This window comes from Aotus nancymaae, unplaced genomic scaffold (genome assembly GCF_030222135.1).
Source record: "Aotus nancymaae isolate 86718 unplaced genomic scaffold, 86718_ANA_hifiasm-v0.15.2.pri h1tg000174l, whole genome shotgun sequence".
NCBI classification, from domain to species: domain Eukaryota; kingdom Metazoa; phylum Chordata; class Mammalia; order Primates; family Aotidae; genus Aotus; species Aotus nancymaae.
Genome location: NW_026988589.1, coordinates 137,543 through 209,631, shown reverse-complemented (window position 1 = coordinate 209,631; position 72,089 = coordinate 137,543). Strand labels below are relative to the sequence as shown.

Below are 72,089 nucleotides of genomic sequence, written 5' to 3'. Positions count from 1 at the left end.
TAGGACTCTGGTTTCAGTGGCTTGCCCCTGCAGAGTAGATTCCTAGTTCTGTAGTGGCAATAAGGGAGTTGGGTCTGAATACATTTTAGAAGTGGGAGTTCTTGTTCTCTTCCAGACAGACGTTCAGGAAAGGAAGATTTTTGTGACTGTCCTGTTTCTTGAGAAAAGGGATTCAAGAGGATAGGAAAGCTTTTCAGTATATGGTTCCTCAAAATTTCACACTACAATACATTTACCATACTCGATTTCAAGCAATCCAAAATATATTTCTATTTTTTCTTAGAATAGCCCATGTTTCATATTCCAGACCTGCCTTACGTAGTTTCAAACTCTGGCTTTCCTCCGCTCTACAAGCACTTGCTTCTCCCTAAAAGTCAGATTTCTTGTTTGTTTTCAAACTTTAATTATTGGAAATATTAAGAAAATTTGCAAAATTCCATATTCTATGTTTATCTGCTGTTGTTGATGCAGTTGTAAAAAATAAGAAAAATATTCCTTTCCTATGTACGTTTCCTAGTTTAATAGCAGATTTTTAGTAAGACCCAAAATAATTTTTAAAAAGTCAAATTTTTAAGGTGCTTACTAGAAAAACAATTTATGGTAAATTTTTGCTACAATACTACCCAACATTTATAATAAATAAATGTCCGATATACCCAACTACAAGGTAAAATATCTAATTATTTATGTTAAGTAAAATAAGCCAGACAATTAAGAATGTATACTATGTTATTTGATTTTTATAAATTCTGATAAATTAAAATGACTGTGCAGCAAGGTAAAAATCAGTAGTCACCAGGGGAATGGTAGAAGAAACGAGGAAAAAGGAGAAAGAACACAGAAGAACAAAAGGAAATGCTGAGAATTCTCTTGTCCACCTTGACAATGATGGTTAAATCATGTTTACAACTGTTCACTTTAAATATGTGGAAGTTTACTATCTGTAAACCAAAACTTACACAATTTATTACAAGTAAACAGATTGAAACTTAGACAAGGAAGGAATGAGAGAAACATAGGAAAAGGATATATTGAATTCAGAAATTCTTAAGAATGTATCTGCCTGAACCATGGTTCCCATCATAGTTTTAGTGAATTCTAGAATGGAGCACACGTTTTCACTACAGAAAGTGGGTTCCCCAAACCACGCTCTGTCCTGAAGTTGGCTCAGGGAGTAATTGGGGCCAGTGCTGAGGAGCACAGGCCCAGATACCAGGGCTTACTCATCCAGACATGAGCTCTTAGACAGACACACAGCCCCTTTCCCATGTGTGGTGTACTTCCACATCTGTACATGGAGAAACACTGACTCCCAGAAAACGTAATATACATGAAGAAACTGAGGCCAGCACAAGAAGATCCAATACGAATTTATTCCGCTCCCAGGAGAGAGTCTACGGTCCGACAGGAGGTGCCTGAGAAGTCGCACGGACTCCTCTCAGATGTGGGGTTTTATAGGGAGTGGAGACGTTTGATTGCTTGATCCCAAGGGGAGTGGGGCCGGGATGGAACAAAATGCTAGGCGCAGAGTGGGGCCCGGCGGGACCGAAAGCGCCGGGCGGGGAGCGGGGCCCGGGCGGGACGGAAAGCGCCGGGCGGGGAGCGGGGCCCGGGCGGGACGGAAAGCGCCGGGCGGGGAGCGGGGCCCGGGCGGGACGGAAAGCGCCGGGCGGGGAGCGGGGCCCGGGCGGGACGGAAAGCGCCGGCGGGGAGCGGGGCCCGGGCGGGACGGAATGCGCCGGGCGGGGAGCGGGGCCCGGGCGGGGAGCGGGGGCCCGGGCGGGGAGCGGGGCCCGGGCGGGACGGAAAGCGCCGGGTGGGGAGTGGGGCCCGGGTGGGACGGAATGCGCCGGGCGGGAGTGGGGCCCGGGAGGGATTGAATGAGCTGGGCGGGGAGTGGGGCCCGGATAGGACAAAATGCTATCGGGTAGGTCCTGGCGGGGCTTCTTTTCCGGGCTCCCGGCGAGGGAGGGGGTCTGTCCGAGCTCCCAGAGAGGGGGGGGTGTCCGAGCTCCCAGCGAGCGAGGGAGGGTGTGTGTCAGAGCTCCCAGCGAGAGAGGGGGGTTTGTCCGAGCTCCCTGAGAGAGAGGGTGTGTGTCCGAGCTCCTGGCGAGGGAGGGTGTGTGTCAGAGCTCCCGGCGCGAGGGAGGGGGCTTGTGCGCGAGCTCCCGGAGAGGGAGGGGTGTGTGCGCGAGCTCCCGGAGAGGGAGGGGGTGTGCCCGAGCTCCCGGAGAGGGAGGGGTGTGTGCCCGAGCTCCCGGAGAGAGAGGGTGTGTGTTTGAGCTCCCAGCAAGGGAGGGGGTTGTGTCCGAGCTCCCGGAGAGAGAGGGGGTTTGTTCAAGCTCCCGGCGAGGCGACCGGCCTTACAGTGTGCACAAATAAAGAATTACTTACTTTTTAGTGTGTACCCAGTAGTGAAACTGCTGTGTAAAATAGCTCTGTCTTAAGTTCTTTGAGAACTTTCCAGTCTGCTTTCCAAAGTGGCAGGACTAATTTATATTCCTATCATCAGTGTATAAGTGTTCTCTTTTCTCCACAGCCCCACCAGCATCCGTTGTTTTCTGACTTTTTAGTGATAACTATTCTGAATGGGGTGAAGCTGCACACCTACGGTCATCTCATCTTTGATAAGGCTGACAAAAACAAGCAATGAGGAAAGGACTGACTCCCTGTTCAATAAATACTGCCGGCACAACGGGCTAGCTATATGACGAAGATTTAAACTGGACGTCTACTTTCAACATGTATAAAATTACCTCAAAATTGATTAACGATTTAAACGTTAGACCTCAAACCGTAAAAATCCTTGAAGACAACCTAGAAATACTCTTCTCAACACTAGTTTTGACAAAGAATTTTTGGCTTAGTATCCAAAAGTAATTGCAACAAAAACCAAAATAGACAACTGGGACCTAATTAACTAAGGAGTTTCTGCTGAGCAAAACAAACAAACAAGCAAACAAAACTATCAGCAGAGCAATCAGACAACCTACAGACCATGAGAAGATATTCACAAACATTGCATCCACCGAAGTCCTAACATCACATTCAGAATCTATTGGAAATTTAACAAATTAAGAAGCAAAAAACATAACCTCATTAAAAACTGGCTAATCTATCTGTGTGCCCACCGAAATTGAAACTCGAATTTTATCTCTCAGAATTCCCAAGTGTTGTAGGAGGAACCCACAGGGAGGCAACTGAATCACTGGGGCCCATCTTTCCCATGCCGTTCTTGTGATAGTGACTAAGTCTCCTGAGATCTCAGGGATTTATCAATAGTTCCCGCTTTTGCTTCCTCCTCATTTTCTCTTGCCACCAACATGTAAGGAGTGCCTTTCACCTCCCATCATGATTCTGAGGCCTCCCCAGCCATGTGGAACTGTGAGTCCAATTAAAACTCTTTTTCGTCTCAGTTTCAGGTATGTCTTTATCAGCAGTTTGAAAATGGAATAATACATGGGCAAGTGACACAAACAGACACTTCTCAAAAGAATACACACAAGTGGCCAGTAAATATATTTTTAAAATGTTTAGCATCACTAATCATCAGAGAAATGCAAATAAAGTTTCTGATTTCTGTCACTCTATGTCCATTTTTCTTGTTTTGAACTTCATAAAAATGGAATCAAATATCACAGATCATGTTTTTTGTAAGGGACTACTTTTGCTATTTGTGAGCTTCATTCATGTAATTGCATCTATCAAGTTTTTGTCATATATGTACATATGTATGTACTCATACACATATAGGTATTTCATATCTGAATCAGTCCATTACATTAATAAATGACAGTTTACTAAGTAAATAAATCAGTTCATTAAGTTAATAACTGACAGTAGCCGGGCGCGGTGGCTCACGCCTGTAATCCCAGCACTTTGGGAGGCCGAGGCGGGTGGATCACGAGGTCAAGAGATCGAGACCAGCCTAGTCAACATGGTGAAACCCTGTCTCTACAAAAATACAAAAAATTAGCTGGGCATGGTGGCGCGTGCCTGTAATCCCAGCTACTCAGGAGGCTGAGGCAGGAGAATTGCCTGAACCCAGGAGGCGGAGGTTGCGGTGAGCCGAGATCGCGCCATTGCACTCCAGCCTGGGTAACAAGAGCGAAACTCCATCTCCAAAAAAAATAAAAAGTAAAAAAATAACTGACAATATGTATATCTATTTTTCCATTGATGGAATTTAAATGTTTCCATTATAAATATGTTAAACGAATCTGTTATAAATATCTTTGTACAAGTTCTTCTGCTTATATTCTCACAATTTTATTGATAAAATATGTAGAAATATAAGTATGCATCACCTTTTTAGCTTTATGGAGCTATAGCTGAGTAATAACATTTTATGTATTTAATGTACAACATTTGATGTATTGATGTATTTGGGAAAATGCTCATCATGATCAAGGTAATTGGTATGCTTATCATCTCAGAGAGTTATTTTATGCCTTTAATTTATTGTGTGTGTGTGATAGGAACACCTAAGATCTACTCTTCTGGCAAAAGATAAATTTGTAATGTCATATTCATTAGCATTGTCACATTAGTGTGCATTTCATCTCCAGAACTTCTTCAACCTGTGTATCAGTCTGTTCTCAATCTACTATAAAGAACTACCTGAGACTGGGAAATTTTGAATGAAAATGGGTTAGTGACTCACAGTTCTGCAGCCTTAACAGGAAGCGTTACTGGGAGGCATCAGGAAACTTTTGTGGAAAGTGAAGGGGAAGCACGGACCTTCTTCACATGCTGGCAAGAGAGACAGAGAGAAAGAGCAAGAGGAGGTATGCCACACTTTTAAACCATGAGTTCTTCAAAGAACTGTATCGCAACAACATCAAAGGGGAGGGTCGCCCCCATGATCCAGTCGGTCCCCATCAGACGTTTCCTACAACGCTTGGGGATTAAAATTTGACATGAGATTTGGGTGGAAATACAGAGTCAAACCATATCATTCCACCCCTGGCCCCTCACAAATCTCAAGTCCTTCTCACATGGTAAAATATAATTATCTCTTCTCAACAGTCACCCATTCTTAACTCATTTCATCATTAACACAAAAATCTACAATCTAACATCTCCTCTGAGACAAGGTAAGTTTCTTCTGCCTATAAACATGTAAAATCAAAAACATGTAATATCCATATGGGAGATATTGGCCATAACAAAAGGGGTACGGGCCCCATGCAAGTCCAAACCCCAGCAGGGCAGTCGTTAAATTGTAAAGCTCCTTGTCTCACATCTAGGACACACTGATGCGAGAGGTGGTCTCCCAAGGCCTGGGAGACTCCACCCTTGTGGCTCTGCAGGGTACAGTCCCCATGGCTGCTTTCACAGGCTGGCATTGAGTTTCTATGGCTTTTCCAGGCACACTGTGCAAGCTGTTGGTGGATCTACCATTTCAGGATCTGAAGGATTGTGGCCCTCTTCACACAGATCCACTAGGCAGTGCCCCAGTGGGAACTCTGTGATAGACCTAACACCACAATGTCCTTCTACACTGGCCCAGTAGAGGCACTTCATTAGGGCTCAGCCCCTGCATCAGACTTCTGCCTGAATATCCAGGCATTTTCATACATCATCTGAAATCTAGGAAGAGGTTCCTAAACCTCACCTCTTGCCTTATGTGCACCAGCAGGCTCAACACCACATGGAGGCAACCAAAGCTTAGGGCTTGCAGCCTCAGAAGCACTGGCCAGAGTTTACCTTGACCCCTTTTGGCCATGGCTGGAACAGGAGAGTCAAGGATGCAAGGTGCCATGTCCCAGGGTTGCACAGAACAGTGGCATTCTGGGCCTCGACCATGAAACCATTTTTCTCTCCTGGGCTTCAGGATCTGTGATGGGAGGGGCTGCCACAAAGATCTGTGAAATGCCCTGGAGACATTTTTTTCCCATTGGGCTCATTACTTATGCAAATTTCTGCAGTGAACTTGGATTTCTACCCAGAAAATGAGTTTTTCTTGCATACCACATGGCCAGGCTGCAATTCTTTATCAAACTTTTATGCTCTGCTTTCCTTTTAAATATAAGTTCCAATTTCCTACCACCACTTTGTGAATGCACACGACTTAACATTCACAGAAACAGCCAGGTCAAATCTTGAATGCTTTGGTGCTTAGAAATTTCTTCTGCCAGATACCTTAAATCATCTCTCTCTAGTTTGACATTTCACAGATCACTAGGGCAGGGGCAAAATGCCACTAGTCTTTCTGCTAAAGCGTAGCAAGTGTGACCTTTACTCCATTTCATAATAAGTTCTGCATCTCTCTGTGATACCACCTTGGCCTGGACTTTATTGTCCATATTGCTACCAGCATTTTGGTCAAAACCATTCAACATGCCTCTAGGAAGTTTTGAAATTTTTCCACATCTTCCTGTCTTCCTGTGATCCCTCCATGCTTTTCCAACCTCTGCCCATTCCCCAATTACAAAGCCACTTCCACATTTTCAGGTATCTTAATAGCAGTACCCCATTCCTGGTGCAAATGTTTGGTATTAGTCCATTTTCAGGCTGCTATAAAGAACTACCTGAGACTGAGTAGTTTATGAAGAAAATAGTTTTAATAAACTCAGTTCTGCAGGCTAAACTGGAAGCGTTACTGGGAGGCATCAGGACACACAATCATGCCGGAAGGGGAAGGGGAAGCAAGAACCATCTTCACATGGTGGCAGGAGAGAGAGAGAGAGAGCAAGTGAGCGGGAAGGGGCCACACCTTTAAACCAACATATCTCTTGAGAACTTTATCATGAGAACAGCAAAGAGGAAGGCCACCCCATGACCCAATGTCTTTATATTAGGGCTTTCCTTCGACATGTAGGGATTTCAGTTTGACGTGAAATTTGAGTGGGAACACAGAGACAAACCATAACAACCTGCATAACTGAAAGATTTTATCCTTTGACTGACATCACCCAATTTTTTCCTCCTCCAGCCGCTGGGAACTACCATTCTATTCTGCTTCCAATAGCGAATATTTTGGATTGTACATATAAATGAGATTATGTAACATCTGTCTTTCTGTGTCTGGCTTATTCGACTTAGCATAATGTTCTCATATGTTGTAAATGTAAGAATTTCCATGTTTTTAAAGGCTGAAAATATTCAATTTTGTGTAGGTATAAGCTACATTTTATCTGTTCATTCATAGGTGGACATTGACTTATTTTACAAATCTAGGTTATTCTGAATAATCTCACAATGAACACACATTTGTCACACTCACTGTATTTTCTCTAGATGTATTCTCAGAAATGGGTATACTCTATGTTCAAGTCACTGAGTAATCTTCATGTTGGTTTTCATAATGAGTGTACTAATTTATACTTTGTTCAAAACCATACATGGACACCTTTGAACCAAATTTTCAGCTCTATGTTTATGTCTTGAATCCATTTTTACCTGATTTGTGTGTATCGTGTGAGGTGAGGTCCACCTTTTTTCTTCTGCATACGAATGTGCAGTTTTCACTCCACTTGTTGAAGGACTGTCCTTTCTCTATTGTGAGTTCTTGGCAACTTGTCAAAGATCAGTTTCTTGCGGAGAAATGTGTTGATTTCCAGGTTGCTTGTAACTTTATATTGGATTATGTGTCTGTCTTAATGTCAGCATTATACTGTTTTAATTTATGTAGATTTTATTTTGAAATTATAGAATATGATATATTCATCTTTGTTATTTTTGCCCAAATTTACTTTGGCTCTTTGAAGGCTTTTGTATTTTTATATAAACTGGAGCTTTTAAAAATATTTTTGTAAAACACGCCATTGAGATTATTTATTTGTTGCATTGGCATATATCTGATATGCCTATTTTATGGGAACATGTAATATATTGATACATTTATAAATGTGTAAAGATGAGTTCAGGATTGGTTTATCTATCACATTTAACATGAATCTTTTCTTTATGCTAAGTACATTTGAATGACTCTCTTCTAGCTATTAATGTGCACATTAGATTATTGTTACCTATAGTCACCTTACTGATCTATCAAACATTGAGGTCTTATTTCTTCTATATTACTATATGATTGTATTCAGTAATCAGCCTCTCTTCATCTCCTTCTCTCTTCCATCCATCCAGGATTCTGGTAACCACAGTCTACTCTCTGTCTTCAGGAGAGCCAATTTTTTAGTTTTCATGTAAAAGTAAGAAGATGCAATATTTGCCTTTCTTTCTTGGCTGATTTTACTTAACATAAACACTTCCAATTCCATTCATATTGTTGCAAATGACAAGATATCATTTTGATGGCTAAATAATATTCTATTGCATACATGGATTCCATTTTCTCTATCCATTTGGTCACCTATAGACACTGAGGTTGCTTTTATATCTGGATTATTGTGAATAGTGCTGCAAAGAACATGGGAATGCAAATGTGTTTATGAGGTGGTGATTTATCTTCTTTAGCACATACCGAGAAGAGGATTTGCCGATTCGTATAGTATTTCCATTTTTAATTGATTTTGCAGTCTTCATACTACTTTGCACATAATGGAAATACAAATACAGTAAACATTATAAAAAGCAGTTTCAGTTTTGAGGTATGATCCAAAAATAAATAGTATTTGATCATGATTCTCATGGGGTGTCTCTTATGGATCTGGTGGAGATGCAGAAAGTGTTCTATCCTTGTTCAGAAAATCATGAGTTTGCACCTTTTTCTTTTTGAGGCTGAAAACTGGCATGGTTCAAGATGCATGCTGTTGTCAGGTTTAAGAACAATACAGCAAAACTCTGATTGAGATGGGAAGGGAGAGAACGAGAGAGAAATGCCAAGAAGGAGAAAAAATAAATTTTACAAAAGGAGAAAACTGCTGAATATCAGTGTTGGGTTTTTGGTCATAGATGCATCTAAACCGAGTGAGAAACCATGAAGTCAAGGGAAGAGACTAGAACTTGTTCATTTAAAGCATCAGCATATTTTTCAGAGACACCTATTGCCACCACATCACAAGGGTAATGAACTTTTGATTGCCATTAATTATGAGTTCTCAGTAAGTAATAATGTTTTCATGAAATGCAGTAAAACGCCAATATGTGTCCATATCACTCATGCACTAATAAACGAAATTTGCTTTTGCATTTATGGCTATCTAAAGACAAAGTGCATTGAGGAGACTTCAGCAGGCTACAGAGATCAGTTTAAGTTTGGGATCACATGGGACAGTGCCTCTTAGAGAAGGCTGGTGTATAAATTATGATCAAAATTCCTTCTATGGGAGTAGCATTCCAATTGTGAAGAATTTTTAATTCCTTATTGAGTTGTAAAACACAATCTTGACAACTGAGTCCATGGATTTTTTACTGCCATGTTGATAAAAAAAATATCTAATAAGCTTCCTTCCAGTGCTTAGGGAAGTTTTTCTCTAAACTTTTTTCCAATATATACTTTTTTCTGGCTAAAGATAATAAAAGACTGTTGAAAAGATACACTGGAGTGGCAGCTTTAATCTATTGATGATAGGAGTAAACATAATACATGAATCCCTTTGAGTGTTCTGCCTCATCCAAATGCAATATGGCAAAGGCAAGTACTGGAGGCAAAATCTCTGAATTTGTTTTTTTCCAGCTACCAAGTTGTAGGGCAATAACAGATACATCCTTAACATTGTGATAACTTTAATGTATGAATGCCATTCTGTTAAACTTACGTGGAAGACTGTGGGAGGTTATAACAATGTGGTACTTAAAGTCAGCCATGTCTCACAGAATCTTTTTATAATAGTTCCTTTCCTGGATGTGCTTCACTCAGTTCATGCAAAACCTGGTTGGTAACAGGCTAAAAACACAAAATTACAGAAGCTTTTAATCAACTAAAACAGCTGTAGCCTTTTGTCAAGAAATTATTTCAAGACATGGAGAACACAGACAGATGATAAATAAAATACATTCACATCCCCTCAAGGGTGGAAAATGAAGAAAGTCTACATAAATGTATCCAAAGGGCTGTATGGCTTGGTGTAAGTGTAGGCCTCCATATTAGAGTATTCCCAGGATCTTGTGGTGAGCTGGTCACACTTCATCAAGAATTAACCTCTGCTGTCTTTTCTAAGTTTCCTCAAAGTGTTTATTTAATCTGGTAACCATTTTGTCTATAAATTGTAGAGTTGAAATGCAACAAATATTAATTTGAAATAATCTGGCATAAATTATCGAAGTAAAATCAATAACTAGATGTATTTCATTCATTTTTATTTAAGATCGGGGCTAAGCATTGATATATTTTGATAACATCTGTGACTCTCTCTCAGCAGCTTTATCTTTTGAGGATATGATCTGGTATGGCAGTTTTCTTTGCTTCAGTGTTACCTCTTTTTACACTGACTTTCGCATTTATATTTGCCAGGAATCTGGGATAAAGGAGTGTTTCTAAGGGTTCCCTAACTTGCCCATTTTGGTGGGTGTTCCAGAATATGTGAGATGCTTTTTCACTTACAAAGCACCCCAAAGCCATGCACTGCCTTACAACGTGTTTGTTTCCTAGTTTGACAAGTTAGAAAGTTCTAACAAATACAATCACTTCTGCCAAATGGGCTGATTTTACATCAGATAGAGGATTATGTTCTAAAGAAAGGCTTTTTGTTAGCAACAGCAATTTTAGTCATTAACCTAGAGTTTTATTATTGAAGTGTGATTCATAACAAATAATAGTAAGTCAAGGTTCTCAGTGGGAGTGTCTAAATCTCTTGGGTGTACAGGGTCTCCCCTATTAACATGAAGAATTCAAGAGCATAGTCAGTTTCCAGCCATGCTTCTCCCTGTCTCACTATCACCACAAACTGTGACCTCACCTGGAACTTGGGTTAATATCCAAATAAGTTATTTTTAAATTTTTATGCCCCTAGATTATTATGTGGAGCTATTTCAGTAGAAAGTTAAAAAGAATATTTGTACTGACTAAACAACATGGAAAATCATAAATATAATGCAAAGCCTAAACATGAGAGGCTCCAGGCCTGGATAATGAAAGAGTATACAGGTAATTTCCTTGGCCAATTCTACAATGACACACCCAGCATGTCAGCTTCATTCCCCATTTAACTCCTATTATGCAGGGACATGGCAATGACATTTTCAAGGGTCACATACAGATGTGAAATCTGATGTGAATAGGGGAGGAGATGATTCTGCAATTTTCCTCTGATAGACCAGGAAAGCCTGGACAGACCATCTCCCTAATCTCCATGACTGCACCACATGTCCACATGGACACTAATCCCTAATAGGATAAGAGAACTCCATTGATGTAGCTGAGCATTTTATAATATAAATTACTAGATACTGACATTGAAGTTTCAATAACTAACTTTTATAACCTAAATTTAATTACGCCTGAATTGTTACCTCTTTCTTCAGTGAAAATTTGCTTGCTGTGATTGAGTTTTAGGAAGATTCCCAATATTCACAACTGAGCTTCCAAGAGTGTATTGAGAGCAAAATCTGGATGAGGGCAGAGAAACCCACCTTTACTGTGTTCACCACTAAACTGAAGTGAACTCAGCAAGATCCATGATCACTGCTGCTTCTCTGCAGAGATCAGGTTTCTGCTTCTCACAATCCAACACAGACTCCCCCTCTCCTCAAATGTTTGGCCTCCACTTGCTATAAGGTCACTCTCTGTTCTTAGCTTGTTGTCTGAACCACTTTATGAGGGTGGAGTGAGTCATTAAATGAAAATTACGTATCTACTAAAATTGAATCCTATGGTTGATCATGCATTATTTTTCTGATTATGGGAATTGACTTTTCTTGGCATGTTCATTACTAGTAATATTCAAAGCCATTTCATTTACATGTTTGATGCTTCATTTTTTGTTGCTACGACACTTTTTCTTCTATCGAGTCTTCCCACTAGCATTATAACATGATCTGGTATCCAGGCTCAGTTGTCATTAATAAACACATATGTTAAAAGCTATGCATTGTTTTTACAGCAGACATAATTTTCTCTTTTATGGGGATGAACACACACAGCTGAGCTACCCCCACTCATGAGAACATGTGCATAAGTATGATATTTTCATTTATTTGACTAATACATTCTATCATTCTCCCTTCACAATGTTTACCCCGAGAAGGCCCGAACAAACTCTTCTGCATCTGTTCAAACCATAAACTCAGAAACCACACGGTGAGTAAAAGATCACCAGGTTCTGTATATTGGGTCCAGCTCTTCCCCTCCAGTGTCCCACAGCACCTCAGCCCACCTGTCCAGGTTCTATCAAGAAAGTTCAGCTCCTGCACAGTAAAGGAAACCTGCAGATGATAGACCCGTATCTGAAAAGTATTCATATGACAGGGGATTACTATCAAGCACATAAAATCAACTCAACTGAACTGCAAATAATAATATGATTAATAACAGGTGAAGAATATGAATATCCTTCTCTCCAAAGAATAAATGAAAAAGGGTAGACCGATGGATAAGTATATATACATACATATATTGCTAGAAATCACTAATATTCAAAAAATGCAAATTCACAATAAGAGGTCTTTCATCTTTCATTTTTGCTTGAAACCCAGAAAAGCAATAAAATAAAATAAAATAAACAACAGAAGCTGGCCAGGATGCATAGAAAGATAAACTCTTATAGACCACTGGTGGAAGTGTAAATTAGTCCAGCCATCACGAGAGAAATAGAACTACCATGATGTAATTCAGCAATCCAACTGCTGAGTATATGTCTATCTAAATAATTAAAGTAAAAATCGAACATTGAAGAGACGCCTGCACACTCGTGTTTATTGCAGCATTATTCACAATAGCTAACATATGAAATCAACATATGTGTCCATCAACAGATGAATAGATAAATAAAATGTGGTATATTTACACAATGGAATATTACTCAGCCTTAGAAATGGAATTCTGTTGTTTGAAGCAACATGGATGGAACTGGACACAATTAGGTTGAGTGATACCAGCCAGACACAGAAAATTAAATACCGCATTTTCTCAATGTTTCGTGGAAGTTGAAGAAAGCTGATTATCTGGCAGTATATAACAGAGTAGTGGTTATGAGATGCCAGGAATGAGAAGAGACTGAGAGACAAGAAGAGGTTTGTTAACAAATGCACAATTACAGGTAGACATGAGGGATGTGCTTTTGTGTCCGACCACACAGTAGGCCAACTCCAGTTAACAATATATGGTACATTTTATGTCTACACATAGCCAGAGAGAGAATTTTGTATGCTACGTACACAAAGAAATGCTAGTGTCTAATCAGGTGAATTTGCTCATTGCTCTGATTTGGTCATACTACCTGGCACACATGTATAGAAATGTCACGTTGTACCCCATAAATATAAACAGTTATTGTGTGCCAACTCTAAAAAATTTTTGATTAAAAAGAATTCTATTGGCATATATTACAAATGATTCCACCCACAGCCAGGAATAATAACATTTTTCTTTGAAATAGTGAATTTTCTAACAATGTAGTTACATTCATCTGAACCAAAGCATGTATTTGATCATGGTAAGAATAGACAGACTTATGTGTATAATAATATATTTTAATTTTAGGCTTCTACTTAATACTATCAGTGCAAATACTTTTAAAACAAGTAAGTAAAAAAAATAAAGTTGAGGAAATGTGTGTGTGGTGTGTGATGTGTGAGTTTTTTCTTGTACACTGCTCTGTCCATGGTGGATGTGTGGTGTGTGTGTCTGTGTCTGTGTGTGTTTAATCTGCTTGGGGTTCACTGTGATTCTAGGATCTGTAGTCCTGTGTATTTCACAAAACTGGGAACATTCTTAGCCATCATTTTTTTAAGTACTGTCTGTATCTACAGTTTCTACTTTTCAGATTTAAAAAGTATATATACTATACCTTTTGTTATTAATGTTTACTTTCTTCACTCTCTTTTCCTTTGCCATTTACTTTGTGAAATTTCTAGTGACATTTTAAGGGCATGGTTGCATTTAAAAGCTGAGCCAGCTCTACTGAGGGGTGTGCCCAAAGCTTGCTCGAGGTTTATACTGCATTGCTTTTGATTTCTTGTGCATTTCCATTTGATTCCTTCTTAGTATTTTTATCCCTCAGTTTCCTGTCTAGTCCTGCATCATGTCCACAGTTTCTGTAAGAGATTTTTACATATGAATTATAGTTGCTTTACATACCTTATTTAATTAGACAGTTCTAATATTTGTATCATTTATGAATCTCATTCCAATTATTTGTTTGTTGAGAATTTGATATTTCTCAATAATATATGTAATAATTGTTGTTGATAACCAGACCTGTTGGGTTGGACAGTTAATGTTGGCTTATTATTTCATTTTATGCATTTTATGCCTGTATTTCAGCACACTCTATCTTTGCTGGGCCTTTATTGTGGAAGTGTCTGTGAATCTTCTCAGAGCTACATTTGACATTTACTTTTGCAGCTGACATCAGAGTTGAAGTCTGTTCTTTCAGGTCCACCAGAGACTTCAGATCCTCCCGTGACACCTTGTTTTTCTTTCCTGCTTGGCTTTGCCTCTTCACCTTGTCCCCTCCAGAGAATCACTCTCAGCTCCTTCAGGTGGATTAAAATGTTATATTTAACTGACAATTGTGAAATTGGTGGAAGGCGGTAGAATAATAAAAGATGTTCTGAACTTTTACGGGTCCACATTTCCACGAAGGCACTCTGATCCTTGGTCTGGGTGTGAGCTTCGAGTGTTTCTCCAGGTGACATGTTGGTCTGTGTGTTCTTGTTCCTTTTTCCCGGGGTGGAGTCCTCTTTTTTTCCCCAGTTGTTCCCTCCCACAGCTCCAACGTTCTCTTTTTGTGTTATCGCCTTCCAGATTTGCTGACCTGACTTTCCGATTAAGGCTCCGGTTAAATAAGAAAGAGAGGAGAGATACTTCTCAATGGAACTTAGGTGAAGACCTCTTTTCCCATCTCAGTTCCTAAGGGGTTTCCCCAGTGCCTCTAAGATGCTGGTTTTGGTGGTTTGCCCCTGCTGAGTAATTTCTTAGTTCTGTGGTGGGGATAAAGGAGGTGGGTCTAAATGCATTTCAGAGCGTGGGCTCCTTTTCTCTCCCAGACAGACACATTGGGACAGAAATATGTTTCTGAGGGTCCTGATTTTGGGGAAAAAGGATTCAGGAGGATAGGAAAGCTCTTCAGTGTGTTGTCCCTGAGAAATTCACACTACAACATGTTTACTACACTTGACATTGAGTAATCTAATACATATGTGTGTTTTTATCTTGTAATAGCTACATTTTATATTCCAGACTCTGCCCCAGTTCAGCTCTCTACAGGAACTTGCCTCTCCCTAGATTTCAGACTTGATGTTTATCTTAAAACTTCCAGTATTTAAAGTATTTTTTTAATTAGGAAAATTCCCTTTTCTGTATTTATCTATTATTGTTGATGTTATTGTTGTAAAAATAAAGTAAAATATATTCCTCATCTATGTACATTTCAAAGGTGAGTTGCAGATTTTTTTTTTGTCAAGTGCCAGAGTAATAAAAGAATGCTAATATTGTTAAGCTGCTTAGTAGAAAAACAAATTACGGTAAATTTGTTTGCTGGAATACTACCCATCATTTCTAATAAACAAATGCCAGACAAATAAGGATATATAGTATGTTCTTTCATTTTTATACATTTTGGTAAATGAAAATATGTCTAAAGTAATATAATAAAGATTAGTAGTTGCCTGGGGAAAATGGTGGAGGAAGGGAAGGGGAAAGGAGCAGGAATATAGCAGAACAAGAGGAAATGTTGAGAAGAATTCACTTGTCCACTTTCTTGATAATGCTGGCAGTTACATCATGTTTATTCATTGTACATTTTAAATATGTAAAATTTATTATCTTTCAATTAAGCCTCATAAAATGTATTACAAGAAAACAAATGGAAACTTAGACAAGGAAGGAGTAATAGAAAGATAGAAAAAATATGTTAAATGTCAGAGCTACTTGAAAATTAATGTACCTGGACCCTAGTTCTCCTCTTGTTTTCAGGTGAGTGCTGGAGGGCAGCAACATCACACATGCTCTTATTACAGAAACTGGGTTCTGAAAACCACACTAGAAGCATCCAGCTTTGTCCTGGAGTTGGTTTAGGGAGCGGCAGACCCAGTGATGAGGAGCACAGGGCCAGATACCAGGGTCCACTCATCCCAGACATGAGGTTTTAGATGCATACAGAGCCCCTCCAAGTGTGGGTTCACTTTCACATGTGTAAATGGAGAAAATATCGAATCCTACCGACCATAATTTATGGAAATATTTAAACATTAGATAGGGTGATCAGGGCAAAGCATTTATCACAGCACAATTTCATAATGAAACAGCATATGTTCCAAATACCATCACTGTCAGCAAACTGCTGCAGGACACTGTCATCTTCTCTGGGCACAGCCACCTCCTCAAGTGTCCCACCCTAGAGCTTGCTATATAGTAGGAGACATGCAAATAGGGCCCCTTCCTGTACTGATGAAAACCAGCCCAGCCCTGAACCTGCAGCTCTGAGAGAGGAGCCTTAGCCCTGGGGTTCCAAGGCATTTCAATCTGCAGATCAGCACTGAACGCAGTGGACTCACCATGGAGTTGGGGCTGAGCTGGATTTTTCTTGTTGCTCTTTTAGAAGGTAATTCATGGAAAGGTAGAGAGGCTGAGCATGTGTGGACATGAGTGAGAGAAACAGCGGATGTGTGTGGCAGCTTCTGACCAGAATGTCTCTGTGTTTGCAGGTGTCCAGTGTGAGGTGCAGCTGGTGGAGTCTGGGGGAGGCTTGCTTCAGTCTGGAGGGTCCATGAGACTCTCCTGTGTAGCCTCTGGATTCACCTTCAGCAGCTATGGCATGGATTGGGTCCGCCAGGCTCCAGGGAAGGGGCTGGAGTGGGTCTCATACATTAGTAGCAGTGGTGGTACCATATACTACGCAGACTCCGTGAAGGGCCGATTCACCATCTCCAGGGACAACGCCAAGAACTCGCTGTATCTGCAAATGAACAGCCTGAGAGCTGAGGGCACGACTGTGTATTACTGCGCGGGACACAGTGAGGGGAGGGAAGTCAGTGTGAGCCCAGACACAAACCTCCTGCAGGGGTCCCCGAGGCCACCAGGTGGCGCCCGGACGCTGTGCACGGGGCTGTCTCCGGGGCAGGTGCATCTGCTGCTGGCTTCCTGTCATGGTCTGGGGCTGCCTGGTTGTCACATTTCCCCAGGGAACATCTCCAGATTTACAATTCTGTGCTAACATTTGATGTCTCTAAATGCAAAACTTCTTTTCCTTTCTCTTTCTTTGTTTTTGTAACAGGAGGACACATTCTCTCCTCTCCAGAAGCCAGAGTGTCGCGTTGGGGGTAGAAATAATCCTTTCGTGGTCAACAGGATGAGAGTCCTGAGGAATCCTACGGAAACGTGGGGAGTGTTTTCCAGTTAGACTCGGGACAGAGACCTTCATGGGAATCTCTGATTAGAACAGGCTTTGACGCATGAACCCTCAAGTCAAAGAGCCTCCCTGAGGAATAACAGCTTCATCCCCATCTAGTTCAGGAATAGTTTCTATAGTAACCTATGACATGGCCCCCTTCCCAAAAAAACAAGACAGAAAACAAAGACGATGAATCCCTGAGAACAGTGAGAAAGAGAAAAAAAAAAAAAGAACAGGCTTTGAGTTCTGACAGGAGCCAAGTGAGAGGCTCACCCAGGGTCAGGACTTAAAAACTAACGTTTTTCACAGCTATCCCCCCTTGTCTTGTAAAACTGTGCACAATCTGACTCAGACTGATTCAGTTGACCCTCTTTCTGGTAATCCATTTTCCTTCTCTGTAGACTTGATTCTCATAGTTCTCTTTCTTCTTCTCTTCCCTGAAAACAGAGGATGTGTTTTCTGTAGTCAAAAATCCCAGGGCTCAGGTCTGCGGACCTGGGTAGGCTGAGGGACTTTCTCACTCCCCATTGCCTGGATGCTCCTGTTGTCTTCTGTGTATGGAGGTATTTGGGAAGTGAAGTGGACATTAGCCATGAAGGGAATAGTACTAGTTTTCTCTAATGGGATATTGATGTAGAGCTGATCTTGGCCTTTTCACACAAGTCACAGAGTTTTCACTCTCACCTGTGACTTTGAGGAGAGCTGAGGATGGTCACTCCATTTTGCTGTGAGCTCTGGGAGGCAGTAGCTGTAGGGTCTGGCTAGGATGCCTAAGGTCAATACTGCTGGCCATTGGGAATGACAGGTTAGAATTCCCAATCGAGAAATAACCTTAAAAATGGACAACCAGCATCCCATGCCACTGCTCTGCCTATGGAGTAGCCAGTCTTTATTCTCTTACTTTACTATAAAGTGGCTTTCATTTTACTCTTTGGATTGGCCCAGAATTAGGACCCCTTTCTGGTAACATTTGTGTTATCATTGATTTTCTAAGCTAAAAACTCCAAGACGGAATGAAGTTTCCCTGAATTTTTGTAAGAAGTGCATTCATCCCTTTGAGAGAAAATGCACAGGGGGTGGGATGAGGCTTTGAAGCTGATGGCATATGAGGGAAGCCTGCCCCTGAGTGAGGGAGAGAGGGAGGGAGGATTGGGTGGAAGGTTCCTGTATTTCTGTGCTGTGCAAGGAAGGTGCAAAATATAATTGAGCTTTGTGCAAGTCAGTGCTACCTCTCAGGGGACTCCCATGACTCCCAGAAATGGCTCTGCTTATGAATCACTGAGGAGTCAGTCCTTTCATTGGAGTGGACCAAAGGACATGGGCCTCAGCACACGCCATGACACAGGTGTCAGAAAGCAGCTGCTGGGAACCGGATCCACGTGCATTTTGCTGCCTGTAGGAGGAGGCAGGGAGGTGCATTTCAGGGTCAACACACTGTTTGTGGATTTTTATAGTGAACACCTGCTTTTACTGTGTTTTATTAGAAAGTACATGAACAAATGTGGATCTGCAAACAATTGTGATTTTCACATTTGCTTCAATTGCATCATTTCTTAATTTTGCAAGGTGTCCTAGCACAGAGTTGAATTTTTCATAGTGATTGTTCAAAGGACAGAGAACATGCATTTTCCGCTCTCACTGTTTTTTCTCCGTGTTCAGAGACCTTGAGTAGAGCATGTCTGGCCCTTATCCTCACTGTCTCTATCTCCAGTGTCCCCCTAGAAAACAGCAGAGACTTGCCTGACTGCAGAATCTGGGGTAGGAGTCTGCACACCTCAGAGCCTGCAGAGAAGCCCAGTGAAGTCTTAGGGAGTCAGAGAAATATCCCACGTGGGGGAACCTCTATCTTCCCCACTGCCAGAGATTGCTGCTCTGTTGTAATTGTAGGGTTTATCATTGGAGCACCTGGTAGCCTATCTCAACACAGTCCCTTTATGTAACTTACCACCATTAGACTGCAGATAATTACTCAATCTTGATTTTTCTGACCCTATTTTCTCATCTTATTTATTTGTAAGTTTGGTTATAGAAAATATCTTTTAGTTTATACTTAATACCTCAGAATTTTCTGAACTTATTAGGAATAATACAAAACGTGTCCAGTTTGGGGGAAATGTAAATGAATGTCCGTGCAGTGTGTGTGCATGTGTGTGCTCACATGTGTGTGTACGTGCATGCACACATGTGTGAATATGAGTAACTTACAACTTACAACCCAATGAATTATATAGTCAACGTACAATTAGATTTGCTGAAAATTGCCTACAGTAATGTCTGTGAAGCTGATGCTGTCACCTTGCTGTGAGGATGCTCAGTGCACAGGTGAGGTCTCACAGGAGAGATCCAAGGTGCAGCCCCCAGCACTGGCAGAGCTCCTGGCCTGGATCCAGACATAGAACTGGGCATCTCAGAAGCAGATCCTCCAGCCTTCCCTTAGCTGGGCTGCATGGGCAGAAGAGGGCCAGCAGGAGATGCTCAGAACCCACCCAAGGCAGAGCCCCAGTGAGGAGCCGATGCAGACAGGAACCATCTAGGGAACATATGACCACAATCCAGGGTTGTCTTCTTTTGCTTAACAGCATCCAACCCTAAGGAGACCACCCACTATGTCATGTTACTCATAACTGTCTTGTTCCAAACAAAACAAGTAAATGTTACTCTGCATTAAACTCATTGAACTTTGGTTATTTTTCTGAGAATGCCATCATCTTAAATATGATGGTTGTCAGGTCAAAATCAACACACATATTTTGTCACCATGAAGATTGTTTTATCTCATGGTAAAAATGTTTATTTAATTAAAATCACATTTAATGGGAAAAGGTCTATATTAGTTTGTCCTCACACTGCTGTAAAGATACCACCTGAGACTGGGTAATTCGTAAAGGAAAGAGATTTAATTGACTCACACTTCTGCATGACTGTGGAGCCTCAGGAAACTTACAATCATGGTAGAAGGCAAAGGGGAAGCAAGTACCTTCTCTACAAGGCACCAGGACAGAGAGAGGAGAGAGAGTGAGGAGAAGAAGGAGAAAGAGGCAAAAACTTATCAAACAACCAGATCTCCTGAGAACTCTGTCAGGAGAACAGCCTGGAGGAAACCACTCCCACGATCTAATCACCTCCCACCAGACCCCTCACCTGACACTTGGGGTTTACAATTCCAGATGAGCTTTGGATGAAAACACAGATCCAAAGCATATCAGAATTTCTAGGTGAGAATTGATCAATTAATAATTTATTAGTGAAGTATCAGAAGAATAAATGGCACCAGTGTGGTAGTTATCCAGTTAATCTATAAAACATCTCAATATTCATTTTATGAGAGGTCTAGGACAAGTATTAGATGGATAGATAGATAGATAGATAGATAGATAGACAGACAATTCTACCAAATACTATCACATATATATAGTATAGAAATATAATTTTATATACTATTTGATAGAATTAATATCATACCTAATATTTTATATATATACATATTAAAGTATTTGGTAGAATTTGGATGTGTGTGTGTGTATATATATGTATATATATGTGTGTGTATATATGTATGTATATATATAGACACACACATATATATGTATATATTCATATGTACTTTATAATGTTTATAAAAATGTCTCCTGGAATTTTTATTATACTTTAAGTTCTGGGGTACATGTGCAGAATGTGCAGGTTTGTTACATGGGTATACATGTACCATGGTTATTTGCTGCATTTGTCACCCCGTCATCTACATTAGGTATTTCTCCTAACGCTATCCCTCCCCTATCCCCCACCCCCTTCTATCCCTCCCCTAATACCCCACTCCCCAACAGGCCCAGGTGTGTGATGTTCCCTTCCCTGTGTCCATGTGTTTTTATTGTTCAACACCCACTTATGAGTGAGAACATGTGGTGTTTCGTTTTCTGTTCTTGTGTCAGTTGCTGAGAATGACGGTTTCCAGCTTTATCCATATCCCTGCAAAGGACAAGAACTCATTCTTTTTATGGCTGCATAGTACTCCATGGTGTATACGTGCCACATTTTCTTTATGCAGTCTATCATTGATGGGCATGTGGGTTGGTTCCAAGTCTTTGCTATTGTGAACAGTGCCACAATAAACATAGATGTGCATATGTCTTTATAATAGAATGATTTATAATCCTTTTGGCATATACCCAGTAATTGGATTGCTGGGTCAAATGATATTTCTATTTGTAGATCTTTGGGGATTTGTCACACTGTCTTCCACGATGGCTGAACTAATTTACACTCCCACCAACAGTGTAAAAGCGTTCCTATTTCTCCACATCCTCTCCAGTATTTGTTGTCTTCTGATTTTTTAATGATCACCATTCTAACTAGCATGAGATGCTATCTCAATGTGGCTTTAATTTGCATTTCTCTGATGACCAGTGATGATGAGCTTTTTTTTCATATGTTCGTTGGCTGCATAAATAAATGTCTTCTTTTGAAAAGTATCTGTTCATATCCTCTGCCCACTTTTTGATGGGGTTGTTTGTGTTTTTCTTATAAATTTGTTTAAATTCTTTGTACATTCTGGATATTAGATCTTTGTCAGATGGGTAGATTGCAAAAGGTTTTCCCTTCTGTTGGTTGCCATTGATGCTAATGATAGTTTCTTTTACTCTGTAGAAGCTCTTTAGTTTAATTAGATCCCACTTGTCTATTTTAGCTTTTGTTGCCATTGCTTTTGGTGTTTTAGTCATGAAGTCCTTGCCTATGCCTATGTCCCGAATGGTATTACCTAGGCTTTCTTCCAGGATTTTTGTGGCGTTAGGTCTTATGTTTAAATCTTTAATCCATCTAGAGTTATTTTTGTATAAGGTGTGAGGAAGGGATCCAGTTTGAGCTTGCTGCATATGGCTAGTCAGTTTTCCCAACACCATTTATTAAATAGGGAAGCCATTTCTCATTGCTTGTTTTTGTCAGCTTTGTCAAAGAACAGATGGTTGTAGATGTGTGGTGTTATTTCTGAGGCCTCCATTCTGTTTCATTGGTCTATATATCTGTTTTGGTACCAATGCCATCTGTTTTGATTACTGTAGCCTTGTAGTACAGTTTGAAGTCAGGTACTGTGATGCCTCCAGCTTTGTTGCATTGGCTTAGGATTGTCTTGGCTATGTGGGCTCTTTTTTGGTTCTATATAAAATTTAAAGTTGTTTTTTCCAATTCTGTGAACAAAGTCAATGGTAGATTGATGGATATAGCATTGAATCTGCAAATTACTTTGGGCAGTATGGCCATTTTTATGAAATTGATTCTTCCTAACCATGAGCATGGAATGATTTTTCCCATCTGTTTGTGTCTTCTCTTATTTCCTTGAGCAGTGGTTTGCAGTTCTCCTTCAAAAGGTCCTTCACATCCCTTGTTAGTTAACCAAATGAGTTCACAAATGAATTCTACCAGAGGTACCAAGAGTAGCTGGTACCATACCTTCTGAAACTATTCCAAACAATACAAAAAAAGAGAATCTTCCCTAACTCATTTTATGAGTCCAACATCATTCTGATACAAAAACGTGGCAGAGACACAACTAAAAAAGAAAATTTCTGGTCAATGTCCATGATGAACACTCATGCGAAAATCCTCAATAAAATACTGGCAAACCAAATTCAACAGCACATCAAAAAGCTTGTCCGCCACAATCAAGTCAGCTTCATCCCTGGGATGTAAGACTGGTTCAACATATGCAAATCCATAAATGTAAGCCATCACATAAACAGAACCAAAGACAAAACCCACATGATTGTTTCAATAGATGCAGAGAAGGCCTTCGACAAAATTCAACAGCCCTATATGCTGAAAACTCTCAATAAACTAGGTATACATGGAACGTATCTCAAAATAATAAGTGCTATTTATGACAAACCCACAGCCAATGTCATACTGAATGGGCAGAAATCCAAAGCATTCCCTTTGAAAACTGGCACAAGACAAGGATGCCCTCTCTCACCACTCCTATTTAACATAGTATTGGCAGTTCCAGCCAGGGCAATCAGGCAAGAGAAAGAAATAAAGGATTCTTTCTCTTGTATTCAATTAGGAAAAGAGGAAGTCAAATTGTCTCTATTCGCAGATAACATAATTGTATATTTAGAAGACCCCATCATCTCAGCCCAAAATCTCAAGCTGATACGCAACTTCAGCAAAGTCTCAGGATACAAAATCAATGTGCAAAAATCACAAGCATTCCTATACACCAATAACAGACAAACAGAGAGTCAAGTCATGAGTGAACTCCTACTCACATTTGCTACAAAGAGAATGAATACCCAGGAATACAACTAGTAAGGGATGCAAAAGACCTTCTTAAGGAGAACTACAAACCACTGCACAAGGAAATAAGATAGGACATAAACAGATGGAAAAACTTTCCATGCTCATGGTTAGGAAGAATCAATATTGTGAAAATGGCCATACTGCCCAAAGTAATTTATAGATTCAATGCTATCCCCATCAAGCTACCATTGACTTTCTTCACAGAACTGGAAAAACCCATCTTACACTTCATATGAAACCAAAAGAGAGCCTGCGTTGCCAAGACAATCCTAAGCAAAAAGAACAAAGCTGGAGGCATCACGCTCTCTGACTTCAAACTATACTACAAAGGTACAGCAATCAAAACAGCATGATACTGGTACCAATACAGAGATATAGACCAATGGAACAGAACAGAGGCCTCAGAAGAAATGCCACACATCTACAACCATCTGATCTTTGACAAACCTGACAAAAACAAGCAATGGTGAAAGTATTCCCAATTTAATAAATGGTGTTGGGGAAACTGGCTAGCAATGTGCACAGAGCAGAAACTGGATCCCTTCCTCACACCTCATACAGAAATTAGCTCCAGATGGATTAAAGATTTAAACACAAGGCCTAACACCATGAAAACCCTAGAAGAAAACCTAGGTAATATCATTCAGGACATAAGCATAAGCAAGGACTTCATTACTAAAACACCAAAAGAAATAGCCACAAAAGCCAAAATAGAAAAATCGAATATAATTTAACTAAAGAGCTTCTGCACAGCAAAAGAAACTATTATTAGAGCAAACCAGCAACCAACAGAATGGGAAAACATTTTTGCAGTCTACCCATCTGACAAATGGCTAATATCTGGAATCTACAAAGAACTTAAACAAATTTACAAGAAGAAAACAAACAACCACATCAAAAAGTGGGGAAAGGATACGAACAGGCACTTCTCAAAAGAAGACATGTATGCGGCCAACAAACATATGAAAAAATGCTCATCATCACTGATCATTAGAGAAATGCAAATCAAAACCACATTGAGATACCATCTCACGCCAGTTAGAATGGCGATCATTGAAAAATCTGGAGACAACAAATGCTGGAGGGGATGCGGAGAAATAGGAACGCTTTTACATTGTTGATGGGAGTATCAATTAGTTCAACCATTGTGGAACAAAGTGTATTGATTCCTCAAGAATCTAGAAATAGAAATACCATTTGACCCAGCAATCCCATTACAGGGTACATACTCAAAGGGTTATAAAACATTCAGTTACAAAGACACATGCACACATATGTTTATTATGGCACTGTTTACAATAGTAAAGACTTGGAACCAACCCAAATGCCCATCAATGATAGACTGGATAAAGAAAATATGGCACATATACACCACGGAATACTACGCAGCCATAAAAAAGGATGAGTTCATGTCCTTTGCAGGGACATGGATGAAGCTGGAAACCATCATTCTCAGCAAACTGACACAAGAACAAGAAACCAAACACTGCATGTCCTCATTCATAAGTGGGTGTTGAACAATGAGAACACATGGACATAGGGAGGGGAACATCACACACCAGGGCCTGTCAGGAGGTGAGGATCCTAGGGGAGGGATAGCAAGGGGTGGGGGGATTGGGGAGGGCTAACATTGGGAGAAATACCTAACGTAGATGACGGGGGGATGGATGCAGCAAACCACCATGGCACGTGTATACCTATGTAACAAACCTGCACATTCTGCACATGTACCCCAGAACTTAAAGTATAATTTAAAAAATCTTAAAGCAACTTATTAAATATTTCCAGCTTAGTCTTTTTCTGCCAGAAATGCCATCCAGTGGCAACAGACCCAGCTGCAATAATGTGTGGGTCCTGGTTCTCCCTGCAGGCCCCTATCACCTCAGATTGCTGTTTTCTCATTTGCCCTGTGACATTAATGCTGATATGTAGATGCTTTATTTCCTTTATTAGTAGTTGTTGAAGTTTAATGTCAATGAGGTAGAATATGGTTGTATTTTTCTCACTTTTTTACTTTTCCTTATGGAGTAGTTGCTTCCTATATAAAAGATAGCTGCTGAGAGAACAAATCAAATATTAATTATAGATGAATGACTGAACAGTTTCAGATATATTCATGTAGTGGAATACAACTCAATCAGGGCATGCCTGTGTCACAGAATAACATGACTGTATTCTCAATAAGTGTGCCAATAAAAGAAGCTAAAGAATTGCAAATATAATACATATCATACAATTCCATCTGTATAATTATAGATAATGCAACTATTCTGAAGTAACATGGAGAAAATTTGAATTTGTGTGAGAATAACATGGCAGGAGTACAGAAAATTAAGAGAAATTTTAGGGTTAATTGAATATTTAACACCTTGCTTGATGTCCTGATTAAAAGATTGCACACCTAGTTCAACATTTCTAAACTGTGCAGTACAAATTTAGGTTTATTATTAGTTAATTGTACTTGAATAAATCAGTAATTAAAAAGTGAATATATTGGCTGAGAATGAGCAATAAAAATAAATAATGACATTTGAAACATTATAAACTCCTCAAACTTCTCATGTAAGAACTCTGATTATTTCTATACATTTTAAGTGAACACCAAATGCAGCAAAAACACACACAGTTGTAACGAGAGGTATGGACTTCTGCAAACCTCACAAGACATGCCGCACACTGCCCTGGAGTTGTCTCAGGGGACCACCGTCCTTAGTGTTTACAATCACAGGCAGAGATAATGGGGCTAACTCTGTCCTGATGTGAGCTCTTGGACACACTGCAACTGCTCTGTTCTGTAAGTATATTTTTCCGTAAAATGTACCGTTAAAACCTATATTAAATATATATTGGGCAAATAAGAAAAATTACATAAGATAGTGACTTCTAAGTGTTAATCAATGCACAATTGCATAATATAGATTATGTTTTCCTGAAGGGTAGTATTTCTATTCATCTCACCTAGGACCTTCTCTGGGACCTGCCCTCTCCTCAGGCATCCCATCCAGAGCTTGCTATTTAGTGACCCTCAGCTCTGGGAGAGGAGACTCAGTCCCAGCGTTTCTATGTGTTTCTCTTTGGTGTTCAGGACTGAACACAAACAACTTACCTTAGAGTTTGGACTGAGCTGGGTTTTTCTTGTTGCTATATTAAAAGGTGATTCCTGGAGACCTGAAGATATTTAGTGTTCATGGATATGAGTGAGAGAAGCAGTGGATATGTGTGTCAGTTTCTCACCACTGTGTCTCTGTGTTTGCAGGTGTCCAGTGTGAGATGCAGCAGGTAAACTCTGCAGGAGGCTTGGTAAAGCCTGGTGTGTCCCTGAGACTCTCCTGTTGCACCTCTAGATTCAGTTTTAATAGCAATATATGCACTGGATCCACTAGGCTTTAGGGAAGGGGATGGGGTGGGTGTCATGAATTAGTAGTGATGGATCTAGCGCATACTTCACAGATGCCATGAAGGGCTGGTTCACCATCTCAGAGACAATTCCAAGAACTCCTTTTACCTGCAAATAAACAGTGTGAGAGCTGAGGACACTGCTGTGTATCAATGTCTTAGAGACAAAGTGAGGGGAGATCAGTGTGAGCCCAGACACAAACACATGTAGGAAATTAGCTGCAGAGGGTGCTCAGAACCCACTGATCAGAGTCAACCCCAGAGACAGGTGCAGATGGAGGTTAAGGATGTGTTTTCTTTCAGTGGATGGAATTTCTTCTTCACCTGACAGTTTCCCTGGAGGATCTCCCTAATTTCAGAGCTCTGTGACTACCGATGTCATCTGTAACTTTCTGTCATTGTAATTGATATGGTTTGTCTCTATGTCCCCAACCAAATCTCATCTTGACTTATACTTCCATAATTTCCATGTGTGGTGGGAGGGACCCTGTGGGAGATAATTGAATTACAGGGACAGGTCTTTTCCATGCTGTTCTTGTGATTGTGAATAAGTCTCATGAGATCTGATGGGTTTTTTTATGAAAAAAAGGAATTTCTCTGCAAAAGCTCACTTCTCTTGTCTGCTGCCATGTGAGACATGGCTTTAACCTTCCATGATGATTGTGAGGCCTCCCCAGCGAAGTGGAAATGTAAGTCAATTAAATCTCTTTCTTTTGTAAATTTCTCAGCCTCAGGTATGTCTTTGCCAGCAGTGTGAATATGGACTAATACAGTTATTTGGTACCAGGAGCAGGGTGCTGCTGAAAAGATACTAAAAAATGTGGACTCTGGAACTGGGTAACAGGCAGAGGTTGGAAGAGTTTGGAGGGCTCCTAAAAAGACAGAAAAATATGGTAAAATTTGGAACTTCCTAGAGCCTTGTTAAATGGCATTGAGTCAAAATGCTGATAATGATATGGACAATGAAATCCAGGCTGAGGTGGTCTCAGATGGAGATGAGGAACTTGTTGGGAACTGAGCAAAGGTTACTCTTGTTATGTTTTAGCAAAGAGACTGGTAGCATTTTGCCCTTGCCCTAAAGATGTGTGGAACTTTGAACTTAAGAGAGATAATTTAGGGTATCAGGTGGAAGAAATTTCTAAGCAGGAAAGCATTCAAGAATTGACTTGTGTGCTGTTAAAGGCATTAAGTTTTGTAAGGGAAGCAGAGCATAAATGGTAGGAAAATTTGCAATCTGACAATGCAATAGAAAAGAAAATACCATTTTCTGAGGAGAAATTCAAGCAGCTGCAAAAAACTGCCTAAGTGATGAGGAGCTGAATGTTAATCCTCAAAGACAATGAGGAAAATGTCTCTGGGGCATGTCAGATGTCTTTACCGCAGCCCCTGGAAAAAGTATAGTGTTGGACAGGCCCAGGGTCCCCATGCTGTGTGCAGCCTAGGGACTTGGTGACCTGTGTCTCAGCTGCTCCAGCTGTGGCTGAAAGGGGCCAATGTGGAGCTCAGGTCATGGCTTCAGAGGGAGCCAACCTCAAGCTTTGGCAGCTTCCACATAGTGTTGAGACTGCCAGTGCACAGGAGTCAAGAATTTAGGGTTTGGGAACCTCTGCCTAGCTCTCACAAGATGTGTGGAAAAGCCTGGATGTCTAGGCAGAAGTTTGCTGCAGGGGCAAGGCCTTCATGGAGAATGCTGCTAGGGCAGCGTGAAAGGGAAATGTGAGGTGGGAATCCCCACACAGAATTCCTACTGGGGCACCACTTACTGGAACTGTGAGAAGAGGGCCACCATCCTCCCGATCCCAGAATGGTAGATCTACCACAAGCTTGCACCTGCACCTGGAAAAGTCTGCTCATGGAAGCAGCAAAGAGAGGGGCTATACTCAGCAAAACCACAGGGATGGAGCTGCCCAAGGCCATTGGAGCCCACCTCTTGCAGGGATGTGACCTGGATTTAAGACTCATTTTGTGATGTAACATATAACCTTTCATGGAGAATGTTCAGAGCGTGCTTGACAAGAGTATGTATTACACTGCTCTTGGTTGGAATGTTCTGTAGATGTCTATATGATAAATTTTTTCAATAGTGTTTTTGAACTCCACTGACTTCTTAAGAATTTACTTTCTGCAAGTTCTGTAAATTACTGAAAGTGAGATATTAAGATCTTTTTCATTATTGAATTTTTTTATTTCACCCTTCACATGTCTTGAAGTTTGCCTAATGTAGTTATATTTATGTTATTAAAAATATGGAAAAAGATATGGATATTGTCAAGTGATTTTCATGATGCAATCACATAATAAGAAATTATATTTCTCTAAATTCTTTTATTGCCACTAAATTCCAGGAGTCTCATATCTGCACTGGGCCCTGCCCTATCCTAAGGCATCCTACCTTTGAGCTTCTATATAGTAGGAGACATTAAAATAGGGCTCTCTACTGATGAAAACCAGCCCAGTTCTGGTCCTAAATCTCTGGGAGAGGAGTCCCAGCCCTGCAACTTCCAAGCATTTCCACTGGGTAATCAGGAATGGACACAGAGGATTCAGTATGGGCTTGGAGCTCAGCTAGATTTTTCTTGTTGCTGTTTTAAAAGGTTATTCATAGAGAATTTGCAAAAGTTTGAGTGTAAGCAGATATGAGTAAGAGGAATAGTGGATGTATTTTGCAGCTTCTAACCAGGATGTCTATGTGTATGAAGGTTACAAGTGAGGTTCAGCTGGTGGGGTCTGGAGAAGGCCTGAGACAGCTTGAAGAGTTCCTGAGAGTCTTCTGTGTGCTTCTGGATTCAACTACAGCGGCTACTGAATGAGATACTGAATGAGGAGCTACTGAATTAGTTGGGTCCACCAGGCTTCAGAGAAGGTGCTAGAGTCAGCAGTAAGTACAAAGTATGATGGAAGTCAGATACAGCATTCAAACTCTGTGAAGGACAGATTCACCATCACCGAAGACAATGCCAAGAACTCGCTGTGTCTATGAATGAACTGTCAGAGCTGAGAACATGGACTTGTACTACTGTACATCAATTACTAAGTGAGGGAACGTCAGAGTCAGCCAAACACACAATTTCCTGCAGCAAGAAGTGAGGAGGCTGCAGGAACCATGCAACACCCATAGAAGTTAGGGGCATCCCCAGAACAGGCACAGCTTAAGGTCAAAGGCTGCTTCCCTTCAGGGTCTGTGGCTTACTCTGCATCAAACAGTTTCCCTGGGAGCCTCTCTATATTTATGTTTCTGTGCCTACTACTGAGGTCTCTGGATTAGAAAAGTTTATTTTTAAAAAAATTCTTATTTTTCCCAAAGTGAGATGTAAGCAGGGAGGCAGAAAAACACACAGGAGGCCAGGTGAGGCTGTAGACACTTCAGGCCAGGATGCCAGTCTCACAACCAGTGCTGGAAAAACATGGAAGTTTGATGGATCTTCCTAGTTAACCTGTGGTCCAAACTAACTCCAGCTAGGCCATTGGTGCCTCCCAGATTACAGTCGCCCATCAGGAGTCTCCCATCAGTCCCAGCAGAAGCCATACCTTAATATCTCCCCTGTGCACAGCCATTTTCTGGGAGGAGCTCCCATGATTGACACATTTGAACATACACCAGGTGATAGATGTAAGAGAACAGAAGCTGGTTTCCTGTGTAAACATGTTTCTGAATCAGTGTTGTAAATATTTTGAAACACAGCCACTAGATTACATTTTAAGTCTACTTTTATCTCTGCTTTTTAAAAAATGGCAAAATGTATTTCATTTTGTGCATGCACCATTTTGGATTCACAGCAACCATGCATAATAGTTTTTGTTTCTCCACAATCTTATTGCCATTTTTGACCATTAGTATTATGCATTTTAAGCATTCTAATAGGGGAGTAGTGGTATTTAATTTTTGTTTTAATGCACACATCCCTAATGAAAAATTTGTATTTAACAATGTTTACATAATTTTGCTGAGGTGCCTGTTCTGATATTTGGTTCATTTTTTACTGCATTTTTAATTAGGTGTAGTTTATTTGCATATTCATTATAAAAGTCATTTACTAAAATAAAAGAAGTCATTTAACAAATATATTACTTGAATATATTTTCTCCAAGTCTGTAGTAGTCTTTTCACTCCCTTATCAGTATGTATTGCAGAAAAATGTGTGTATGTGTGTTTACAATTTTGGATAAATTAACATGTATAATTTTATTCATCCATAGACCTTTTATGGCATTAAATCTGAAAACTCATTATAAAATAAGCAAGCACTGCTTACCTTTTCTGTGTCTATAATCTCAGGCCACAATCAATACATAAGTGTTTGAACCTCATCTCCTTGATGAGAGTACTATCAACCCAAGATATTGGTTACTTCTGCAAGGGAGATGTGGCCTTCTTTTCAAGTTTCCTTTATTTAATCATCTATTAATAACAGTATTCATTTATGGATGTTTATTTTATATTCTGAGGAAGACCCATGCTTCGTTATTCATGTCATGACTCAAATCACCACAACTTTTTTATCTGCTGGGATCCTGCATCCTCACAGCACACCTCTTCCTTTTGTTCCTGAACACTTCCCTGTTTCCTGGTGTTGTGAGAAATTCTAAGCTCCTTTTCTGTATTATCTTTTTCACACACAGAATCAGTCATTTTTCTAAGGATTGCTGCCTTCTGGCATTGAAGAATGGTACTAAAATACAGAATTGTGAAGTTGGGTGTGTGTGTTGTTAAAGGGGTATAAGTGCCTCTAGAACCTCTCAACTAAGTGGCCAAGAATGTGGATGTGTATATCAACCCACATTTATAGACACATCTAAACTATGTATCTGATCTTCTTACCTGTAATACATTAAAAATAAGAACCCACTTGTATCTCCACCCATCTACCTTACCCACTATACTCCATTGTATTACTTAGCTGAACAATTTCAGTAAACATGCAAGCAGAATGAAAATTGTGAAGCTGTACCCCAGTGGAAAACATGTTTATCTACTGGAGTACAGTGCTATGTGCAGTTTATTTACACTTTAGACTTTCAGAATAGCCTAATTTCCAAAGTCATTTAGGTCAGAGTGTATTTTCCACTTTCTTCAATGAAGTATTTTTATCTAATAATTTGTTGTATGCACATTATGCCAACCATGCAAACTTACCAGCACGTTCACCCTAATCCACTACTACGTGGACATTTCTCACTCTTCTTCCTTGCTGTCTGTATCTCCCACTCCAACTGTGAGGAACACCCTCCCACCACACACCCTCTGTTCCCTGTGTTGTCCAGTTCTAGGACTCCTGTAGTGTGGAATCACAAATGGTAAGCTGTGCTCCTTTGTGGAACATCTCCATCAACTAGAGGACAGTGCTGATGTGCAGTTTCTTTATTTAGCAGCTTCGTTGACCTACTTTCCTCAGTGATGTTATTTCATGTATTTTAAAGACATCAGATATCTTCTATATAGTCTGCATTCCATCCTGGGGTCTCTAATTTCTTACTGACTTTTAATATTTTGTAAAGTAAGATCTAGCCTTCATGCTATATATTCTGTGGAATTTGACAAATTTATGACATCACATATCTACCATGGCAATGTTATACATAATAGTTTTGTCACCCTTTAAAGTCTTCTGTTTTTTACACATTCTCACTTTCTCCCCAAATTACTGGCAAATACAAATTTGTTCATTTTGTTTGATGTTTGGCCTGCTCCAGGTTGCCAAATGAATTAAATTATATATTGTGTAGCTTTATCAGACTGGTGGTTTATTTTAGTTAACAATATGTATTTAAAAGTCATTCAAGATTTTCATGGTTTGACAGCTGTTCTTTATAATGGCTAAATTATTCCATTATAAGAATTACCACAGATTGCTTATTCGCCTACAGAAGAACCTTTTGAATGTTTATAGTTTTGGGAAAATATAAATGAAGCTACTGTAATTACTCATATGCAGTTTTCTTTGTGGACATACTTTTAAAGTCAGATAGATAAACACTTAAAAGCATGATTACTGGATTACATAGATGAAGTATGTTAGAATTTGACTAAAATTGCCTCCTGGTAGTTCTGTGAAGTGGGGGACATTCAGCTGACTATGTCTCCTTGGTGGGAGAAAGCCCAGTGCTCAGGGTGGGGCCTCCTGGGTGGATCCAGGCCCAGCTCCATCTCAACCATTAGGTACAGCAGCCTGCCCTGTGGATACACATCTAGGAAGCAATTGCCCCAGATGTGCATTGTCCAGGACCACAGAGACATTCAGGACTCAGGCAGGAAGGGACAATATGAGGAGCAGATGTGGGATAGATGAGGAGGGGAGCCTCGGGCCGAACCTGGGTCCTCCTTTAGCTGAATGGCATCTAACCCCCAGGAGACCTTCCACTACATCTTTTGTAACCCATGCCCTGAAATTTCCAGTCTCAAATATAGTAAACTCAGTGAATTTAGTGTGAAAAAAACTGAAATGGAAACTACTCAAGTTATTTCTGTGACAATTGGTCATTTTCCAGGGAACACCCCAATAATATTGCTAATAACAATATTGCTAATGTCAAAAGCCACACACATCGCATGATGTGACTGTGTCTAATGGTAGAATAAACTTATTTACTCGAAAATTACGTTCACACCAATCTTTTCCCACAGAAAATTCCACTTTCTCTTCTCACGCAATCAACCACAGCATCCTGATTCTCAGAGTTGGAAGCACCCCGTCCTCAGGATTAGGATAGGAAATCACTAGGATGGCCCTGGAATCCTGGTGACAGATCCTTCTGCATCTTTGTGGCAATCAAAGGCAAAGATTCTCTACCTACTTGAAGGACTTTATTTAGAAAATTATGATTTAGTTTGCAAGAATAGTACCTCACACACGTACACACACAGGTTTTTTAATATTTGTTTGTTGTCTTTTCCATGATAACCTCTTATAATGTTGTATACTTATTGGATATATTTGCATTATTTTAATTTCATTAAGGTTCCTCACTCCTTCATGCGTGTATTACATTTCTCTAGAACTATCACGTATTTTATGTACTTAGCCATGTAAAGCTCCTGGTTGCAGTTGTCTGTGCAGCCGGCAGGGGGAGCAGAAGGAAACGGGTCACACTCCTGACCCTCCCTGCACAGCCACAGGTTCAAAAGCAGAGGCCCCTGCTCTGCCCCTTCCCTGGGACAGCTTTCTTAGTGGCAGGTCTTGAGTTAATTAATAAGAGTTTCTCTTTTATGTGTGCGGGTCCAGGTGCAGCTACCAAATCCAGTGCAGGAGTCGGAATAAGCTTCCAAAACACAGTATCACCCAACAGGTAACTGAGTCTATCCCTGCATCTGAATTCCAGCTCCTGGACAGATACTCAGAACCATAAGCACTTTTCATATGTGTCCTGTGCTGCGGGTCTTCCGTGTCACTGCATGTTCAGCTACATCTGTGTGGTGCCATTTGCACTTAATGAGATGAGATTCCTGCTGCTCATATTAGGTCAATGGTGATCTCTGAAGCTACTTCTGGTTTCTGCTTTAATATGTAAAGAGCACATCAATCATCGCCCACATTCTTACAATAATAAAAGCCTGGAAAATTGATTATCGATGACTTTTTGTATCTGTTGAAGAAATGAAATTTCAGGGAAAATCAGGACTCCAAAACTAGAAAGACATTAAAATAGAGATTATCAGATTGAGAGAATAAACTTTCTATGGCAATAAAATACCAAATTATAAACAAGATCTAAGGTCACAGCAGGAAACAATTACATCATTCGCCCCTACACTTAAAAAATAGACTATGTGACTATGTTGTAACAGCCACAGGGCTTTTTTTTTTTTCTCTAGTAGCTGTGTAAGCACTGGTCCTGAGATAAGCAATATTAAATCATTTGAAGCTCATGGAACTCCAGACACAAGGTAACTGTGCCCCTGTTCCACAGCCACAAATAGAGCTTTGATTGGACAAGAGACTGATTTCAGCAAATTTCTCCTGAGAAGAGACCACTGACCAGAAACTTGTCCTGGCCAATTTACAGAGACTGTGCACTGTGTGTCTTTCTGCCCCTGTACAAAGCCCTTCTGATGTACAGGGTGAGACTGTAATTCATTTAGTTCTTAAGTCCTCACCCCAAAGCAAATACAAAATGCATGTAACAGATGTGTTTGCTTTTTACACATGAGAGCCTGCCCACCACGTGAATATCCATAGCTCCTTCTACAGGCTGCTGAGTGTGTACACTGGTCAACTCCTCTTCCCCTCTTTTGAAGTGCCTGCTCAGAGGCTCTGTGGGAGGCTTTGCTTCCCAGCCTGTTAAGATGGCCCTCCTGCAGCTTCAACCCTTTATCAGAAATAAAGTTTCCTTTCTAAGTTTATAAATTGGGTGATTCTTCAGTTAACAGCACAAGCTGGTGGGAAGAGTTACATGGCAATTCCATACTTGTCTGGAGGACAGGTGTGGCCATGAATAGGGTAAGAACTCCTGGGGACTGCATACCCCACACTTTTATGGAATTTTCCTTCAGAAACTTCTGGGTTCTCAAGATGAGAATCCAAACAGATTCCCTCATGGCTCTGTCATCAGGAGAACTATTTTCTGATGAATACAGAGAAAAAGTACTCCAAGATCTTTATTCTGTGTGAGGGGGAGCGATTCTTTTCCATCCCAGGCAGCTTCATCTTAGCCTTTGTGTGTCATGAAAAGGGGTATAATTCACAAAACAACCGGGGTGAGATTCAAGAGAATAATCTGTGGATGCCGCAGCCAGGAGGGGGAGTAGAGGATGGAGGAGAATCAGCTGAACCACTGGAGACCCCTCGTAAAGGGCGCAGCACAGAGAAGAAGCAGCAAGACAACACTGGAATTAGATTTCAAGAAAATATCCTGCTCCCCTGCCCATCATATCACCTCCTCACCAATATGATTGATCTGGATTAAAGAGAAAAGTGTAGCAATGCACAGACTCTGTCTGAGGATTAGAACTTAGGGAAACCAAAACTGCCTTTGGTTTCCCTAATTTCTGGTCCTCTGACAGAGTCTATGCATTGAAACATCAAGGACATGAAAGCTATCTAAAGTCTCTGAGACCAACAGCTTCAGGACCAAGGTCACGGCCCCTCCCTCAGTGGCCTTAGATCTACCTCTCATGGGGCATCTGCAGGGTTCCCAGGTGAGAACAGGCAAAAACAAAGCGAAGACACTTTCCAAATCTCTGGTAGCACTGAGTTTGTTTTAGCTCTGTTTGGGGAAGAAAAAAAAACCAGTAACAACAGAAAGCATAAGCAGGACGAGGGTCAGTGTTGGAAGTACTTCTCTTTGGCAAGACACTAGGAAGGAAGGCAAATTTGAGGCTCATTACTGTGTAAATATGCCACTGTGAGTGTATGGTGAGGGTGGGGGGCTTTGAGATATATGGTCTATGCGAAATTTATCATCTGATGTAAACGTCAAGCACAGAACCCTAAAAAAAGAGGCTGCCCCAAAGTCTCCCTCAGTTCCTGGACTCGCCACGTGTCTGGACCGTATCAGTGCATCAGCAGCTCCAGGGAAAGGGCTCTCTGGTGGCTTTAGTGATTCCTTGCTTCCTGTGCTAAGGTCTCCCTATAGATTATGTTGGTTTTTCTGAGGCCAATTTCCTAATTTAAGAGGTTGTGTGAGAAGCAATTGCTGTCACTGAGGAGCATTCTGAGCCAGAGTGCAAGCGCTTCATACTGGGCTTGAGACCCTGGGAGAATTCTCTGTGAGCCCAGACAGGAACTTCCCTGCAGGGCAGGAGCAGAGCTGCAGGGGGCGCTCAGGATGCACAGGACCCAGCCCTGGAGCAGGTGCACAGGAGGGAAGGGGTTTCCTCTCAAGGACTGAATATTCCTTATTTCAACGCTATAATGACATAAAAGTTAAATAAGTATTTAGCAAGCACTGATGTGTCTTTAAGTATTCTCTTGTATATGTAGCCTATACCCAACTCAAAAAATTTAATGCAAACCACATTTAAAAGGAGAAATGTCTACGCCTTTCAAATGTATTTATAGTTAGGAATTGAGAGTGGTTTTATTAATTCAATGGGTGTTACTATCGGGAGACACACCCATCCCAGAAGTCAGATGTGGAGAGGGCAAGGCCCAGGAAATGCTCAGGTTGTCAGTGTGCCATAGGAACAAGGAATCACACTGAGGACCATGCCCTGTGAGACCCTGGGTTTCTGTGAGAGGGATTCTGTCTTCCTGGACTTCTGAGCATGCCAGAGGAAAAATATCAAGAAACAAAGTTCAGGGCAGGGAGCTCAGCATCCCACTGTGGTGTGGTCCAGGTGTGACCTCTCTTCTTCCTCAGGGTGGGGTGTCTTGAGCTATGAAATACCTGCCTCGTGAATATGCAAATTCACTGGTGTCTACCGAGGTAAATACAGATCTGTCCTTGCCCAGAGAGAATCACACAACAACCACATCCTTCCCCTACAGAAACCCCACAGCACAGCATCTCACCATGGACTGGCCTGGAGGATCCTCCTCTTGGTGGCAGCAGTTACAGGTAAGAGAACCCTCAGTTCCAGGGCTGACATGGGAACTGGATCCAGTCCAGAGAGATCTCATCTACTCCTGTCTCCTCTCCACAGCTGTCCACTCCCAGGTGCAGCTGGTGCAGTTTGGGGCTGAGATGAAGAAGCCTGGGGCCTCCGTGAAGGTCTCCTGCAAGGCTTCTGGATACACCTTCACCAGCTACTACATGCACTGGGTGCGACAGGCCCCTGGACAAGTGCTTGAATGGATGGGATGGATCAACACTAACACTGGTGGCACAAGCTATGCACAGAAGTTCCAGGGCATTGTCACCATGACCAGGAACACGTCCACGAGCACAGCCTACATGGAGTTGAGCAGCCTGAGATCTGGGGACATGGCCGTGTATTACTGTATGAGAGACACAGTGTGAAAACCACATCCTGAGAGTGTCAGAAACCCCAGGGAGGAGGCAGCTGTGCTGGCATGGAGGAGATGACAGGGGTTATTAGATTGGAGACTTTCTTAGAAAATTACATTAAGTCCTTAAAGAAAAGAACAATATAAATATGAATTTTAGAAATTTTAGTTATTTGAGAGATTTTTCATACGACATTCATTCTAAGAGCAAATTTCAGGGATTAGAGAATGAATAAAATTGATAAAGCTGATATAGAACTTCCTCTAAAGGTATATTTGTAAACATCAGTTTCTGAATCAGTGTTGTAAATATTTTGGAAGACAAACATGAGTTCACATTTTAACTCTGTATTATCTCTATAAAAAATGCCAAAAAGTGTCTCATTTTATGCGTGTGCCACTGAATTCTCCACCATCAATCCATGATAGTTCTTAGCTTTCCACATTCATATTGCCATTTATCCTTATGGGAATTCTGTGTTTTAACCATTCTAGTAGGTGAGTAATGGCATCTAATTTTTGTTTAAATGCACACATCCCAAATAAAAGATTAATATTTAACAATTTTATATAGATTTGGTGAGATGCTCCTCCTGATAGTTGGTTCATTTTTAACTGCATTGTTTTCTTTTGATTAGTTGTAAGTTTACTTGCGTATTGATTATAAAAGTCATTTAACAAATTAAAATAATTTATGTAACAAATATGTAACTTGAAAGTATTTTCTCCAAGCCTGTGGTTGCCTTTTATGCCCTTATCAGTGTGTATTGCAGAAAAAATATGTGTGTGCCTGCACAAATTTAAATTAAAGACATGTAAAATTTTATTCATTCATAGATCATGTCTTTGGCATTATGTCTGAAATCTCATTATAAAATACACTAATAGTGAATTTTTTCCTTGTCTCTAATCTCAGGCCACAAATAACTCATTCATGTTTAAACTTCACCTACTTGATTGGAGGACTATCCACCTAAGATATTTGGAATGCTTCTGTAAGGAGATGTGTTCTTCTTCCCATTATTCTTTATTTAATCATCTATTAATATCCATATTGGTTTATGGATGTGTACTTCATACTCTGGAGAAGGTCCATGCTACATTATTCATTTTATTGTTGAAACCACCACAGCTTTACCAGGCACTGGGAGCTCATTTAGTTTGGATCCTGCATCCTTATGAGCATACCTCATCCTTTGGTTTTTGAACACTTCCCTGCTTCTTGGTATTACAATAAATTCTAAGCTCGTTTTCTATATTGCCTTTTTCGTGCATAGAAGCAACCATTTTCCCAAAGATTGCTTGTTTCTGATGTTAAAGAATAGTATTAAAATTTAAAAAATGGTGACACTGGGTATGTCTATTGTTAATGTGGTTTAAGGACTTGTAGAACCTCTCAAGCAACTAGCCTAGTAAATGTGCATGTTTACACGAACCCATGTTTATGGACACATCGAAACTATGTGTCTAATCTTCTGTAACTTTATTACATTCAAATGTGAACACACTGGTCTCTTCCCCCAACTATGTCGCCACATGGACCTTTCTAGCCTTCCTTCCTTGATGTCTGTAAATACCCACTGCAAAGTGAGGAACCCCATCCCACCATAGGCCATTGTATTACTTAGTCACACAGTTTCAGGACACAGGCATAGCAATATCAGAAATGTAAAGCTGTACCCTTCTTGGAAACATGTTCAACTATTAGAATAGGGCGCTTATGTGCAGTTTCTTTACACTTTAAACTTGTAGAATTTCCTCATTTTCAAAGTTCCTTAGGCCAGCAACTTAATTTTCCACTTTCTTCAGTGAAGTCATTTTAATTACACTGTAAAATTTTGTTTATAGATTTGGCTTTTATAGAACTTATTTGAAATTCTACAAAAGCCAAAACTATAGTCAAGTAAACATGTAGAGCATATCCCAAGAATTCAGAGAGTGAGTATAAAATAAGTTAAAAGGGCACAGTTTGAGAAGAGTAAAACTATTTTTAGTAATATGCAATGGTTGAAACATGAAATGATTGATTTGTCTAAGCTCATAATTTGTGACAGAAAACATAAACCTAAATAGATACCATTTAAAAAATTCACATCTTACATTTCAGAATACATTTACCATTTTAAAGAACACATCCAAACATTGAAGGAACTCTAACTACTTGAGCATTTTCAGCCAATATGTTAGAACCGTCCACGAATCAGAGCACAGCCTCTGTGTAGATTTTGTAATTCCCATATGCAGACCGCTGTTCCTTAGAGACTGAAGCAGGCAATGTTGTCAAAAATTACTGGGACAGCTGAGATCAAGGAACATTCCCAGGCTAGAGTTGACACCAAATAATGCTGAAGTGAATTACATTATAGTATAAACATATTCATGTTTTCTTACATTAGTGATATTTCAATACCTCATGATACCAAGCCCACTGTTATTTCATACCTAACTCATACCATACAATCTGTCCCTTTATATCCAAGATTCAACTAAATTAGCCATTCCAAAGGAGTAAATTGATGAACTCTCTGTTTCTGTTTATATTGCCAATCAGTGTGTTTTAGTGATATTACTAAAGTAATTAGGAAGAAAAATGAAGACTATATCCAGAAAAGACCTTTAAATGCAGATCCTACGTCGACACTTCTTACTTCAAAAGAGCAATACTGACACTTGCTCTTCGAAATGTCAATCATGACCCAAAATCACTGGAATCCCCTGAGTGCCTCCAAGAAATACAGAATCACAGGCTCACTCTGACACACGAATTGCAGCCCGTGTTTTAACAAGAATCCTAAGTATATAAAATACACATAAGTTTGAGGACACCAGTGTATCCCCTCAAGGGGACCTGAGGAAGGGAAGGCTAGGGTCCCTCCAGCCCTAGATGTGCCGCAGGACCAAGGGCCCTTGGAGGAGTTTGATTTTAGGTGTGTTGCGCCTGTCTTCTTTCTTGAGGAGTGACCGGCCTCGGGATGGACAGGAGATTAGTACATCTGCAGGTGGCAGCCAGACCCCACTACACTGAGGCTTTAGAAACCACCAGCAAAACAAAGAATGGCCCCGCAGCCACCAAGCTGAGCCAAAGGCAGATCCGCACCAGAAGGTAGGCGGACTACAGAGAAACCGCGCTGGAGTGCAATGGCCACACTCGTGTCAGCACGTGGCACCCACACACACAGGCACACACTCATCAACACACTCAGAAAGATACACGCGCACACGCACTCTCACACACACAGGAAGACTCACGGAGACATCCAACACTCTCACGGAAACACACACTTCCAGGCAGCTCCTGAGGCTGCGGGGTTCAGCTCTCTGCAGGGAAGCCCCTCGGGGTGAGAGCAGCCCCGCGGCAGGCAGGCAGGCAGGCAGGCAGGACGTACCTGGAAATCCCAGCCGGGAGGGCTTTCAACCAGGGGCACCTTCACACCGTCTGGGCAGGCCTGAAGCATCCTGGGGATTCCTGGGGATCTCCCTGGGCATCCTTGAAGCCCCTTCGGACCTTCTCTCAGCCTGATTCGGCCTGCCGGATTCCTCAAATCTCGGGACCATGGCATGATCCCGCTGAGAGGAAGGGCCGTTGCCAAACGCCGAGGCACTGCCACAGAGGGCTTCTGTTTGCCTAAGCTGCTCAGACCATTCCCCAGGCAACGGTGGCGGTTACTGTGACGCGAGACCCGGCTCAGCGCTGGCGTCTTGCCGCCGGCTGCTTGCGCATGCGCATTCGCGTGCCCGGCTGGGGAGCCGCAACGTTGGCGCTGTCCAGCTGCTGCCGTACAGGTGCACGGGGGAGGCGGTGCCAGGGGCGGCTCTGGGAAGGGGACTGCGTGCCACAAGCAGCGCTGGACCCCGACAGTCCTGACCTCAGTACCTCCTTGTGCCGGCTTTCCTCTTCGGGTCGGGTGGGGGAGGAGTGCGCTTCAGACCGTGAGGTGGGCGCTCGGGACTGCTCTTCCCATTGGATTTCGGATCGGATGGCGTGGCCCAGCGATTGGGCTGGCGATTAGTTTGATGAGGTGTGGCGGGGGTCGCTGGACTGCAGAAACATACCTGAGACCCTCGGGGAGGGTGTCGGAAGAACATACCCCCGGCTCCATGAGCTGACTTCCCACCTTTGATCTGAGCCACACACCACGGGGCCCTGCCTTGTTCTCCAAGCTCAGGGACTCCTGCTTCTCAGCACTGCTGTCTGGACATGGAGGGAACAACCACACAGAGGCGAGCCCAGTGTGCAGCAGAGGTGGCGATACCTGGAACTGGCCTCCTGTGGGGGCAGATCAGGTGGACAGAGTGTCTTAGAAGTTCTCTCGCGCTAATCCAAGCCTGAGATGGACGTGTGGTCATGCAGCTGAGAACCCCCAAGAAAGCCAAGCACGGGCAGATCGCACCTGTGACCACAGGAGGGCCTGTGCTGGAGTCCAAGCCTCCTTCAGGAATTATCGCCAGAGGAGCCAGGAGGATGCAGCCAAGTGCAAACCGCCCCAACCCCCACCCTGGGATCACTCCCCGCCACCTGGCCTGCACCCAGCCACCCCTCAGTCTCCTTAGCTCCGTGCAATCTCTGACAACGAACAGGTTCACTGCTGATAAAACTTGTAGGTCCTACAGCAAAAAGACCTCAATCAATTGCATATTTAAAAGAAAATAAGTAAGACACAGTAGATACTCATATAGGTTCAAATAATAAGAGGATCACAAAATTAGCTGGGCATAGTGATGGGCACCCATAATTCCATCTACTTGGAATACTGAGGCAGGAGAATCACTTGAACCTAGAAGGCGGAGGTTTTGGTGAGCCTGGACCACATCATTACACTCCAGCCTGGGAAACAAAAGTGAAACTCCTTCTCAAAAAATAAAAAATAAAAAAAGAAGGACCCTCCGGTACAATGTATAAAAATGGCAAGAGCTGACCTCTCTGCTTTATTTTCAGTCTTGCGAGGAACGCACTCAGCTGTTTACTAGTAAGTATAATGTTAGATTTAAATTTTTTTGTAATATAGTTTTTATCAGATTGAGGAAGTTCTCTTTAATTCTTATTTTACTAATAGATTTTAAAAATCACAAATGAATATTCAATTCAATTTGTTAAAATAATATTTTTCATTTGTTTTGTCAGTCGTATGGTGATTTTCATTTATACTGTTAATATGGTGAAATGTTTATTGAATTTTTAATTTTTAATTTATTTCGAGACAGGTTTTTACTCTGTTATCCAGGCTGCAGTGCTGTGGCACAATCATAGCTCACTGCAAACTCTAATTCCTGGGAATCAGTGATCCTCCCACCTCAGCCTCCAGAATAGCTGGGAGTGTGAGCACACATCACCACATCCAGCTATTTTTTTAATTTTAATTTTCAGTAGAGACAGGATTTCACTATGTTGCCTAGACTGGTCTCAAACTCCTGAGCACAAGTGATCTTCCAGCCTCAGCCTCACAAAATTCTGGAATTACAGGCATGAGCCACCATGCTTAGCTTTCAATTTTTAATTTTTATTTGTACATAGTAGGTCTATATATTTATGGGGCACATGAGATATTTTGTTATGGCATACAATGTGTACTAATCATATCAGGATAAACTGGGTATCCACTACCTTAAGTATTATTCATTTCTTCGTGTCAGAAACATTTCAATTTTGCTCTTCATTCTTCTGCAATGTACAATTTATTGTTGACTATAGTCACCCTGTGGTGCTTTCAAATACTGAGCCTTATTTATTCTATCTAACTATATCCTTGTGCCCATTGACCAACTGCTTACCACCCCTGCTACCCTTCTTAGCCTCTGGTAACCATCCTTCCACTCGCTGTCTCTGTGAGTTCAATTGCTTTAGTTTTTAGCTCCCACAGGTAAGTGAGGACATATGAAGTTTGTCTTTCCATGCTTTGCTTATTTCACTTAACATGATGTTCAATTTCATCTATGTTGCTGGAAATGACAGGATCTCATTTTTTTTGATGGTTGAATAGTACTCCATTGTGTGTATCTATCACATTTTCGTTGTCCATTCGTCTGTGGATGGACACTTAGGTTGCTTCCAAATCTTGACTGTTGTGAAAAGTGATGCAATAAGCTTGAGAGTGTAGATATCTCTTCCATGTACTAATTTATTTCTTTTGGGTATATGCCTAGCAGTGGGATTGCTGGATCATATGGTAGTTCTATTTAGTTTTTTGAGGTGCATCCATAGTGTTATCCATACTAATTCACATTCCCATCAACTGTAAGAGGGTTCTTTTTTTTTCTACATTCTCGCCAGCATTTGTTATTGCCTGTCTTTTGGGTAAAAACCACTTTAACTTGAGTGAGATAATATATCATTGTAGCTTTGATCAGAATTTCTTTAATGGTCAATGGATATTGAACACCTTTTTGTATAACTGCTTTCTATTTGTATGTCTTCTTTTGGGAAATGTCTATTCTGATCAGGTGCCAGTTTTTAAATTGGATTATTAGATTTTTTTCCTATTGAGCTATTGGAGCTTCTTACATATTATGGTTATTAGTCCCTATCAGGTGAATAGCTTGCAAATATTTTCTCCCATTTAGTGGGTTTCTCCTCACTTTGTTGATTGCTTTCTTTACTGTGTAGAAGTTTGAAAATTTGATATGATCCTATTTGTCCATCTTTGCTTTGGTTTCCTGTGCTTGTGGGACATTATCCAAGAAATATTTGCCCAAGTCAACGTCCTGGAGAGTTTTCCTAATGTTTCCTTTTAGTAAGTTTATAGTTTCATGACTTAGATTTATGTCTTTAATCCATTTTATTTGATTTTTATATGTGGTGAGAGATAAGAGTCTGTTTTCATTCTTCTACATATGGATATCCAGTTTTCTTGTACCATTTATCAAAGAGACTCTTCTTCCTGAACTGTATGCTCTTGGCATCTTTGTCAAAAATGAGTTCACTGTACATCTCTGAATTTGTTTCTGGGCTTTGTAGTCTGTTCCATTGGTCTACGTGTCTGTTTTCATGCCAGTACCATGCTGTTTTGGATCTTGTAGTTCTATATTATAATTTGAAGTCAAGTAATGTGGTTTCTTCACAGTATCCAGAATACTCAGCATTTCTTAGAATATTCTGGGTCTCCTGTGAGTACATGTAAATTTTAGGATATTGTTTCTGTTTCTGTGGAGAATGTCATTGGTATTTTGATAGACATTGAGTTGAATATGTAGATTGCTTTGGACGGTATGAACATTTTAATGATATTGATTCTTTCAATTCATGAACATGGAATCATTGTTTTGCTGTCCTCTTCAATTTATTGCATCAATATTTTATAGTTTATCATTTATTAGTTTTTAGTGCTAAACTAATCTTGGATTTCTAGAATAAATGCCAATTGTTTTAACCTATTATCTTTTTATATACAAATGAACTGTGTTTGATAATGTTTTGTTAAGATTAAAACAAAAACTTTATGCACTATGATTTCTTCTAAATGAAATTCTAGAAAATGTAGAACTATAGCAACTGAAAGCAGATGAGAGGTTGCCAGGGCTGAGGGGTGAGGGTTATGAATGGACTGAATAGGGTTTAGAGGGAAAGCTTTAGGAATGTCAGAAATGTTCTATATGGTGATCGTGATGGTGATTACATTACTATGCACATTTGTTAAGGTTCATCAAATTGTGCACATAAAGTTGTCGAATTTTATTACATGTAAATTATTCCTCAATAAAGCCAGCCAATTAACATATACAGATTTTTAGTAGAAAAAAGCAAGTTGAGAATGTATTTGTTTGTTTGTTTGTCCATTTGCTTCTTTTTGAGATGGAGATTCACTCTTGTCACCCAGGCTGGAGTGCAATGGTGCAATCTTGGCTCCCTGCAACCTCTGCCTCCCAGGTTCAAGTGAATCTCCTGCCTCAGCCTCTCGAGTAGCTGGGGTTACAGGCACCTGCCACCATGCTGTTATTTTCTTTGTATTTTCAGTACAGACAGGGTCTCACCATGTTGGCCAGGCTGGTCTTGAATTTCTGACCTCAGATGATCTGCCTGCCTCAGCTTCCCAAAGTGCTGGGATTACAGGCATAAGTGACCACACCCAGCCATGTATGTGTTATTAAATTTAATACCTCTACATTTGTGTATATAAAAGTATTTTTTAATGTTTGGAATCATAAAAATATGGGTAATAGTCAAATGGAATATTATCTTTTATTACAGTTGTTCAGTTGTTAAGAAAAGTTTATTTGCACGCTCACTAGTTGTACAATTAAAATTAAATTTAATTATGGCAGCACAAAATAATTTTTGCAGCTATGCACATAACAGAAACTAATGTGTAATTTACTCTTTTTGTGTTGTCTTTGCCGGGTTTTTGTTGTTGTTGTCGTTTTTTGTTTGTTTGTTTGTTTGTTTTGAGACCATCTCACTCTGTCACCGGGCTGGAGTGCACGGTGCAATCATGGCTCACTACAACCTCTGCCTCCTGGGTTCAAGGGATTCTCTTGCTTCAGCCTCCCAAGTAGCTGAGGTTACAGGCCCATGCCACCATGCCCAGCTAATTTTTTGTATTTAGTAGAGACAGGGTTTCACCATGTTGGTCAGGTTTTCTCGAACTTCTGACCTCAGGTGGTCCACCCGCCTGGACCTCACAAAGTACTGGGATTACAGGCATGAGTCACCATGCCCAGCCTGTCAGGTGTTTATATTGACATTATATCTGACTTCATAAAATACACTGGAAAAAATTCCCCCTCTTCTGTTTTGTAGAGAGTTTGTGTACGTTTTTCTTTATCCGTTTGTTGATAGAATTCGATAGTGAAATCAGCAGGGCCTGAAGATTTCTTCTTGGAAAGATTTTTTATTACATTTTCTTCAACAGATATATGACCATTTAGATTGCCTATTTCCCATTGTGTCATTTTACAAATTGATTTCAATGAAATTTATTTATTTTCAAGCTTGTTGGCAAAAAAGTTATTTCAAATTAATTGGTAAAATGTGTGTATTATAATTTTGATATGTATATGTGGTCTGCAGTACTATTCTTTCATTTCTGCTATAAGCAATTTGTGTTTTGGGTGTTTTTATTAGTCTAACCAGGTTTTAATCAATCTTTGCAAAGCAGCAAATTTTAGTTTATAGAGATCTTGAATTTCAGTGATTGACCATCCAAAAGGACTGCTTGCTAAAATTTAGAGCTCATTACCTTTTGGCTGGGTGTGGAAGCTCATGCCTGTAATCCCAGCACTTTTGCAGGCCAAGGAAAGTGATCACTTGAGGCCAGAAGTTCAAGACCAGCCTAAGTGACATGGTGAAACCTCATCTCTACAAATATAGGAAAATTAGCCAGGTGTGGTGGTGCACACCCATGCTCCCAGCTACTCTGGAGGCTCAGGTGGGAGTATCACTCTTAAAATGTGGAGAAGAAATAAATTTTCCTCCCTGTGGCCCCTGTTGATTTGTTGCTTGAATGTCCTAGTAATGTTAAAGAACAATCTGATACAGGTAATACTTCATTTCAGTAAAGATTTTGAAATAGAGACAAATTCATGGAGTGGATACTATGTGGGCCTGCTCTTTGGTGAGGCTTAGCAGATTCACTGGAAACCATGGTGAGTGGGAAGACAGCCAAGTCAGGAACAGGGATGTGCAAAACCCATCTTATGCAACACTTCCATTCTCCTCCTAGATGCCTTCATGATATCATTTGCTTCTATGATGCTTTGTGCCATTTATCGCTCCTGGTTTAAAAATGAGACATCACTGCTGATGGATGCTCCAGCTTTCCTTTTGGGTTAGAATGACTCCAATGTCAGTTTGCCTGAAAGCAGGAGTTGGTTTCCTTTCCACTCTGGTGCTCATTCCTTATTCGGAGCCTCAGTCCCTGCTCGGCACATCACTGTCCAGGTTTACGCAAATCAACTGTGAGAATATAAGCGCACATTACCAAACTATCAGCAAGGAATGTAAGACGACCCCTAGTTCTTGTCTTCCACAAATGTTGCCAATCAGTCGGAAACACCTACCATTTATTCATGAAAAGAATTTTCAAGAGCTAAATTGTAATGCTATATAGGAGGCAATGCTAGCTCTTCAAACTTAAAATGTCATTGTGCTCCAGGCTGAGGGCTTGCAGTGTCTTGGCATCTGGAGATAATCACTTAGTCCCTTGAGAGTTGTTTTAATGAAATGTTTACTGAGCTCTAGCAAATGTTCAGCTGAGTGCTTTGCCAGGATTTGGCTTCCGATAATTTTGTTTCTTCATACAGAGAAGCACAGCTCAGTAAAAGAGAGCTTCCACTACGTAAACCTTACATGCAGCTCTGGCAAGTAAGTCCCATGAGCCCCTGGCCGACCAAGCACCCCTAAGGAAATGTTTATCACTGTTGAGTTTGAGCTTGAAACTAACCAAAAGGAGGTGACAGGTTGGTTTGAAAACAGTCTACGTTGCCAGGCTTCTTACAGCTTGCTCCTTATTTCTTTGCCTTTTACTTACCATTCTTGGGGGGAAAAATAATGCAAACACTGAAATATCTCCTTTTTTTTTTTTATTTTACCCTGAAACTAAATTGAATTGGTTTGGAACCTGATGATTCTCTCTGCTTCATAAAAACCCAAAGCTATCATTTTGATCCACAAATTTCTGTTTGAATCAAATGCTGCCCAGCCTGCTAGGTAACCCCCTCCAGGTTTCTCCCTATTCGGTCCACAGGGAGCTCATGGTGTCGGAAGGGCCTGCAGTTGATCTGGCCATTATTGCACGCTGCAGCCTGACCTCCTCCTGCACTGCTGTCCTTCCTGTTTCTGTAGCTTCTTGTCAACTGAGCTGCATCATAAAGCGAACCGAGAAGCGACTCCAGAAGGCCGTTTGCGCACTCAGAAAGGCTGCCCATAGAGAGCAGTTTCACCTCCAGCTCTCAGGCATGAATCTCGATGTGGCTAAAAAGCCTCCCAGAACATCTGAATGCCAGGCAGAGTCCTGTGGAGTGGGCCAGGGTCACATAGAAAATCAATGTGGTGAGTGGCCTGGGACATTCTTGCTAACAGCACAGCCTTGGGCTCCATAAATACTCAGGGTACCCAAAAGCAAGTCTGGCTCATCCTCCCTTCTCAGTGCTCACTTTAGAGGACACTCTGGGCAGCCCTTCTCTTTACTAACTATGGTGTTTGTGTCTATTGTCCCTGCTAGGCCCAGAGCTCCCTGGGGAGAGACTGATTTTGTTCACCTCTGTCCTCAGTGCCTGGCATAATATCTGGCTTGTGGTGGACACTAAAATGTTTGCTGGCTTGAGGAACAGGAGAGAAGTGGCAAGATTGATGAGAAGAGAAGAGACATTGCCCTTTACAGGTCTGAGGTATGGTGTTCTTCCCTGGCTGCGGCCAGACTGCAGGGGTAAGGCATGCATGTAAAGGTGTGGTTAGAGCCATACTATAGAGGAGGGAGCAGATGCAAGCTCCCAAGAGCCTGGGGGATTGCACATCCCTCTGCAAAACTTCCTGGAGTTCAGCCCAGCAAGGCCAGACCAAGGAGGCAGCAACCTGCCTTTCCCCATTGCCTGCCCTGCCACCTGCACACTGCATGCCTGCCCCTTCTGCTGCTCCCATTGGCTGACTCACCACTGTCCCCTTAGGATTGGCATTCTGAACTAGGACAGGTCCAAATGCAGAATACTGATACATCAAACAACTTCATCCTTAATCTCTGCCCTGGGGAGTTTGCCCTCTCCCGACTGGACTTGGATGGGAGGGCATAGCAGGTCTGGAAGGAATTTACTTTCCTATCTTTCTCTGACCCCTGAACCACAAAACCACATCCTCCTGGGGACAGGCATGCAGGACCATCAGTAGACTGGGTAGAAACCACAGGGAGGATTCTTCAAAACCCCCTTCCCCATGAGAGGGGACTGAAATGCCACAGCTGAGACTGGTCTTCAGGGCAGACAATGAGTACTTCTTCAAAGGTGGCTTTTCTGCGAGTTCTTCTCCCTCCTGCTGGAGAACAGCCACCCTAAAGGAGGTGGGGGTTAGATTCCATTGGCAGAAAGGTGAGCTGCTGTGCAGGAGTGGGTAGGGAAAGGAGTTCTGTAGAGGTGCCATCATCCTGTTTCCTACAAAGCCTGCAGGATTTCTTCCCTAATGGTGACCCTTCTCGTTCCCAGTGACCTGGAAGCAAGCCCACCCTCCCCAGGGGAATAGCTAAGAGAATGTATTCCTCTGGGGACCACTAGAGGGAGACAGCAAGAAGGAAGACACAGAATTCTTTCTGACAGCCTAGGAGTTAACTTCCCACCCTTGTAACCCCCACGTGGCACCCAGGGACTGAAAGGCACAGTACATGGAGACCACGCTGAGCTAGCAGCATTCCTTAGAATTCAGGAGCTTGGAGTTGGTCCCGATTACTTTCATGCTGGCTGCTTTGCTTGGACAGTCTGTCTTGGGTATAGGGAAGGCTCCCTTGTCAGGCAGCAACTCCCAGCCCTGTTCACACAAATTTTATGCCAGGCCCCCATGCCAGTTAGTGTCCCCATCATGGTGGCTTTAGGTTCATGGCCGAAGGTTCCAGAAGGTCCTGGTCTCCCATGCCCAAGGAATGCCATGTAGCCCCAGCTGGAGGTGACTTCTGCAGGAATTGAGAGGAAGGAGCACACCTCTCACTCTGTCCTCCAGCTAATAGACTTAGGGACCAGTGACCTTGGCAGCCCAATGGAGAGGTGACTAAGTGATTGACAAATGCAGATTGGCTCATTCTTGCTGCAAGAGCGGGTAAACTACCCCCTGCCCCAGAAAACACAAGTGATGATCAAGAAGGCATTCTCCTTGGGAGAGAAGGGGTAATGGACCCTGACCCCCCTTGATCCCCAAAGAAGCTCTGCCCCACCACTTCAGATACCAACAAAATCCTCAAACAGAATCTAGCATCAGAACTATTAGCAGTGGCTTCCATAATGTGCATGGGTCTCACATGACTGATCTGAAAAAAAAAAGAGGGATATTACTATGGCAACCCTTGCATTCCACCCCAAGTTTGCCAAGGCACACAAAAATAGGGAACATTTTCTTAAAGAACACTCCAGTTCAGCCTGAGTGCAACCTGACTCTCTTCTGTATCCTGCTGACAGAGGCAATTACTCTCAAAGGATCTGGGTGGTTTCTCAGCATTTTTGTCTTGCATTTGAACTTGTTCTTCTATTTACTCAGGAGAACAGGAGTTACATGTAAGCCCTAGTATTTCCCCATCCCTACTCCCAATGCCTCCTCCCAGGGCTCAGAGCCAGGACCCCTTAATCTAGGCAAATAGGCAGAAATATCATCTTGGAAGGCAAACAAGATTTTAAGCCTCCAATCTTTAAAAGCATCGTTTGCCTGTTGAGACACACTCCCATAAGCCAGATGTGTGAACTTTGGTCAACTGAGGTTTACATGCTGTCTTAGGCAAGCCCAGTGGTTTCAGAAATGTTTGTGTGTTTTACTTGCAGAGAACAAGATGTGTCTTATGAGTCTCCTTTCCTGATACCTGCTCTTTCTCAAATTTCACTTGACAAATGGTCTATGATCTTGTGGTTATCCAAAAGAGCCTGTGAAAGATGAACAGGTCCTTTTGACAGTAATGCCCCTCCTGGCTTCCCATTCACAGAATTGTAAAGTGATACATTTCAGAACTGAGAGAGACAAATTTACCTTTGATTCCAAATGCCTCCTACTAGGCTTAAGTCCAGACTCGGGTCATAAATCAAAGACGGTTTTGCCTGTTGCTCTTCACCTAAGTCTAGTAGTTTCCCTGAGGCCCTCTGAGGACATGGACAGAAAATAAAGGATGTAACCACCTGGGACAGCTCCCTGGTTTGGGCTGGCCTGACCACGTGTGGGATCCGTGTTTGCTGTATCCTTGCTCTCCTTCCTTGCAGAAGATGCCAAGCTCTGTTCCTCTTAACTGCAGGTCTCAAACCCCATTGGGTCATTTTGCCACACTATTTCACCAAAGTCCTACAGTCATGACATTTTTCACTATTTCACCAAGATACAGGGAGGGTCTAGAATCCCCCTGCAAGGAAGGGCCCCTCTTCCTATGTCACCGTAATGGTACAGACGAACTAAGATTAAAATTCTAGACTTCAGCACATCCTGGTTGTATATAACCAGGAAGTCTGCAGAGCTGAGACCCTTTTTCAGACATCTGTCTGAAAAGACCTCAAATCAGAACATTCTCATTGACCTCTGCAGTGATCGCCATGGAGCTCAGAGTCCATAGCCTAAAAACCTTACTGTAGCCACCTTCCCTCTACACCTGATTGCTCAACTGCCCCAGAAGGGAAGAATCCATCTGAATTAGAAAAGAAACATCAAGGGCCGGGCATGGTGGGTCATGCCTGTAACCCCAGCACTTTGGGAGGCTGAGGCAGGTGGATCACTTGAGGTCAGGAGTTCAAGGCCAGCCTGGCCAACATGGTGAAACTTCATCTCTACTAAAAAAAAAAAAAAAAAAAAAAAAATTAGCCATGTATGGTGGTGTGTGCCAGTAATCCCAGCTACTCTGGAGGCTGGGGCAGGAGAATCACTTGAACCTGGGAGGTAGAGCCTGCAGTGAGCTGAGATCGTGCCATTACACTCCAGCCAGGGAGATAAAGTGAAACTCCACCTAAAAAAAAATAATTTTAAAAAAAGAAGCATTATTCACCGGCTAAGACTTTTCAATTTGAATTATTTAAAGTGATGGCAACATAGAGGAGAATTTGGGCTGCCTTTTACAGACCCCATCTCTGTGATAATTTAAGTGTCACAACTGTTCAGCTTCACTTCATACTTGTTTGGCTAAGTCACTCAGGGGACTGTCCTCAATTTTTCAGCCCTTTTTGGGCTTGCCATAAATTGTTGTATGTTAGTCCGTTTTGCACTGCTATAAAGGAATACCTTAACACTGGGTAATTTATAAAGAAAAGAGGTTTATTTGGCTCATGGTTTGGCAGGCTGTATGAACAAGGTATCAATATCTGTTTGGCCTCTAGTGAAGCCTCAGGAAGCTTTCACTCATGATGGAAGGTGAAAGGGGAGCAGGCATGTCACACGGAAAGAACAGGAACAAGAGAGAGGAGAGGAGGTGCCAGTCTCCATTTCTTAATAACCAGCAACTGCATGAACTAATAAAGTGAGAATTCACTCGTTACCACAGGGAGAGCACTGAGTCATTCATGAGGAATCTGTCCCTATGACCCAAATGCCTCCTGGCCAGCCCCACCTCCAACACTGGAGATCAATATGAAATTTGGAGGGAACAAATATCCAAACTGTGTGATTGGTTTGGAGGAATGAGATCAATTACACCGACGAGCTAAGCATTTCTCTTAATATCCTATGCTCATTGCTAATGTATGTGGTCATTTTGACAGCTACGGTTTCTCTTTTATATTCATTTGGGACTCTTCATAGGGTCTCGAGAGACATGATAATAATGTTCAAAATGTGTCCAAGGCAAAGTTAATTTTATTCCATTGGCCAGAAATATACCACAAAGAATGAGGTTTTTCCAGTCCCACCCACAAGACAGTCCTCTGAAAGTGGATGAAACTTGACCAGCCACCTGCCCCTGACCCTGATCTTGGGGTAGTTCATCAGTTGAGCACAGCCTCCATGCCAAGCATAGACTCACCCATCTCCTTTCCTCAGGTGTGATAGGTTGGCTTTCAAACTAGTGCTTCTCACATGGCTAGAAGTTATTAAGTTGTTGTCCAACTAGAAAAGATGCAGAGGCTGGAATTTTCCAGTGGGATAGAAGAGCAGGCTAATAGGAAGAAATATTCCAGGGAAAACAAGATGCAGCTGTGATACTGCTCCATCCCTGGACTTGAGAGAGACAAAGAAAATTATTAAAGCACTGCAGATGCCATCCTCTGAAGGTCTTCTCTGGATCACTGGCCTACTTTGGAAACACACAGGGCATCGGGTGTCATGGGGCTGCCCATCGATCTGATCCACCTGACAGGCTCTGTGAATTTCAAGAGCAGGCTGGTAGCTTGCCATTCCTGGGAGGATGCTGACATCTGTGAAGCCCAGAATGCCTCTCCCAGGGTGCTCAGACCTGTTGAACTCTGGCTGGGAGAGCAGAGGAGAGAACCGGAAGAGCTGTTGGTGCTACCAGCTGGGGAAAGCACAGAAGGTGGGACTCCTCCACCATTTAGGTTATGTAGAGTGACACACTTCCCTGGCTTCCGGTTCCTCTAACGCCAGAGGAAAAGTAAAGCAGACAAGTCTTCCCATCTGTTTCATCTGAAAGAAGACAGAGTGAATGCTCCCTACTGAGAGGGTCCGAATTTCTCCAGTGAATTGCACTAGGAGATGGCAGCTCCTTTTTGAACACAAGTCCCAAGAGGCAGTTGTGATAAAGTCTCTCTTTTGGTGTCTGCTGTCTGTAAATGAAACAATGCAAATTGGTTTATGTCAAGTGTTTCATATCTTGTGGGCAAGAGATTTTATTTATTCCCTAAGGACTTGCCGGTTGGAGGGAGCATCAAAGATAAGCTTTCTGTCTTTGTCTTGGCAAGTGTGAAAATAAAGGAAGTCAGTCACCTCCCCAAAGGTCACGTGAATCAGAATTCAGGAGGAAGTTGGGGGAAACAAGTCCAGATTCCAAGAAGAGAGGCTTATTTGCTTATTTTTATATCTGAGGAAGCCTTACTAAAAGCTACTGAATAAAGAGCACAATTTTCAGCTATTTCTTTCTTTCCTTTTTTTTTCTGGCTACTATAACAGCAATTCCAATATAGGTTGATAGTGGTTTCTGATTATTCCTAATGCCACAGAAGGAAGAGAGTCACAATCTCTGGTGATTGTGAGGAATTAGCTTAACAGTCCCAGGGCACCGGCCACCAGCGATTGCCCTTTAATGGCTAATGAAGGATGCTGAGGGTTGAGGGGTGCCTGCTGTTGAGGTGACCCAGCCATGACCAGGGAGAGAGGGCAGGAAGAGAGTGGCTGCAGGAGCCACAGGTCTCTTTTTCTCTCTTCCTAAAGTAGACTAATGTCCCAGTAATTGTTTTTCTAACAAGCCCCGTTGTTCTCCCTGGAAAAGCCCTAGATTGGTCAAGAAAGGATCCTCTCGGCTCCTGGTGGACAGTTACACAAGCCAGTGCATCTCAACTCTCCCCAAGGAAAATTAAAGCATATTTTCTCTTTCTTAGTTCAAAATCAGCTTTCAGGTGTCCTTGAGTGGCTTCTTAGTGGGGTCTGATTTTCTCCCCCAGTTCTGAACCAGAAAGAAGCTATTTCTCCAAGACTAACCAAAGACAATGACTTTGGAGAGAAGTTAGACTCAGAAAGTCTGTCCAGGCACTGGGTTGGTGAAATGTCATCTGTTAGGAGGGGAGGAGGGGTCACTGTGACCGTAGCAGTCATTAGACTTGGGACATGAGTTGTCTCTCAAAGCACAGTAGTAAATGACCGTAATCTTTGCCCTGATACATTGGGTTTAAATAGAAGCACAGCTGGGGATTGAGCATGGCCAGGCCCATTGGAGCTTGGTAGCTCTCATATCTAGAATAAGCCACTAAGACTGAACTCATTGATTACCATCTTCCCATTTACCTCATTCACATTCCATTTCTCTCATTCAGTATTAGTTGATGATTTCTGATATTAAGTGATGAGAAAGTCAGCAGACTAGTCAGAAAAAGAATCTTTATATAAGGTGTACATATTAATATAAATTAACTTAGCATGCAACTTATGGATCAAATAAAGTATATATTATTAATATGCTACCTGAGCGTATAAAGGAAAACTTCTATATTTACCAGAGTTTTCTTTAACCGAACTTGTCTGTAAATATATAATCTGTATAAAAAAGAGTCTAATTTACCATTATTTATACAATAGAAAAAAATAAAAGTTTTTTTTTCTTTTGATGAGAGATTCCATTCATTACATGTGGTTTGATTTGCAAATGGGCCAGGAGACTCATTCCCAGGACCCCAAAGGTCAACCAGGTCTGTTCAGTGACAGCTTGCCCTCACCAAGATGCCACAGGTGAGAAAGCTGCCATGGATCTCGCCATCTGCTGGGATGCTAAAGAGAAATGACTGGCATTAGGGGAAGTAAGTGGACTCTGGAACATATGGTGAGAAATATGAAACATCTTCTGGTTGGGGAGCAGATGTTATAATTTTTAAAACTTTGCAGACACCCTAGCTAATGATGTCATTTTTCTGAGATTCTGTGTGCCAAATTCTTCTCGACATGACATTAAGACATTGCATAGCTTTTGCTTAAGCTTTTGGAACTTTTCATGTTATTTGAGCTTCTTGGGTATAGAAAAAGACACATATTTCCTTAAATAAGGAAACAAAATGCAGGGTATGAAAAAAGTTAAGTGACTTGGTTAAGGGCACTAGCTCAGATCATGCCCAAAATTTATTTTATTTTCTTATTTTTTTGAGACAATCTTACTCTGTTACCCAGGCTGGAGTGCAGTGGCTTGATCTCAGCTCACTGCAACCTCCGTCCCCCAGGTTCAAGTGATTCTCCTGCCTCAGCCTCCTGAGTAGCTGGGACTACAGGTGCCCACCACCTTGCCTGGCTGTTTGTTTTTTTTGTATTTTTAGTAGAGATGGGGTTTCACCATACTGGCCAGGCTCGTCTCAAACTCCTGACCTTGTGATCTGTCTGCCTCGGCCTCCCAAAGTAATTCCTCACACTGGGGGAGCCACCACACATGGCCTATTTTTTCCTTCCTTCCTTCCTTCCTTCTTTCCTTCCTTCTTTCCTCCTTCCTTCCTTTCCTCTCTCTCTCTCTTTCCCTTCCTTCCTTTCTCTTCTTCCTTCCTGTCTCTTCTTTCCTTTTTTCTTTCTTTCCTTCTCTCTTTCTTTCTTTTCTTTCTCCTTCCTTCCTTCCTTCTTTTCTCAAGACAGGGTCTCCCTCTGTCACCCAGGCTAGAGTACAGTGCTGCAATCATAGCTCACTGCAGCCTCAGACACCTGGACTCAAGCAATCCTCCTACCTCAGCTTCCTGGGTAGCTGGGACTACAGGTGGGCACCATTATGCATGGCTAATTTAAAAAGTATTTTAGAGATGGGGTCTCAGTATGTTGCAGGAGCGATCCTCCTGCCTCAGCCTTCTGAATAGCTGAGACTGCAGGCTCATCCCACTGCACCCAGTTAATTTTTATTTTTATTTTTTTGGCAGAAACAAGGTCTCACTCTATTGCCCAGACTGGTGTCAAACTCCTGGGCTCCAGCAATCTAACAACCTCAGCCTCCCGAGTAGCTGAGACTATGTGTTTACTGCCCAAATTTGGACCAGAAGTTGGCCTCCCATTTCCAAGAACCATGAAGCAGCTCATATTTTCTTCACTTCTCAAAAATGTTATTCCACATTTTTCCAGATGTCTTGTTTTTAGCCAAAAGACTGAGTTTCCAGTTTTTTGGGTTGGATCTCCCAGCGTCCTCTGGGGTACCCTGTGTTAAATATTGCATTTTATATACCTGCTCGGGGGTAGCCTATGAGGTGAATTCACTAAGCATCTGTTATTGTTTTAAAAATCCTAAAAATAGAATGCTTCCGGCATAAAGCACACTTTTCTTTATGCTTTTCACTACATCAAAGGGGGCATCTGGAAAATTCCAGTGAGATGATGGTTTAGAGGTTATCCTCTCCAATCTGTCATCTTTCATTTTCGTTATTATATTCTAGCACCTAGTTATGAATATTCTTTTTTCTGGGCAATTCACCCAGGAGTTTCCTGTATAACAAACCGCACAGCAGAGGACTGACCACAGAACTCAGTGTCTCGAATCCTGACACACTGAGATGAGGACAAGGAACCCCCGAAGACTCATTGTCCAGTGTGGGCCCAAGCTGGATAAGCGTCCAAGGTAAAACAAATTCTCTCTTAAGATGCGAACCTACCTTTGAATCCCATTGAAATTTTTCCATGATTTCATAGCAAAATGAACTTCGAAGGCTTTTCTTTCCCATACAGGTTTGTGGTTCAGCCACATGCACGATTAGAAAGCGGTGCCAGTGGATTCTCTGCCCAATCTGGAAGGTCTGCCTGTAGCAAGGGGCTTTGTTTTGAGTGACAGAGGATTGGTGCCTTAGCTGCTGCAGACCTGAGGCCAAGTTCTGTTTTGCACTCCCTGGTTTTACAACACAGGACACCTGGGGTTTGTTTTTTCTTTTTTCTTTTTTTTGAGTTGGAGTCTCACTGTGTCACTCAGGCTGGGGTGCAATGGCCCAATCTCAGCTCACTGCAACCTCTGCCTCCCAGGCTCAAGGGATTCTCCTGCCTCAGCCCCCCAAGTAGCTGGGACTACAGGCATGCACCTCCATGCACAGCTAATTGTTTTGTATTTTTGGTAGAGACGGGGTTTTACTATGCTGGCCAGGCAGGTCTCAAACTCCTGACCTCAGGTGAACCACCAACCTTGGCCTCCCAAAGCTTTTTCTAATTATTTATTTAAAGACGGAGTCTCCCAGGCTGGAGTGCAGTGGCATGATCTCTCGGCTCACTGCAACCTCTACCTCCTGGGTGCAAGTGATTCTTGTGCTTCAGCCTCCTCTGTAGCTGGAATTACAGGCACATGCCACCACTGCCTGGCTAGTTTTTTGCATTTTGAATAGAGATGGAGTTTTGCCATGTTTCCCAGGCTGGTCTTGAATTCCTGAGCTCAGACAATCCACACACCTCAGCCTCCGAAAGTGCTGGGATTATAGGTGTGAGTCACTATGCCCGGCCCAAGGCACCTGGGTTTCAATCACTAGGCAGTGCCCTGAGCAGAGGAAACAGTTGTGTTCCAGACTCCCGGGTACACACCTGTAGCTCCTGGTGCTCCACACCTGAGCCCATACTCCGGACCCCAAGCATAGGTCAGTGTGTGGCCAAAGGGCTCCAACTGCTCTTCGGTAATCTGTCCTGCAGCTGTGTTTGGACCTGGCTGGCTGCAACAGTTAAGAACCCTGCTCTCATTTCTGAGCTTCCTAGGACCAAGAAGAAAGACGCAGGTACTAACAGCTGGGGAGCTCTAGGGCCGTGTTAAGATGATATGCTGGCCAGGCACGGTGGCTCACGCATGTAATCCCAGCACATTGGAAGCCTGAGGTGGGCAGATCAGATGAGGTTGGAAGTTTGAGACCAGCCTGACCAACATAGAGAAACCCCATCTCTACTAAAAATACAAAAATTAGCCAGACAAGGTGGCATGCATCTGTAATTCCAGGTACTCGGGAAGCTGAGGCAGGAGAATTGCTTGAACCCGGGAGGTGGAGGTTGTGGTGAGCCAAGATTGGACCATTGCACTCCAGCCTGGGCGATAAGAGCAAAACTCTAACTAAAAAAAAAAAAAAAAATGGCATGCTGTCTCAGATTCTCTGGGGTTCATAGCCCCACTTCGGCTCTTGGGATCTTGGCCTCTCCATCTTTCCCTATCTTTCTTCTCTGCTCTCAGGGTAACTCTAAGTTAGCTGAGCTTCAAAGACCCTCCCAGGCAGGGGTTCTCAACCATGCTTACACATGACAGTTATGCTTTTAAAAAATGTCACTGCTGACCAGGTGCAGTGCCTCATGCCTATAATCCCTGCATGCTGTGATGCTGAGATGGGAAGATCACTTGAGTCCAGGAGTTTGAGATCAGCCTAGGCAATACAGCAAGACCTCCTCCCTCCCCCAAAAGTGGTTTTAAAAGAGTAAAATCTTGGTGGCATGCACCTGTAGTCCCAGCTACTCTGGAGGTTGAGGCAGGAGGGTGTCTGAGCTCGGGAGTTCCAGGTTATAGGGAGCTATGATGGCAGCACTGCACTCCAGCCTGGGTGATGGAATGACACCCTTTCTCTAAAAATAGAAAATAAAGCAATGACGTTGTCTTGGTCCCGCCCTCAGATATTCCACTGTTCTGGGATAACTTCATTGTTCTGGGATGCAGCCTGGACCTCAGGGATTTTTAGAAGCTCACCCTGTGATTCTAACTGCACACAGAGTTAAGAACTAGGGCAGTGAGTTCCTCCTGGTCTTTCTGATTCGTGTTCTTTCCAGGAAAGCAGAACCTGGGACTCATTAAAGATTAATCTTCTCAGGCCACATCTCAGCCTATGCAATCAGAAAGTCTGGAGAGGCCCAAAGCCACAATCCCCCAGGAATTCTGATGCCCCCTCAAGTTTAAGAGCCTTTGTCTTAGTAACACTTTTTCACGGTGATGGACATTGGGATCAATAAATAATTGCAATTTTGTTTTTCTTTTTGTTTTTGAGATGGAGTCCCACTCTGTCACCCAGGCTGGAGTGCAGTGGCTCGAGCTCGGCTAACTGCAACCTCCACCTCCCAGGTTCAAGCGATTGTCCTGCCTTAGTCTCCAAAGTAGCTGGGATTGTAGGCACCTGCCACCATGCCCAGCTAATTTCTTTGTACTTTTTAGGAGAGACGGGTTTTACCAGGTTGGCCAGGCTGGTCTCAAACTCCTGACCTCAGGTGATTAGCCCACCTTGTAACTGCAATTATTGTAAGAATCACCTGGTGCTCACCTCAAACCTATTGAATTCAAATGTCAGATTAAAGCCTACCTGGTGGGGAGCTTTTGAAGAAGCCACAAAAGATCATTGGAGGGGAGGCATAGCCTGGCATAGTGGCTCACACCTGTAATCCCAACACTTTAAGAGGCCAACATGGGAGGATTGCTTGAGGCCAGGAGTTCAAGACCAGCCTGGCCAACATAGTGAGACCCTGTCTTTAAAAAATAAAAGATAGGCGTGGTGGCTCACACCTGTAGTCTCAGCTACTTGAGAGGTTGAGGCAGGAGAATCACTTGAACTTGGGATGTGGAGGTTATAGTGAGCTGAGATTGCACCACTGCACTCCAGCCTGGGTGACAGAGCAAGACTCCATTTAAAAAAAAAAATCAAATTGTAATGGCACACCCCTATAGTCCCAGCTACTTGAGAGGATGAGGCAGGAGAATTGCTTGAGTCCAGGAGTTTGAGGCTGCAGTGAGCTATGATCATTCCACTGCCCTCCAGCTTGGGTGACAGACCAAGGCCTTATCTCAAAAGAAAAAAAAAAAAAAAAAGCAAAACAAAAAAACACAAAGAGCAGCCTCAAAAAGGAAAGGAAAATCAGTGAGATTCCCCAAGAGTTGGAGGGATGGAGATGCTGAGGCCTCCTGTGAATCTCAGGTTGTGATGGGGCCTCTGGCAGAGCCCTGCTATTCCCTGGGTGTCTTGGGTAGAAAGTCCTGCATTCCAGAAGATAGTGTTAGGCCAGGCATGAGTGCTCCATCCCAGAGAAGGGCACCGTATGTGTCTCCTTCAGGCTCAATACTTCCCAGCCTTCTAGAATAGAAAAACCAACCTGACTCTCCATGTATTTGAACCTCATGGTTTGCACCTTTGATCTTCCCCCTGTACAAGCCTCTATGTACCAATAACCCCATGAAATGGTTTCTTCTTGGTTGGTGAATTTCCAGTGCCAGCCTCTGATTTCTCCACTACCCTTCTCCTCTAAGGATGAAGTGTCCAGTCTAGAAAACATGTTATACCCAAATGAGTTTAAATCAGAAGCGCCATGAGTTTGTTGAGAGTCCACTTTTAATGGCTGGTGTCTGAGAGTTACCTAGAGCTCAAACCTCTCAGCTAAGAACAAAGGTGGTCAACATTTTTATACCAGTTTAGCATCAGGGGAGGTAAGCAGATTATTACAGAAGCAGAAGGAGCAGGTTAGGGGAAGGGGGGGTACCTAACAAAAAATTCTATTTAAAACTGTTTTGTTTTGTTTTTGAGAGAGTCTCGCTCTGTCAGTCATTCAGGCTGGAGTGCAGTGGCACATTCTTGGCTCACTGCAACTTCTGACTCCCTGGTTCAAGTGATTCTCCTGCCTCAGCCTCTCGAGTAGCTGGGATTATGGGCATGCACCACCATGCCCAGCTAATTTTTGTATTTTTAGTAGAGACAGGGTTTCACCGTGTTGGCCAGGATGGTCTCAATTTCCTGATCTTGTGATCCGCCCACCTCGGCCTCCCAAAGTGCTGGGATTACAGGCGTGAGCAACTGTGCCTGGCCTAAAGTTGTTTTCTTACTCAGGATGTGGGGTAAGAGGTTACACAGTTGCAAAACAGAACGTACAGGATGTACAGCACCATTGGGCTCTGTTTCTCAGAAAATTGGTTGCAAACATGCCAGGTGTCTTAGACCACAAGCTCTCAGAACAGAATGCCCTGCATAGCTCAGGTTGGGCAACATAGCTCAGGGTGGGCAAAACAGAGTTAGCAGGATTGTTTAAAATGTATTCATTTTAGCCAAGCCAGGGTATTTCAAACAGAACATGGGGCCGGGTGTGTTGACTCACACTTGTAATCCCAGCACTTTGGGAGGCTGAGGAGGGTAGATCGGACTCAAGGAACTCCAGACCAGCTTGAACAACATGGTGAAGCCTATCTCTACTAAAAATACAAAAAATAAAAATAAAAATTAGCTGGTGGTGTAGTGGGTGCCTGTAATCCCAGCTACTCAGCAGCAGACTGAGGTAGGAGAATCATTTGAACCCAGGAGGCAGAGGTTGCAGTGAGCCAAGACTGCGCCACTGCACTCTAACCTGGGCTACAGAGCAAGACTATGTCTCAAAAAAAAAAGTTATAAGCAGATTTTTGACTGTATGAGGGTTGGCACCCCTAACCCCTGTGTTGTTCAAGGGTCAACTGTATTTCATATTTTAGTTTATTGAGACAGGGTCTCACTGTTACCCAAGATGGAGTACAGTAGCAATCAGAGCTCACTGTGGCCTTGACCTCCTGGGCTCAAGCCATCCTCAGCCTCCTGAGTAGCTAAGACCAAAGTTACACACCACCATGCCTGGCTAATTCTTAAAATTTTTTGTAGAGGTGGGGTTTTGCCATTTTGCACAGGCTGGTTTTGAACTCCTGGGCTCAAGTGATCCTCCTGCCTCAGTCTCCCTATGTGCTGGGATTACAGGCATGAGCCACCCACCCAGCTGGTCAACTGTATTTAAATAGAAGCTCTAATCCTTGCTTCTCATACCTTCTGCAGGGCCTGTACCCCTCTTGGAAATCCCTGCCAGGGATCTTAAGCTTCATTGTGCTTAAGAAACCTCTCAGCATGTAGTTTCCTGAAACAACCTGCAGAGAGCCTGACTCAGTGGCCCTGGGATAGGGCCCAGGAATCTGCATTTTAAACCAGGGCTGCAAGCAGGGCCTGCCCTTTGAAGTCCACTAGGCCTCCTCACTCCTGCAGTTACCAGTTACAGCAGGTGGAGGAGGGGCTACAGCATAGCTGCTGCTTTTCTGGTTCTGAAGCCTCTGCTGGGAAGGGGCTGGGGAAGGTATGTGGTTTCTGACTTTTTAAAGGGCTTTTTTTCTAGCTAAAGAGGAACATCCTGTCTTCTGGGATGACTCAGTCATGGCAGAAATCTCACTGTAACCAGGGGAATGTGCACATCACAGGCAGCTGCAGTGCCTGGCTAGAGTTTTGCACTTGCCCCCAGGCGCCTACACCAGTGAGGCTTTCCCGAGCAAGGCCTCCATCTTCCATGTGAGCCACGGCCCTCAGCACCACAAGAGCCCCAGGACTGGCTGGTCAGCAAGTTAGTCAACAAACACACACTAGTGCCGGCTATCTGCCAACCTCCAACAGGGATGATGCTGTGATAGAGAAGCAGGCTGGGCATCAGGGGACAGGTGCTAGTCCTGGCTGCTGTCACTCACTGTGTATGGCTGGGCTTGCATTTCCCTCACTGCAAAATAGAGAAAGTACCACCTGCCCACCCTGTTAGGGTGGGTTGGGAGGTAGAGGATAGGACTCAAAGAATGCTGAAGTCCCTGGTTGACTCAGCTCCTAAGCGCAACAGCCTCAGAGCTGTTAGCCTCTCTCCTCCTCCCTGAGGTCATATTTCAAAGTACAAAGATACATACTGAGCACCTTGCAGGTGCAAATTTACTTTTTAAAAAAACCTTATGACTTCCTACTACATACCAGGCACTACATAAGATGCAAAGAATGTAGAAAAGAGTAAAAGCATTACAAAATTTTGAATGGTGCAGACTAGTGCAATACAGAAGTGTTACTACAGGAAGCTTTAAGGTGGGCTTGAGAAATGATGAGGGTTTTGGGAGAGAAGATTGGGGAGGGCATTCCAGGCAGAGGGAACAGCATAGGCAAAGGCACGGAGATCTGAAAGTATGACTTGACCTTGAAGAAGAGCTATGAGCAAGGGTCTCTTAATGCCAGAAAAGGCAGAGTTGTTTCAGCCAGCCTTCCTTAGGGCAACAAGGCTGCTCCTCAAAGGCAGTGAGTGGGGTTTGGTGAAGACTCCAGCCATGTGAGCTGGGGGCTGACCACAGCAGGGTCAGCTCCTTTAGGATGAAGTCCCCACTGGGAGGGCTGTGGAGCTCAGGGCCCTTGCCATCCCTGGAGAAACTGGCCCCCCAGGAAGTAGCAGCCACTCCGCCCTCCTTCTGTACATCTCACCCCCATGCCCCCCCCGCCCCTGCTCTCTGAAGGGTCTAACACACCCCCAAAGTGTCTATCTTCAGTTCCCAAGTGGGATGGACTCCTCTTCCCTGCCACCCACACAGGGCTCCTCTGCCCCCTCAGCCACTCCACAGCCAGTGACCCTTCCCTGTATAGCTAGATCCCTCAGAACGGTCCAGACTCCCAGGTCCTCCTTCACCAGCACAGCCACGCAGCCCGCACTGCCTCCCTGTGCCCTCTGCAACCCCTTCCCTCCAGCCAGGGCTGCCCAGGATGCAGCCCTGCTTCTAACCCCCACCCCCACCCCGATACCTCCCAGATGAGGAAACTGAGGCACAGAGACATGGCAGGCTCTCAGAAGACCTCACAGCCAGGAAGTGCAGCTGGAGGATTCAAAGCCCAGGTGTCGCAACTCTGAAACCAAGACTATTAGACATGTAGGGGGCAGGGAGATGGGGAAAGAAGACCCCCTATATCAGTAACCAGGCCTTCTAAAAAGGCTATGTTGGCCTCAGCCATCCCACATCCCCCACTGTGTGGACACTAGTCCCGCAAGGAAGCACCAGCCACTCCCCCTCTGTGTGTCCCCTCCCTGCCCCTAGCTCACTCCAGCAGCAGAGGCCAAGGAGAAAGAGAACAGTGCCCTGTCTCTGGTCTCGCCATCCTCAAGAGCTGAGCTGGGTCTGCTGGGACCGTCCTTGGCTCCTCTCCTTGCCCTTACACAGCTGACATAAGGGGCTACTGCTTTGATGGGGAACCCCCCCCCAGTGCTGCCACTGCCTCCTGGCCTGCTCCCCATCCCAGCACTGTCTCTGAGACCCCTTAGCAACCAAGGACAGTAACTCTCCAGGTGCAGATGAGGACACCCCAGGCACAGAGATGGACCCGCCTGTCCAAATTCACAAGAGATCAGCATCGGAGCTGGGACTGGAATCTAGCATCCTGAGACTTGACAAAAATCCTCCTTAAATCCACACTTGCCCTGGGGTCTGGCTCCCCTGAGTCAAGAGAAAAGCGATGCAGCTCCAGCAGCTGCAACTTCCTGGCTGGGCTGGTCCAGTTGCCTGGGCTGTCCCAGAGAGTCAGTGACTGGCCCATCCAGAAGGAAGGTGGCCTCCTGGGCCCTCCTCCGTTCTGATCCCTTGCCTCTCTTGGGCTCCACCACGGTCCTCCCGGCCCAGTTTCAGGGGACCTGCCTTTGAAGTCTTTGTTCCAAACCCAGGGATCCCCCTGTCTCCATTGCATCCTGGCCCGCCTCCAGGCCATTCTGCCAGCCCAGGCTGCTGCTCTCCCACCAGCATCACTCCGCACCTCTCCCTGCCCCTGCCACAGATGAGGCCTCCTCACCTTGCCTCAGCAGGAAGGGCCCAGCCTGATTTCCTACAAGTGTTTGTCAGAAGGAGGGGGTTTGTCTGCATGCAGAGCAGAGCCAGAGGAGCTTAACCCCTTACAAGCCCTCCGAAGGTCTGCGCTGCCCAGAAAAGGACTCAGGGAAAAAAACTCCTGATGTCCTGGGCTTGGGATCATCTCAGCCCAGGCCCCACAGGTACAGATGGGGAGACTAAAGCACAGAGAAAGTCAGAGGCTTGGCTGAGGTCACACAGGATGCTGTAGCTCCTGCCCTCTAGGTCCTCTTCAACCAGGGCCTGACTGTGGCTGAGGCTCCTTCCCTCACTAGGCCTCAGGGCCCATCTGCGAGAGCTCCAACTCGACCCCACTCCTGCCCTTCCAGCTCTGACTCTGCCAATGTACAGCCTGAATCTCAGGGAGACCATGGTGATTCCTGCCATCTCAAGCCGCTATCCTCGCCCCGAGGTGGTCCTGCAGTCAGAGTGGGATGTTCCGGACAGCATGGAGGCATGATACTGACAGATGAGGTAAACTTTCCCTGTGGGAAGAACCCTCCAAAGGTTCACCAGATGTTGGGAACAGATAGATCCTGACAGTCAATCAAAGCTGTAAGGCCGGCTGCCTCGCTGAAGAGCCAAATAGACACACTTATCTCTCTGTACTGGCTCCCCACACCTGCTCCTATCTAGTTTCTCCATGCAGGCTCCACACGCCCACTCCTACATTCCTCACTGAACCCTTTCAAAATTTAAAAAGCCCGCGGAAGATTTGTCCAATGACAGTTTAACATTAACCTCCCCAGCCAGTCAGCCTACCAATGAAACTGTCTGCTCTTTGTTTCCCTAACAATCAATCAAATCTCCTTACCAATAAAATTGTCTACTCTTTGTTTCCCAATGACCAATCAACTACCTCCACTTCTTATAAAACCCCACACCCTGAAAAGCCCATTGTGACTTCTCTGGCCCCTTCCTGGACCACAGAACCTCGCCCGAGAACTGAATAAATTGGATTCTCATTTTTCCTCACTGGCCTCAGTTTCCTCATTTTAACTCGACAATATACCTTACAGCTGGTGCCGAAACCCGGGAGGGGTTGTGAGACCCCCTCCTAAAGGGGAAACCAACTCCTCCACCTGAAGCTAAACCAGGGAGCCACTGCGCCACAAGGTAAGACTTCTGTTACCCATAGCCTCTCCCGCTGCTTGACTCCGGACTCCCTGTCTGTAACCACGGCCGCGTCAGGGACTCCTCTCTGCCATGGGCCCAGGGCCCTGGCTCTGTTCAGCTGAGGGCCCAGGGCTCCAGCTCTGCCTCGAGGACCTAAGTGTAGAGGAGACGTCCCTACGCTCTTGTCTTCCCCCCGTAAGGGGTCTGCGGAGGGTCAGGAACCTGAGGGAGACGTCCCCTTCTTCCTGAACCCTCTCTGGTGTCCGGTAGTGTCGTCCGGGACGCCTACCGGTCATCTCTGTGGCAGCGGGCGAGACTTGAGTGACTAGAAGCCCTGTTTACTCCTCCAGGCCCTTAAGGCCTAAATTAAACCTTGGCTCCTAACCCCAAAACCTGCCCTTTGGCAAATCAGCTCCCGTTTAATTATATTCTCAATTTCTCTTTCTGTTTCTCCTTCTGTTCCCGAGTGAGTGTGTGAGTGAGTTTTTTTTCCCTTCCAGTAAAATTGTATCCTGCTTTGCAAGTTTTACAAGTTTACAAATTCTTGTATTCTTGTTCTCTATTGCTAATAACTGTAAGTTTCTACAGTGAAGGTCATAAAAATGCCCAAGCAGGCAAGACTCTAGCTTTCTAAACACTGTATCAAAAAGAAATAGATAAGGCCTGTGCTAAAATCCTTGAGCTCTACAGATAGCAAACATCTGGGTCACATAGCAACTATCACATGTAAGCCTAAGTTAAGTACCTATTACTGCTTAATAAATTGCCTTTGTTCTATGCCTGCAAACTTGTTTTAGTGCCACTGTGTACTTCATGTATAAAAAGCCAAGCCCTGTCTTTGTTAAGTGCTTAATATTAAAATGCTAATCTGCTAAGCCAGTAGCCACCTTAATAAAATCCTCCTGTTTCACAAAAAGAAGAAAAAAAAGAAAAGAAAAGAAAAAAATCATGAGTAACCAAAAATCCCACCCAAACCCTAAGTCACCACTGGGATGCCTAGTTCTAAACCTACCCAAGCTAGGCCTCTCTATAAAAAACAAAAGGCTACTCTTCCTCACCACCATAGCCTGGCCACAGTATCCGCTAAACAACCAGTCCAAGCGGCCTCCAGAGGGCACACTTAACTTTAATGTCCTCACTAATTTAAACAATTTTTGCCAAAGGAAAAGCAAGTAGGCCGAGGTTCCCTACATCCAAGCATTCTGGTATAAAATATGAAAAACTCCCATACGAGACCTGGTAAACTTGGCATTTAAACTTTTTAATGGCCGGGAGGAAAAGGCTAAGACCATCCACCAGGTCCATTTACAGCAACAGGTAAGCCTCCAAACCCAAACTATCGTAGCAGCCCTAAGGCCGGCAGCACGCCCAGCATCTGGTGGGGAAAACTCCTCAAAGTTCCTCCAAAAAGGTCCCCTAGAACCCACCCAGACTACTTCAAAGGTCCCTCCCGGGCCCTGCTTCAAATGTAGCCAAAAGGGACACTAGGCCCAGCAGTGCCCCTGTCCACGTCCACCTCCCGGACCCTGTCCAATCTGCAAATGAACTGGACGCTAGAAGGTAGACTGCCCATTCTGGACTACAGGCTCACCCCCTACATCTCCATGTGAGGGGCAGGCCAGTCCAAAGAATGCAGTCCCTTCACTTGAACTCCTTGGCCTCATAAATAATTAATGCAACCCGGACTCGAAGACCCCCATCACCCTTGCTGAGCCCAGGGCGCTACGAAGAGCAGATAAGTCCATTTCCTTCTTAATGGACATGGGGGTTTCCTATTCTGTATTGCCTTCCTACTCAGAGCCTAGTACACCTTCCCAGGTCTCGGTTGTGGGAATTAACGGGAAGCCCTCCTGTCCCAACCGGACCCATCCTCTAACTTGTTACCTGGAGGGACATCAGTTCACCCACTCCTTCTTAATCATACCCTCGTGCCCAGTCCCCTTACTGGGATGAGATATCCTCCAGACTTTAGGGGCTACCCTCCAACTCATTGGCTCTCCACAGTCCTCCCCATCTTCTACCCATCTCCTGGTATTAACTTTAAATAACAATGCACCCAGTCACGATTCCTCACTTCAACCCCCTATTCCTCCTGAAATGGTTAATCCCTCAGTATAGGATACTTCCAAGCCCATAATTGCCACTCATCACATGCCAGTCAAAATATTCCTCAAGGACCCTACCCATTTTCCCTCCTGTCCTCAGTTTCCCATCTCAAAAACCCATTGCCAAGGCCTAAGCCTATTATCACTTAACTCCTAGCACAGGGACTCATTCCTACCAGTTCCCCTTGCAACACTCCTATATTGCCAGTCCAAAAGCCGTGTGGCTTTCACCTGGTTCAGGACCTGTGCCTTATCAATGAGGCAGTAATTCCCCTCCACCCTGTAGTTCCCAATCCATACACACTATTATCAAACATTCCCTCCACTACTTCTCATTTTACAGTCCTTAACCTCAAGAATGCCTTCTTTACCATTCCTCTTCACCCTAAGTCCTATTTCCTCTTTGCCTTTACTTAGACCAATCCCAACACTAACCTCTCGCAGCAGTTAACCTAAACGGTCCTGCCCCAGGGCTTTAGAGACAGCCCTCACATATTTAAAAAAGCATTAGTAGCTAACCTAACCTCTTGCCCCCTCAGCCTAGTCTCCTCTTACAGTACGTGGACAACCTGCTGCTTTACAGCCCTTACCTCTCCATGTCACAACAGCATACTGCCGCTCTCCTTAATTTCCTGAGGTCTAGGGGTTACCGGGTTTCCCCTTCCAAAGCACAACTGTCAGCCACCTCGTTAACCTATTTGGGTGTCCACCTTACTCCCCAAACTAAGAGCTTAACAGTAAACCACAAAAAGGCACTACTTACACTACAGCCCCCAGAAACAGCCAATAAAATCCTCTCCCTTTTAAAATTTGTAAAATTTTTCCATCACTAAATTCCTAACTTTGCTGTTCTGGCCAAACCGTTATATACAGCAGCTAAAAACACCCCCCTGGGACCCTTCTCCCAGCCAGGAGTTGTCAAACAAGCCTTTAAAACCCTGCAGGCTGCCCTGTCCAAGGCACCTCCTCTTCAATTACCGGATCTCACTCATCCATTCCACTTATTCACAGATGAAAAACAAGGAATAGCAGTAAAGGTTTTAACCCAACCTCTGGGCCCCACCTATCAGCCTATAGCCTATTTGTCAAAACAGCTTAACCCTACTGTTAGAAGATGACAGCCTTGTCTGCAGGCCCTAGGAGCGACAATGGAACTAACCAAAGAATCCCTAGAACTTACCCTAGGCCAACCCATCTCAGTGTTCTCTCCCCATCGGCTAACTAACCTACTCTCTCACAAGTCTCTCGTGCACCTAGGACCCTCCCGTTTACAGGAGTTTCACCTACTCTTCATTAAAAATCCCTCAATCAGCCTCCATCCTACCTCTCTACTCAACCCGGCTACCTTGCTTCCTCTTCTGTCTCACTCTCCCTCTCCAGCCCACTCCTGTCCTAAACTCATAAATACATTAACCAAACCACGTGAAGGCCTAACTAACCTTCCTCTACCTAATCCAGACCTCACTCTATATATAAATAAGAGTTCTATAATAATGGCTGAGCAACAGCAAAAGGCAGCTTATGCAGTAGTCATAGATTCAGCCACCCTTGAGGCTTGCCAACTTCCCAATGGAACCACCTCACAAAAAGCAGAGCTCATTGCTTTAACCCGAGCTCTCACGCTCCCACAGGGCAAGAAATCATCCCTCGCTTCGGCCTGCCAGTGACCATCCAGTCCAACAACGGCCCGGCCTTCACTGCTCAGGTGGTCCAGCTGGTCGCTAAATCTCTCAACATTTCATGGAAATTACATGTCCCATACCACCCTCAGTCTTCAGGTAAAGTTAAACGGGCTCACGGCATACTCAAGGACCACCTAACCAAACTCGCCATAGAAGTAAAACTTTCCTGGCCCACACTTCTACCTCTTGCCCTGGACTGGGTCTGAGTCACCCCAAGGGAGCCAACGGGTCTCAGCCCCTTTAAGTTACTGTACGGCAAGCCTTTCCTGGTTTCTCACAACCTCCCAGTACAACCACCCCCTCTGGCCTCATATCTCCCATATCTCTCCCTCCTCCGCCACTTACTCAAGGAACACGCAGATCACACTCTCCCTGTAGTCCCGGAATTAAAGAACTTACATCCAACAGTACCTCTTCAGCCAGGGGACAGTGTCCTCCTTCAGGAACTCAAACCAAGGTCTCTGCAGCCCAGGTAGTCAAGACCCCATATTGTTATCCTAACCACCCCAACTGCTGCCAAACTTTTAGGCCACACCTCTTGGTACCATGTGTCCCGCCTCAAGCTGGCCCCTAAAAGTTGCCAGTGGAGGTCCAAATCCTTGGGTCCCACTCGGCTCCGCCTTATGTGTGGCCCCTGCCTACCGCCCTCTAACTCTCCAAACCTTTCTCATTGTGGCCCTTCTAGTCCTTCCCCTTAATTCCAGTCCCCATTATGTCTGGCGGTTCTATCTCCAAGAGTCCTGGACAAATGGCCCCACTACTAAAACTCAATACCTTGCCCAAGCTGACTGCCCGCCCTCAGGCTGCCAATCAGCTATACAATTTAATTTCCCTTTATCCAAGTCCCATATCATAAAAAACTCCTGGAATAATTTTGCCCTCTGCTTTCTATATAACCAAACCAAGAATTATTGTCACCGGTGGAGCACCACCTATAGCAGATGCCCATATGCTTCATGTGTTACACACACAACCTACAAACCCATTAATACCCCAAAAAGTGTATTACTCTCCGGTAACGATCGCCAGGGTGTGGTATCCCTTACTATCTATAATCCTTAAGATGGATGATAAGAAAAGAAAACTGCAAGTAAAGTTTACACCTAGGTTATAGACAGCCGCCCCAGTGGTACGTGGCTAATATTTCGGTCCTACATCTGCGTTGTGCCAGTAGAAATAAACCAACTCAACTCAGTAGGCAACACCATCCTGCAAAATAAAGCCACCCTAACTAAACAGCTCAAACCCTCAGGTAACACTTCCCAACCTTTCTCCTGGCTAATGTTAGTGCAGCAGGAAGCTAATATGTTAAACTTAGTCAAAGCCACAAATTTCACCAACTGTTTTTTATGTGCCTCTCTTAACAAACCCCCCTTAGCCGCAGTTCCCCTCCAAA

The 72,089-nt window shown here is 43.1% G+C and overlaps 3 long non-coding RNA genes across 3 annotated transcripts; 1 reads left to right on the top strand and 2 right to left on the bottom strand.

Moving 5' to 3' along the window:
- Positions 1-33,863: 33,863 nt before the first annotated feature.
- LOC135273001 (uncharacterized) lies at positions 33,864-37,927 on the bottom strand. Its single transcript, XR_010340902.1, has 2 exons — positions 37,532-37,927; positions 33,864-36,284 (listed from the first exon to the last, which is right to left on the bottom strand). It is a non-coding gene; the product is annotated as an uncharacterized LOC135273001 (long non-coding RNA).
- Positions 37,928-52,853: 14,926 nt separating this feature from the next.
- On the bottom strand, positions 52,854-60,825 carry LOC135273000 (uncharacterized). Its single transcript, XR_010340901.1, has 2 exons — positions 57,827-60,825; positions 52,854-54,331 (listed from the first exon to the last, which is right to left on the bottom strand). It is a non-coding gene; the product is annotated as an uncharacterized LOC135273000 (long non-coding RNA).
- Positions 56,530-60,440, top strand: LOC135272999 (uncharacterized). Its single transcript, XR_010340900.1, has 2 exons — positions 56,530-57,792; positions 57,900-60,440. It is a non-coding gene; the product is annotated as an uncharacterized LOC135272999 (long non-coding RNA).
- Positions 60,826-72,089: the final 11,264 nt, after the last annotated feature.